We start from the raw sequence: 70,185 nt of genomic DNA, 5'->3' as shown, positions 1-70,185 counted from the left end.
TAGAGAGTGCCGCGTTGACCACTGCGCATGAAGAAATAAGCACCTGCAACGTTTGGTTTAGGTTTTAGGTGCATTTTTAATTTTATTGCTTAAATCGCATTTTCTCGACGAGCTGAGCACGTTTTCTGAAATGTGCTCCTCCCGTCACTCTGGTTGGGTGCGCACAGTAAAAAGTGCTCCTGGCAGCTAGGGAGTGCCGCGTTGAGCACTACGCACGAAGAAATAAGCACCTGCAACGTTTGGTTTAGGTTTTAGCTGCATTTTTAATTTTATTGCTTAAATCGCATTTTCTCGACGAGCTGAGCACGTTTTCTGAAATGTGCTCCTCCCGTCACTCTGGTTGGGTGCGCACAGTAAAAAGTGCTCCTGGCAGCTAGAGAGTGCCGCGTTGACCACTGCGCATGAAGAAATAAGCACCTGCAACGTTTGGTTTAGGTTTTAGGTGCATTTTTAATCTTATTGCTTAAATCGCATTTTCTCGACGAGCTGAGCACGTTTTCTGAAATGTGCTCCTCCCGTCACTCTGGTTGGGTGCGCACAGTAAAAAGTGCTCTTGGCAGCTAGAGAGTGCCGCGTTGACCACTGCGCATGAAGAAATAAGCACCTGCAACGTTTGGTTTAGGTTTTAGGTGCATTTTTAATTTTATTGCTTAAATCGCATTTTCTCGACGAGCTGAGCACGTTTTCTGAAATGTGCTCCTCCCGTCACTCTGGTTGGGTGCGCACAGTAAAAAGTGCTCCTGGCAGCTAGGGAGTGCCGCGTTGAGCACTACGCACGAAAAAATAAGCACCTGCAACGTTTGGTTTAGGTTTTAGCTGCATTTTTAATTTTATTGCTTAAATCGCATTTTCTCGACGAGCTGAGCACGTTTTCTGAAATGTGCTCCTCCCGTCACTCTGGTTGGGTGCGCACAGTAAAAAGTGCTCCTGGCAGCTAGAGAGTGCCGCGTTGACCACTGCGCATGAAGAAATAAGCACCTGCAACGTTTGGTTTAGGTTTTAGGTGCATTTTTAATCTTATTGCTTAAATCGCATTTTCTCGACGAGCTGAGCACGTTTTCTGAAATGTGCTCCTCCCGTCACTCTGGTTGGGTGCGCACAGTAAAAAGTGCTCTTGGCAGCTAGAGAGTGCCGCGTTGACAGCTGCGCATGAAGAAATAAGCACCTGCAACGTTTGGTTTAGGTTTTAGGTGCATTTTTAATTTTATTGCTTAAATCGCATTTTCTCGACGAGCTGAGCACGTTTTCTGAAATGTGCTCCTCCCGTCGTTCTGGTTGTGCGCGCATAGTAAAAAGTGCTCCTGGCGGCTAGAGAGTGCCGCGTTGACCACTGCACATGGAGAAATAAGCACCTGCAACGTTTGGTTTAGGTTTTAGGTGCATTTTTAATTTTATTGCTTAAATCGCATTTTCTCGACGAGCTGAGCACGTTTTCTGAAATGTGCTCCTCCCGTCGCTCTGGTTGGGTGCGCACAGTAAAAAGTGCTCATGGCAGCTAGGGAGTGCCGCGTTGACCACTGCGCATGAAGAAATAAGCACCTGCAACGTTTGGTTTAGGTTTTAGGTGCATTTTTAATTGTATTGCTTAAATCGCATTTTCTCGACGAGCTGAGCACGTTTTCTGAAATGTGCTCCTCCCGTCGCTCTGGTTGGGTGCGCGTAGTAAAAAGTGCTCCTGGCAGCTAGAGAGTGCCGCGTTGACCACTGCGCATGAAGAAATAAGCACCTGCAACGTTTGGTGTAGGTTTTAGGTGCATTTTTAATTTTATTGCTTAAATCGCATTTTCTCGACGAGCTGAGCACGTTTTCTGAAATGTGCTCCTCCCGTCGCTCTGGTTGGGTGCGCACAGTAAAAAGAGCTCCTGGCAGCTAGGGAGTGCCGCGTTGACCACTGCGCACGAAGAAATAAGCACCTGCAACGTTTGGTTTAGGTTTTAGGTGCATTTTTTATTTTATTGCTTAAATCGCATTCTCTCGACGAGCTGAGCACGTTTTCTGAAATGTGCTCCTCCCGTCGCTCTGGTTGGGTGCGCGTGGTAAAAAGTGCTCCTGGCAGCTAGAGAGTGCCGCGTTGACCACTGCGCATGAAGAAATAAGCACCTGCAACGTTTGGTTTAGGTTTTAGGTGCATTTTTAATCTTATTGCTTAAATCACATTTTCTCGACGAGCTGAGCACGTTGTCTGAAATGTGCTCCTCCCGTCACTCTGGTTGGGTGCGCACAGTAAAAAGTGCTCTTGGCAGCTAGAGAGTGCCGCGTTGACCACTGCGCATGAAGAAATAAGCACCTGCAACGTTTGGTTTAGGTTTTAGGTGCATTTTTAATTTTATTGCTTAAATCGCATTTTCTCGACGAGCTGAGCACGTTTTCTGAAATGTGCTCCTCCCGTCGCTCTGGTTGGGTGCGCACAGTAAAAAGTGCTCCTGGCAGCTAGAGAGTGCCGCGTTGACCACTGCGCATGAAGAAATAAGCACCTGCAACGTTTGGTTTAGGTTTTAGGTGCATTTTTAATCTTATTGCTTAAATCACATTTTCTCGACGAGCTGAGCACGTTTTCTGAAATGTGCTCCTCCCGTCACTCTGGTTGGGTGCGCACAGTAAAAAGTGCTCTTGGCAGCTAGAGAGTGCCGCGTTGACCACTGCGCATGAAGAAATAAGCACCTGCAACGTTTGGTTTAGGTTTTAGGTGCATTTTTAATTTTATTGCTTAAATCGCATTTTCTCGACGAGCTGAGCACGTTTTCTGAAATGTGCTCCTCCCGTCGCTCTGGTTGGGTGCGCACAGTAAAAAGTGCTCCTGGCAGCTAGAGAGTGCCGCGTTGACCACTGCGCATGAAGAAATAAGCACCTGCAACGTTTGGTTTAGGTTTTAGGTGCATTTTTAATCTTATTGCTTAAATCGCATTTTCTCGACGAGCTGAGCACGTTTTCTGAAATGTGCTCCTCCCGTCACTCTGGTTGGGTGCGCACAGTAGAAAGTGCTCTTGGCAGCTAGAGAGTGCCGCGTTGACCACTGCGCATGAAGAAATAAGAACCTGCAACGTTTGGTTTAGGTTTTAGGTGCATTTTTAATTTTATTGCTTAAATCGCATTTTCTCGACGAGCTGAGCACGTTTTCTGAAATGTGCTCCTCCCGTCGCTCTGGTTGTGCGCGCATAGTAAAAAGTGCTCCTGGCAGCTAGAGAGTGCCGCGTTGACCACTGCACATGGAGAAATAAGCACCTGCAACGTTTGGTTTAGGTTTTAGGTGCATTTTTAATTTTATTGCTTAAATCGCATTTTCTCGACGAGCTGAGCACGTTTTCTGAAATGTGCTCCTCCCGTCGCTCTGGTTGGGTGCGCACAGTAAAAAGTGCTCTTGGCAGCTAGAGAGTGCCGTGTTGACCACTGCGCATGAAGAAAAAAGCACCTGCAACGTTTGGTTTAGGTTTTAGGTGCATTTTTAATTTTATTGCTTAAATCGCATTTTCTCGACGAGCTGAGCACGTTTTCTGAAATGTGCTCCTCCCGTCACTCTGGTTGGGTGCGCACAGTAAAAAGTGCTCCTGGCAGCTAGGGAGTGCCGCGTTGAGCACTGCGCACGAAGAAATAAGCACCTGCAACGTTTGGTTTAGGTTTTAGGTGCATTTTTAATTTTATTGCTTAAATCGCATTTTCTCGACGAGCTGAGCACGTTTTCTGAAATGTGCTCCTCCCGTCACTCTGGTTGGGTGCGCACAGTAAAAAGTGCTCTTGGCAGCTAGAGAGTGCCGCGTTGACCACTGCGCATGAAGAAATAAGCACCTGCAACGTTTGGTTTAGGTTTTAGGTGCATTTTTAATTTTATTGCTTAAATCGCATTTTCTCGACGACCTGAGCACGTTTTTTGAAATGTGCTCCTCCCGTCACTCTGGTTGGGTGCGCACAGTAAAAAGTGCTCCTGGCAGCTAGGGAGTGCCGCGTTGAGCACTGCGCACGAAGAAATAAGCACCTGCAACGTTTGGTTTAGGTTTTAGGTGCATTTTTAATTTTATTGCTTAAATCGCATTTTCTCGACGAGCTGAGCACGTTTTCTGAAATGTGCTCCTCCCGTCGCTCTGGTTGTGCACGCATAGTAAAAAGTGCTCCTGGCAGCTAGAGAGTGCCGCGTTGACCACTGCACATGGAAAAATAAGCACCTGCAACGTTTGGTTTAGGTTTTAGGTGCATTTTTAATTTTATTGCTTAAATCGCATTTTCTCGACGAGCTGAGCACGTTTTCTGAAATGTGCTCCTCCCGTCACTCTGGTTGGGTGCGCACAGTAAAAAGTGCTCCTGGCAGCTAGGGAGTGCTGCGTTGACCACTGCGCATGAAGAAATAAGCACCTGCAACGTTTGGTTTAGGTTTTAGGTGCATTTTTAATTTTATTGCTTAAATCGCATTTTCTCGACGAGCTGAGCACGTTTTCTGAAATGTGCTCCTCCCGTCACTCTGGTTGGGTGCGCACAGTAAAAAGTGCTCCTGGCAGCTAGGGAGTGCTGCGTTGAGCACTGCGCACGAAGAAATAAGCACCTGCAACGTTTGGTTTAGGTTTTAGGTGCATTTTTAATTTTATTGCTTAAATCGCATTTTCTCGACGAGCTGAGCACGTTTTCTGAAATGGGCTCCTCCCGTCGCTCTGGTTGGGTGCGCACAGTAAAAAGAGCTCCTGGCAGCTAGGGAGTTCCGCGTTGACCATTGCGCACGAATAAATAAGCACCTGCAACGTTTGGTTTAGGTTTTAGGTGCATTTTTTATTTTATTGCTTAAATCGCATTCTCTCGACGAGCTGAGCACGTTTTCTGAAATGTGCTCCTCCCATCGCTCTGGTTGGGTGCACACAGTAAAAAGAGCTCCTGGCAGCTAGGGAGTGCCGCGTTGACCACTGCGCACGAAGAAATAAGCACCTGCAACGTTTGGTTTAGGTTTTAGGTGCATTTTTTATTTTATTGCTTAAATCGCATTCTCTCGATGAGCTGAGCACGTTTTCTGAAATGTGCTCCTCCCGTCGCTCTGGTTGGGTGCGCGTAGTAAAAAGTGCTCCTGGCAGCTAGAGAGTGCCGCGTTGACCACTGCGCATGAAGAAATAAGCACCTGCAACGTTTGGTTTAGGTTTTAGGTGCATTTTTAATCTTATTGCTTAAATCGCATTTTCTCGACGAGCTGAGCACGTTTTCTGAAATGTGCTCCTCCCGTCGCTCTGGTTGGGTGCGCACAGTAAAAAGAGCTCCTGGCAGCTAGGGAGTGCCGCGTTGACCACTGCGCACGAAGAAATAAGCACCTGCAACGTTTGGTTTAGGTTTTAGGTGCATTTTTAATTTTATTGCTTAAATTGCATTCTCTCGACGAGCTGAGCACGTTTTCTGAAATGTGCTCCTCCCGTCGCTCTGGTCTGGTGCGCGTAGTAAAAAGTGCTCCTGGCAGCTAGAGAGTGCCGCGTTGACCACTGCGCATGAAGAAATAACAACCTGCAACGTTTGGTTTAGGTTTTAGGTGCGTTTTTAATTTTATTGCTTGAATCGCATTTTCTCGACAAGCTGAGCACGTTTTCTGAAATGTGCTCCTCCCGTCGCTCTGGTTGGGTGCGCACAGTAAAAAGAGCTCCTGGCAGCTAGGGAGTTCCGCGTTGACCACTGCGCACAAAGAAATAAGAACCTGCAACGTTTGGTTTAGGTTTTAGGTGCATTTTTAATTTTATTGCTTAAATCGCATTCTCTCGACGAGCTGAGCACGTTTTCTGAAATGTGCTCCTCCCGTCGCTCTGGTTGGGTGCGCACAGTAAAAAGTGCTCTTGGCAGCTCGGGAGTGCCGCGTTGACCACTGCGCATGAAGAAATAAGCACCTGCAACGTTTGGTTTAGGTTTTAGGTGCATTTTTAATTTTATTGCTTAAATCGCATTTTCTCGACGAGCTGAGCACGTTTTCTGAAATGTGCTCCTCCCGTCGCTCTGGTTGGGTGCGCGTAGTAAAAAGTGCTCCTGGCAGCTAGAGAGTGCCGCGTTGACCACTGCGCATGAAGAAATAAGCACCTGCAACGTTTGGTGTAGGTTTTAGGTGCATTTTTAATTTTATTGCTTAAATCGCATTTTCTCGACGAGCTGAGCACGTTTTCTGAAATGTGCTCCTCCCGTCGCTCTGGTTGGGTGCGCACAGTAAAAAGAGCTCCTGGCAGCTAGGGAGTGCCGCGTTGACCACTGCGCACGAAGAAATAAGCACCTGCAACGTTTGGTTTAGGTTTTAGGTGCATTTTTTATTTTATTGCTTAAATCGCATTCTCTCGACGAGCTGAGCACGTTTTCTGAAATGTGCTCCTCCCGTCGCTCTGGTTGGGTGCGCGTGGTAAAAAGTGCTCCTGGCAGCTAGAGAGTGCCGCGTTGACCACTGCGCATGAAGAAATAAGCACCTGCAACGTTTGGTTTAGGTTTTAGGTGCATTTTTAATCTTATTGCTTAAATCACATTTTCTCGACGAGCTGAGCACGTTTTCTGAAATGTGCTCCTCCCGTCACTCTGGTTGGGTGCGCACAGTAAAAAGTGCTCTTGGCAGCTAGAGAGTGCCGCGTTGACCACTGCGCATGAAGAAATAAGCACCTGCAACGTTTGGTTTAGGTTTTAGGTGCATTTTTAATTTTATTGCTTAAATCGCATTTTCTCGACGAGCTGAGCACGTTTTCTGAAATGTGCTCCTCCCGTCGCTCTGGTTGGGTGCGCACAGTAAAAAGTGCTCCTGGCAGCTAGAGAGTGCCGCGTTGACCACTGCGCATGAAGAAATAAGCACCTGCAACGTTTGGTTTAGGTTTTAGGTGCATTTTTAATTTTATTGCTTAAATCGCATTTTCTCGACGAGCTGAGCACGTTTTCTGAAATGTGCTCCTCCCGTCACTCTGGTTGGGTGCGCACAGTAAAAAGTGCTCCTGGCAGCTAGAGAGTGCCGCGTTGACCACTGCGCATGAAGAAATAAGCACCTGCAACGTTTGGTTTAGGTTTTAGGTGCATTTTTAATCTTATTGCTTAAATCGCATTTTCTCGACGAGCTGAGCACGTTTTCTGAAATGTGCTCCTCCCGTCACTCTGGTTGGGTGCGCACAGTAAAAAGTGCTCTTGGCAGCTAGAGAGTGCCGCGTTGACCACTGCGCATGAAGAAATAAGCACCTGCAACGTTTGGTTTAGGTTTTAGGTGCATTTTTAATTTTATTGCTTAAATCGCATTTTCTCGACGAGCTGAGCACGTTTTCTGAAATGTGCTCCTCCCGTCACTCTGGTTGGGTGCGCACAGTAAAAAGTGCTCCTGGCAGCTAGGGAGTGCCGCGTTGAGCACTACGCACGAAGAAATAAGCACCTGCAACGTTTGGTTTAGGTTTTAGCTGCATTTTTAATTTTATTGCTTAAATCGCATTTTCTCGACGAGCTGAGCACGTTTTCTGAAATGTGCTCCTCCCGTCACTCTGGTTGGGTGCGCACAGTAAAAAGTGCTCCTGGCAGCTAGAGAGTGCCGCGTTGACCACTGCGCATGAAGAAATAAGCACCTGCAACGTTTGGTTTAGGTTTTAGGTGCATTTTTAATCTTATTGCTTAAATCGCATTTTCTCGACGAGCTGAGCACGTTTTCTGAAATGTGCTCCTCCCGTCACTCTGGTTGGGTGCGCACAGTAAAAAGTGCTCCTGGCAGCTAGAGAGTGCCGCGTTGACCACTGCGCATGAAGAAATAAGCACCTGCAACGTTTGGTTTAGGTTTTAGGTGCATTTTTAATCTTATTGCTTAAATCGCATTTTCTCGACGAGCTGAGCACGTTTTCTGAAATGTGCTCCTCCCGTCACTCTGGTTGGGTGCGCACAGTAAAAAGTGCTCTTGGCAGCTAGAGAGTGCCGCGTTGACCACTGCGCATGAAGAAATAAGCACCTGCAACGTTTGGTTTAGGTTTTAGGTGCATTTTTAATTTTATTGCTTAAATCGCATTTTCTCGACGAGCTGAGCACGTTTTCTGAAATGTGCTCCTCCCGTCACTCTGGTTGGGTGCGCACAGTAAAAAGTGCTCCTGGCAGCTAGGGAGTGCCGCGTTGAGCACTACGCACGAAAAAATAAGCACCTGCAACGTTTGGTTTAGGTTTTAGCTGCATTTTTAATTTTATTGCTTAAATCGCATTTTCTCGACGAGCTGAGCACGTTTTCTGAAATGTGCTCCTCCCGTCACTCTGGTTGGGTGCGCACAGTAAAAAGTGCTCCTGGCAGCTAGAGAGTGCCGCGTTGACCACTGCGCATGAAGAAATAAGCACCTGCAACGTTTGGTTTAGGTTTTAGGTGCATTTTTAATCTTATTGCTTAAATCGCATTTTCTCGACGAGCTGAGCACGTTTTCTGAAATGTGCTCCTCCCGTCACTCTGGTTGGGTGCGCACAGTAAAAAGTGCTCTTGGCAGCTAGAGAGTTCCGCGTTGACAGCTGCGCATGAAGAAATAAGCACCTGCAACGTTTGGTTTAGGTTTTAGGTGCATTTTTAATTTTATTGCTTAAATCGCATTTTCTCGACGAGCTGAGCACGTTTTCTGAAATGTGCTCCTCCCGTCGTTCTGGTTGTGCGCGCATAGTAAAAAGTGCTCCTGGCGGCTAGAGAGTGCCGCGTTGACCACTGCACATGGAGAAATAAGCACCTGCAACGTTTGGTTTAGGTTTTAGGTGCATTTTTAATTTTATTGCTTAAATCGCATTTTCTCGACGAGCTGAGCACGTTTTCTGAAATGTGCTCCTCCCGTCGCTCTGGTTGGGTGCGCACAGTAAAAAGTGCTCATGGCAGCTAGAGAGTGCCGCGTTGACCACTGCGCATGAAGAAATAAGCACCTGCAACGTTTGGTTTAGGTTTTAGGTGCATTTTTAATTTTATTGCTTAAATCGCATTTTCTCGACGAGCTGAGCACGTTTTCTGAAATGGGCTCCTCCCGTCGCTCTGGTTGGGTGCGCACAGTAAAAAGAGCTCCTGGCAGCTAGGGAGTTCCGCGTTGACCACTGCGCACGAAGAAATAAGCACCTGCAACGTTTGGTTTTTGTTTTAGGTGCATTTTTTATTTTATTGCTTAAATCACATTCTCTCGACGAGCTGAGCACGTTTTCTGAAATGTGCTCCTCCCGTCGCTCTGGTTGGGTGCACACAGTAAAAAGAGCTCCTGGCAGCTAGGGAGTGCCGCGTTGACCACTGCGCACGAAGAAATAAGCACCTGCAACGTTTGGTTTAGGTTTTAGGTGCATTTTTTATTTTATTGCTTAAATCGCATTCTCTCGACGAGCTGAGCACGTTTTCTGAAATGTGCTCCTCCCGTCGCTCTGGTTGGGTGCGCGTAGTAAAAAGTGCTCCTGGCAGCTAGAGAGTGCCGCGTTGACCACTGCGCATGAAGAAATAAGCACCTGCAACGTTTGGTTTAGGTTTTAGGTGCATTTTTAATTTTATTGCTTAAATCGCATTTTCTCGACGAGCTGAGCACGTTTTCTGAAATGTGCTCCTCCCGTCACTCTGGTTGGGTGCGCACAGTAGAAAGAGCTCCTGGCAGCTAGGGAGTGCCGCGTTGACCACTGCGCACGAAGAAATAAGCACCTGCAACGTTTGGTTTAGGTTTTAGGTGCATTTTTAATTTTATTGCTTAAATCGCATTTTCTCGACGAGCTGAGCACGTTTTCTGAAATGTGCACCTCCCGTCGCTCTGGTTGTGCGCGCATAGTAAAAAGTGCTCCTGGCAGCTAGAGAGTGCCGCGTTGACCACTGCACATGGAGAAATAAGCACCTGCAACGTTTGGTTTAGGTTTTAGGTGCATTTTTAATTTTATTGCTTAAATCGCATTTTCTCGACGAGCTGAGCACGTTTTCTGAAATGTGCTCCTCCCGTCGCTCTGGTTGGGTGCGCACAGTAAAAAGTGCTCTTGGCAGCTAGAGAGTGCCGTGTTGACCACTGCGCATGAAGAAATAAGCACCTGCAACGTTTGGTTTAGGTTTTAGGTGCATTTTTAATTTTATTGCTTAAATCGCATTTTCTCGACGAGCTGAGCACGTTTTCTGAAATGTGCTCCTCCCGTCACTCTGGTTGGGTGCGCACAGTAAAAAGTGCTCCTGGCAGCTAGGGAGTGCCGCGTTGAGCACTGCGCACGAAGAAATAAGCACCTGCAACGTTTGGTTTAGGTTTTAGGTGCATTTTTAATTTTATTGCTTAAATCGCATTTTCTCGACGAGCTGAGCACGTTTTCTGAAATGTGCTCCTCCCGTCGCTCTGGTTGGGTGCGCGTAGTAAAAAGTGCTCCTGGCAGCTAGAGAGTGCCGCGTTGACCACTGCGCATGAAGAAATAAGCACCTGCAACGTTTGGTTTAGGTTTTAGGTGCATTTTTAATTTTATTGCTTAAATCGCATTTTCTCGACGAGCTGAGCACGTTTTCTGAAATGTGCTCCTCCCGTCACTCTGGTTGGGTGCGCACAGTAGAAAGAGCTCCTGGCAGCTAGGGAGTGCCGCGTTGACCACTGCGCACGAAGAAATAAGCACCTGCAACGTTTGGTTTAGGTTTTAGGTGCATTTTTAATTTTATTGCTTAAATCGCATTTTCTCGACGAGCTGAGCACGTTTTCTGAAATGTGCACCTCCCGTCGCTCTGGTTGTGCGCGCATAGTAAAAAGTGCTCCTGGCAGCTAAAGAGTGCCGCGTTGACCACTGCACATGGAGAAATAAGCACCTGCAACGTTTGGTTTAGGTTTTAGGTGCATTTTTAATTTTATTGCTTAAATCGCATTTTCTCGACGAGCTGAGCACCTTTTCTGAAATGTGCTCCTCCCGTCGCTCTGGTTGGGTGCGCACAGTAAAAAGTGCTCTTGGCAGCTAGAGAGTGCCGTGTTGACCACTGCGCATGAAGAAATAAGCACCTGCAACGTTTGGTTTAGGTTTTAGGTGCATTTTTAATTTTATTGCTTAAATCGCATTTTCTCGACGAGCTGAGCACGTTTTCTGAAATGTGCTCCTCCCGTCACTCTGGTTGGGTGCGCACAGTAAAAAGTGCTCCTGGCAGCTAGGGAGTGCCGCGTTGAGCACTGCGCACGAAGAAATAAGCACCTGCAACGTTTGGTTTAGGTTTTAGGTGCATTTTTAGTTTTATTGCTTAAATCGATTTCTCGACGAGCTGAGCACGTTTTCTGAAATGTGCTCCTCCCGTCACTCTGGTTGGGTGCGCACAGTAAAAAGTGCTCTTGGCAGCTAGGGAGTGCTGCGTTGACCACTGCGCATGAAGAAATAAGCACCTGCAACGTTTGGTTTAGGTTTTAGGTGCATTTTTAATTTTATTGCTTAAATCGCATTTTCTCGACGAGCTGAGCACGTTTTCTGAAATGTGCTCCTCCCGTCACTCTGGTTGGGTGCGCACAGTAAAAAGTGCTCCTGGCAGCTAGGGAGTGCTGCGTTGAGCACTGCGCACGAAGAAATAAGCACCTGCAACGTTTGGTTTAGGTTTTAGGTGCATTTTTAATTTTTTTGCTTGAATCGCATTTTCTCGACGAGCTGAGCACGTTTTCTGAAATGGGCTCCTCCCGTCGCTCTGGTTGGGTGCGCACAGTAAAAAGAGCTCCTGGCAGCTAGGGAGTTCCGCGTTGACCATTGCGCACGAATAAATAAGCACCTGCAACGTTTGGTTTAGGTTTTAGGTGCATTTTTTATTTTATTGCTTAAATCGCATTCTCTCGACGAGCTGAGCACGTTTTCTGAAATGTGCTCCTCCCGTCGCTCTGGTTGTGCGCGCATAGTAAAAAGTGCTCCTGGCAGCTAGAGAGTGCCGCGTTGACCACTGCACATGGAGAAATAAGCACCTGCAACGTTTGGTTTAGGTTTTAGGTGCATTTTTAATTTTATTGCTTAAATCGCATTTTCTCGACGAGCTGAGCACGTTTTCTGAAATGTGCTCCTCCCGTCGCTCTGGTTGGGTGCGCACAGTAAAAAGTGCTCTTGGCAGCTAGAGAGTGCCGTGTTGACCACTGCGCATGAAGAAATAAGCACCTACAACGTTTGGTTTAGGTTTTAGGTGCATTTTTAATTTTATTGCTTAAATCGCATTTTTTAGACGAGCTGAGCACGTTTTCTGAAATGTGCTCCTCCCGTCACTCTGGTTGGGTGCGCACAGTAAAAAGTGCTCCTGGCAGCTAGGGAGTGCCGCGTTGAGCACTGCGCACGAAGAAATAAGCACCTGCAACGTTTGGTTTAGGTTTTAGGTGCATTTTTAATTTTATTGCTTAAATCGCATTTTCTCGACGAGCTGAGCACGTTTTCTGAAATGTGCTCCTCCCGTCACTCTGGTTGGGTGCGCACAGTAAAAAGTGCTCTTGGCAGCTAGAGAGTGCCGCGTTGACCACTGCGCATGAAGAAATAAGCACCTGCAACGTTTGGTTTAGGTTTTAGGTGCATTTTTAATTTTATTGCTTAAATCGCATTTTCTCGACGAGCTGAGCACGTTTTCTGAAATGTGCTCCTCCCGTCACTCTGGTTGGGTGCGCACAGTAAAAAGTGCTCCTGGCAGCTAGGGAGTGCTGCGTTGAGCACTGCGCACGAAGAAATAAGCACCTGCAACGTTTGGTTTAGGTTTTAGGTGCATTTTTAATTTTATTGCTTAAATCGCATTTTCTCGACGAGCTGAGCACGTTTTCTGAAATGGGCTCCTCCCGTCGCTCTGGTTGGGTGCGCACAGTAAAAAGAGCTCCTGGCAGCTAGGGAGTTCCGCGTTGACCATTGCGCACGAATAAATAAGCACCTGCAACGTTTGGTTTAGGTTTTAGGTGCATTTTTTATTTTATTGCTTAAATCGCATTCTCTCGACGAGCTGAGCACGTTTTCTGAAATGTGCTCCTCCCGTCGCTCTGGTTGGGTGCACACAGTAAAAAGAGCTCCTGGCAGCTAGGGAGTGCCGCGTTGACCACTGCGCACGAAGAAATAAGCACCTGCAACGTTTGGTTTAGGTTTTAGGTGCATTTTTTATTTTATTGCTTAAATCGCATTCTCTCGACGAGCTGAGCACGTTTTCTGAAATGTGCTCCTCCCGTCACTCTGGTTGGGTGCGCGTAGTAAAAAGTGCTCCTGGCAGCTAGAGAGTGCCGCGTTGACCACTGCGCATGAAGAAATAAGCACCTGCAACGTTTGGTTTAGGTTTTAGGTGCATTTTTAATTTTATTGCTTAAATCGCATTTTCTCGACGAGCTGAGCACGTTTTCTGAAATGTGCTCCTCCCGTCGCTCTGGTTGGGTGCGCACAGTAAAAAGAGCTCCTGGCAGCTAGGGAGTGCCGCGTTGACCACTGCGCACGAAGAAATAAGCACCTGCAACGTTTGGTTTAGGTTTTAGGTGCATTTTTAATTTTCTTGCTTAAATCGCATTCTCTCGACGAGCTGAGCACGTTTTCTGAAATGTGCTCCTCCCGTCAATCTGGTTGGGTGCGCACAGTAAAAAGTGCTCTTGGCAGCTAGAGAGTGCCGCGTTGACCACTGCGCATGAAGAAATAAGCACCTGCAACGTTTGGTTTAGGTTTTAGGTGCATTTTTAATTTTATTGCTTAAATCGCATTTTCTCGACGAGCTGAGCACGTTTTCTGAAATGTGCTCCTCCCGTCACTCTGGTTGGGTGCGCACAGTAAAAAGTGCTCCTGGCAGCTAGGGAGTGCCGCGTTGAGCACTGCGCACGAAGAAATAAGCACCTGCAACGTTTGGTTTAGGTTTTAGGTGCATTTTTAATTGTATTGCTTAAATCGCATTTTCTCGACGAGCTGAGCACGTTTTCTAAAATGGGCTCCTCCCGTCGCTCTGGTTGGGTGCGCACAGTAAAAAGAGCTCCTGGCAGCTAGGGAGTTCCGCGTTGACCACTGCGCACGAAGAAATAAGCACCTGCAACGTTTGGTTTAGGTTTTAGGTGCATTTTTTATTTTATTGCTTAAATCGCATTCTCTCGACGAGCTGAGCACGTTTTCTGAAATGTAATCCTCCCGTCGCTCTGGTTGGGTGCACACAGTAAAAAGAGCTCCTGGCAGCTAGGGAGTGCCGCGTTGACCACTGCGCACGAAGAAATAAGCACCTGCAACGTTTGGTTTAGGTTTTAGGTGCATTTTTTATTTTATTGCTTAAATCGCATTCTCTCGACGAGCTGAGCACGTTTCCTGAAATGTGCTCCTCCCGTCGCTCTGGTTGGGTGCGCGTAGTAAAAAGTGCTCCTGGCAGCTAGAGAGTGCCGCGTTGACCACTGCGCATGAAGAAATAAGCACCTGCAACGTTTGGTTTAGGTTTTAGGTGCATTTTTAATTTTATTGCTTAAATCGCATTTTCTCGACGAGCTGAGCACGTTTTCTGAAATGTGCTCCTCCCGTCGCTCTGGTTGGGTGCGCACAGTAAAAAGAGCTCCTGGCAGCTAGGGAGTGCCGCGTTGACCACTGCGCACGAAGAAATAAGCACCTGCAACGTTTGGTTTAGGTTTTAGGTGCATTTTTTATTTTATTGCTTAAATCGCATTCTCTCGACGAGCTGAGCACGTTTTCTGAAATGTGCTCCTCCCGTCACTCTGGTTGGTTGCGCACAGTAAAAAGTGCTCCTGGCAGCTAGGGAGTGCCGCGTTGAGCACTGCGCACGAAGAAATAAGCACCTGCAACGTTTGGTTTAGGTTTTAGGTGCATTTTTAATTGTATTGCTTAAATCGCATTTTCTCGACGAGCTGAGCACGTTTTCTGAAATGGGCTCCTCCCGTCGCTCTGGTTGGGTGCGCACAGTAAAAAGAGCTCCTGGCAGCTAGGGAGTTCCGCGTTGACCACTGCGCACGAAGAAATAAGCACCTGCAACGTTTGGTTTAGGTTTTAGGTGCATTTTTTATTTTATTGCTTAAATCGCATTCTCTCGACGAGCTGAGCACGTTTTCTGAAATGTGCTCCTCCCGTCGCTCTGGTTGGGTGCACACAGTAAAAAGAGCTCCTGGCAGCTAGGGAGTGCCGCGTTGACCACTGCGCACGAAGAAATAAGCACCTGCAACGTTTGGTTTAGGTTTTAGGTGCATTTTTTATTTTATTACTTAAATCGCATTCTCTCGACGAGCTGAGCACGTTTTCTGAAATGTGCTCCTCCCGTCGCTCTGGTTGGGTGCGCGTAGTAAAAAGTGCTCCTGGCAGCTAGAGAGTGCCGCGTTGACCACTGCGCATGAAGAAATAAGCACCTGCAACGTTTGGTTTAGGTTTTAGGTGCATTTTTAATTTTATTGCTTAAATCGCATTTTCTCGACGAGCTGAGCACGTTTTCTGAAATGTGCTCCTCCCGTCACTCTGGTTGGGTGCGCACAGTAGAAAGAGCTCCTGGCAGCTAGGGAGTGCCGCGTTGACCACTGCGCACGAAGAAATAAGCACCTGCAACGTTTGGTTTAGGTTTTAGGTGCATTTTTAATTTTATTGCTTAAATCGCATTTTCTCGACGAGGTGAGCACGTTTTCTGAAATGTGCTCCTCCCGTCGCTCTGGTTGTGCGCGCATAGTAAAAAGTGCTCCTGGCAGCTAGAGAGTGCCGCGTTGACCACTGCGCATGAAGAAATAAGCACCTGCAACGTTTGGTTTAGGTTTTAGGTGCATTTTTAATTTTATTGCTTAAATCGCATTTTCTCGACGAGCTGAGCACGTTTTCTGAAATGTGCTCCTCCCGTCGCTCTGGTTGTGCGCGCATAGTAAAAAGTGCTCCTGGCAGCTAGAGAGTGCCGCGTTGACCACTGCACATGGAAAAATAAGCACCTGCAACGTTTGGTTTAGGTTTTAGGTGCATTTTTAATTTTATTGCTTAAATCGCATTTTCTCGACGAGCTGAGCACGTTTTCTGAAATGTGCTCCTCCCGTCGCTCTGGTTGGGTGCGCACAGTAAAAAGTGCTCTTGGCAGCTAGAGAGTGCCGTGTTGACCACTGCGCATGAAGAAATAAGCACCTGCAACGTTTGGTTTAGGTTTTAGGTGCATTTTTAATTTTATTGCTTAAATCGCATTTTCTCGACGAGCTGAGCACGTTTTCTGAAATGTGCTCCTCCCGTCACTCTGGTTGGGTGCGCACAGTAAAAAGTGCTCCTGGCAGCTAGGGAATGCCGCGTTGAGCACTGCGCACGAAGAAATAAGCACCTGCAACGTTTGGTTTAGGTTTTAGGTGCATTTTTAATTTTATTGCTTAAATCGCATTTTCTCGACGAGCTGAGCACGTTTTCTGAAATGTGCTCCTCCCGTCACTCTGGTTGGGTGCGCACAGTAAAAAGTGCTCTTGGCAGCTAGAGAGTGCCGCGTTGACCACTGCGCATGAAGAAATAAGCACCTGCAACGTTTGGTTTAGGTTTTAGGTGCATTTTTAATTTTATTGCTTAAATCGCATTTTCTCGACGAGCTGAGCACGTTTTCTGAAATGTGCTCCTCCCGTCACTCTGGTTGGGTGCGCACAGTAAAAAGTGCTCCTGGCAGCTAGGGAGTGCTGCGTTGACCACTGCGCATGAAGAAATAAGCACCTGCAACGTTTGGTTTAGGTTTTAGGTGCATTTTTAATTTTATTGCTTAAATCGCATTTTCTCGACGAGCTGAGCACGTTTTCTGAAATGTGCTCCTCCCGTCGCTCTGGTTGGGTGCACACAGTAAAAAGAGCTCCTGGCAGCTAGGGAGTGCCGCGTTGACCACTGCGCACGAAGAAATAAGCACCTGCAACGTTTGGTTTAGGTTTTAGGTGCATTTTTTATTTTATTGCTTAAATCGCATTCTCTCGACGAGCTGAGCACGTTTTCTGAAATGTGCTCCTCCCGTCGCTCTGGTTGGGTGCGCGTAGTAAAAAGTGCTCCTGGCAGCTAGAGAGTGCCGCGTTGACCACTGCGCATGAAGAAATAAGCACCTGCAACGTTTGGTTTAGGTTTTAGGTGCATTTTTAATCTTATTGCTTAAATCGCATTTTCTCGACGAGCTGAGCACGTTTTCTGAAATGTGCTCCTCCCGTCGCTCTGGTTGGGTGCGCACAGTAAAAAGAGCTCCTGGCAGCTAGGGAGTGCCGCGTTGACCACTGCGCACGAAGAAATAAGCACCTGCAACGTTTGGTTTAGGTTTTAGGTGCATTTTTAATTTTATTGCTTAAATTGCATTCTCTCGACGAGCTGAGCACGTTTTCTGAAATGTGCTCCTCCCGTCGCTCTGGTCTGGTGCGCGTAGTAAAAAGTGCTCTTGGCAGCTAGAGAGTGCCGCGTTGACCACTGCGCATGAAGAAATAAGAACCTGCAACGTTTGGTTTAGGTTTTAGGTGCGTTTTTAATTTTATTGCTTAAATCGCATTTTCTCGACAAGCTGAGCACGTTTTCTGAAATGTGCTCCTCCCGTCGCTCTGGTTGGGTGCGCACAGTAAAAAGAGCTCCTGGCAGCTAGGGAGTTCCGCGTTGACCACTGCGCACAAAGAAATAAGAACCTGCAACGTTTGGTTTAGGTTTTAGGTGCATTTTTTATTTTATTGCTTAAATCGCATTCTCTCGACGAGCTGAGCACGTTTTCTGAAATGTGCTCCTCCCGTCGCTCTGGTTGGGTGCGCGTGGTAAAAAGTGCTCCTGGCAGCTAGAGAGTGCCGCGTTGACCACTGCGCATGAAGAAATAAGCACCTGCAACGTTTGGTTTAGGTTTTTGGTGCATTTTTAATCTTATTGCTTAAATCACATTTTCTCGACGAGCTGAGCACGTTTTCTGAAATGTGCTCCTCCCGTCGCTCTGGTTGGGTGCGCACAGTAAAAAGTGCTCCTGGCAGCTAGAGAGTGCCGCGTTGACCACTGCGCATGAAGAAATAAGCACCTGCAACGTTTGGTTTAGGTTTTAGGTGCATTTTTAATTTTATTGCTTAAATCGCATTTTCTCGACGAGCTGAGCACGTTTTCTGAAATGTGCTCCTCCCGTCACTCTGGTTGGGTGCGCACAGTAAAAAGTGCTCCTGGCAGCTAGAGAGTGCCGCGTTGACCACTGCGCATGAAGAAATAAGCACCTGCAACGTTTGGTTTAGGTTTTAGGTGCATTTTTAATCTTATTGCTTAAATCGCATTTTCTCGACGAGCTGAGCACGTTTTCTGAAATGTGCTCCTCCCGTCACTCTGGTTGGGTGCGCACAGTAAAAAGTGCTCTTGGCAGCTAGAGAGTGCCGCGTTGACCACTGCGCATGAAGAAATAAGCACCTGCAACGTTTGGTTTAGGTTTTAGGTGCATTTTTAATTTTATTGCTTAAATCGCATTTTCTCGACGAGCTGAGCACGTTTTCTGAAATGTGCTCCTCCCGTCACTCTGGTTGGGTGCGCACAGTAAAAAGTGCTCCTGGCAGCTAGGGAGTGCCGCGTTGAGCACTACGCACGAAGAAATAAGCACCTGCAACGTTTGGTTTAGGTTTTAGCTGCATTTTTAATTTTATTGCTTAAATCGCATTTTCTCGACGAGCTGAGCACGTTTTCTGAAATGTGCTCCTCCCGTCACTCTGGTTGGGTGCGCACAGTAAAAAGTGCTCCTGGCAGCTAGAGAGTGCCGCGTTGACCACTGCGCATGAAGAAATAAGCACCTGCAACGTTTGGTTTAGGTTTTAGGTGCATTTTTAATCTTATTGCTTAAATCGCATTTTCTCGACGAGCTGAGCACGTTTTCTGAAATGTGCTCCTCCCGTCACTCTGGTTGGGTGCGCACAGTAAAAAGTGCTCTTGGCAGCTAGAGAGTGCCGCGTTGACAGCTGCGCATGAAGAAATAAGCACCTGCAACGTTTGGTTTAGGTTTTAGGTGCATTTTTAATTTTATTGCTTAAATCGCATTTTCTCGACGAGCTGAGCACGTTTTCTGAAATGTGCTCCTCCCGTCGTTCTGGTTGTGCGCGCATAGTAAAAAGTGCTCCTGGCGGCTAGAGAGTGCCGCGTTGACCACTGCGCATGAAGAAATAAGCACCTGCAACGTTTGGTTTAGGTTTTAGGTGCATTTTTAATTTTATTGCTTAAATCGCATTTTCTCGACGAGCTGAGCACGTTTTCTGAAATGTGCACCTCCCGTCGCTCTGGTTGTGCGCGCATAGTAAAAAGTGCTCCTGGCAGCTAGAGAGTGCCGCGTTGACCACTGCACATGGAGAAATAAGCACCTGCAACGTTTGGTTTAGGTTTTAGGTGCATTTTTAATCTTATTGCTTAAATCGCATTTTCTCGACGAGCTGAGCACGTTTTCTGAAATGTGCTCCTCCCGTCGCTCTGGTTGGGTGCGCACAGTAAAAAGTGCTCCTGGCAGCTAGAGAGTGCCGCGTTGACAACTGCGCATGAAGAAATAAGCACCTGCAACGTTTGGTTTAGGTTTTAGGTGCATTTTTAATTTTATTGCTTAAATCGCATTTTCTCGACGAGCTGAGCACGTTTTCTGAAATGTGCTCCTCCCGTCACTCTGGTTGGGTGCGCACAGTAAAAAGTGCTCCTGGCAGCTAGAGAGTGCCGCGTTGACCACTGCGCATGAAGAAATAAGCACCTGCAACGTTTGGTTTAGGTTTTAGGTGCATTTTTAATCTTATTGCTTAAATCGCATTTTCTCGACGAGCTGAGCACGTTTTCTGAAATATGCTCCTCCCGTCACTCTGGTTGGGTGCGCACAGTAAAAAGTGCTCTTGGCAGCTAGAGAGTGCCGCGTTGACCACTGCGCATGAAGAAATAAGCACCTGCAACGTTTGGTTTAGGTTTTAGGTGCATTTTTAATTTTATTGCTTAAATCGCATTTTCTCGACGAGCTGAGCACGTTTTCTGAAATGTGCTCCTCCCGTCACTCTGGTTGGGTGCGCACAGTAAAAAGTGCTCCTGGCAGCTAGGGAGTGCCGCGTTGAGCACTACGCACGAAGAAATAAGCACCTGCAACGTTTGGTTTAGGTTTTAGCTGCATTTTTAATTTTATTGCTTAAATCGCATTTTCTCGACGAGCTGAGCACGTTTTCTGAAATGTGCTCCTCCCGTCACTCTGGTTGGGTGCGCACAGTAAAAAGTGCTTAGGCAGCTAGAGAGTGCCGCGTTGACCACTGCGCATGAAGAAATAAGCACCTGCAACGTTTGGTTTAGGTTTTAGGTGCATTTTTAATCTTATTGCTTAAATCGCGTTTTCTCGACGAGCTGAGCACGTTTTCTGAAATGTGCTCCTCCCGTCACTCTGGTTGGGTGCGCACAGTAAAAAGTGCTCTTGGCAGCTAGAGAGTGCCGCGTTGACAGCTGCGCATGAAGAAATAAGCACCTGCAACGTTTGGTTTAGGTTTTAGGTGCATTTTTAATTTTATTGCTTAAATCTCATTTTCTCGACGAGCTGAGCACGTTTTCTGAAATGTGCTCCTCCCGTCGTTCTGGTTGTGCGCGCATAGTAAAAAGTGCTCCTGGCGGCTAGAGAGTGCCGCGTTGACCACTGCACATGGAGAAATAAGCACCTGCAACGTTTGGTTTAGGTTTTAGGTGCATTTTTAATTTTATTGCTTAAATCGCATTTTCTCGACGAGCTGAGCACGTTTTCTGAAATGTGCTCCTCCCGTCGCTCTGGTTGGGTGCGCACAGTAAAAAGTGCTCATGGCAGCTAGAGAGTGCCGCGTTGACCACTGCGCATGAAGAAATAAGCACCTGCAACGTTTGGTTTAGGTTTTAGGTGCATTTTTAATTGTATTGCTTAAATCGCATTTTCTCGACGAGCTGAGCACGTTTTCTGAAATGGGCTCCTCCCGTCGCTCTGGTTGGGTGCGCACAGTAAAAAGAGCTCCTGGCAGCTAGGGAGTTCCGCGTTGACCACTGCGCACGAAGAAATAAGCACCTGCAACGTTTGGTTTAGGTTTTAGGTGCATTTTTTATTTTATTGCTTAAATCGCATTCTCTCGACGAGCTGAGCACGTTTTCTGAAATGTGCTCCTCCCGTCGCTCTGGTTGGGTGCACACAGTAAAAAGAGCTCCTGGCAGCTAGGGAGTGCCGCGTTGACCACTGCGCACGAAGAAATAAGCACCTGCAACGTTTGGTTTAGGTTTTAGGTGCATTTTTTATTTTATTGCTTAAATCGCATTCTCTCGACGAGCTGAGCACGTTTTCTGAAATGTGCTCCTCCCGTCGCTCTGGTTGGGTGCGCGTAGTAAAAAGTGCTCCTGGCAGCTAGAGAGTGCCGCGTTGACCACTGCGCATGAAGAAATAAGCACCTGCAACGTTTGGTTTAGGTTTTAGGTGCATTTTTAATCTTATTGCTTAAATCGCATTTTCTCGACGAGCTGAGCACGTTTTCTGAAATGTGCTCCTCCCGTCGCTCTGGTTGGGTGCGCACAGTAAAAAGAGCTCCTGGCAGCTAGGGAGTGCCGCGTTGACCACTGCGCACGAAGAAATAAGCACCTGCAACGTTTGGTTTAGGTTTTAGGTGCATTTTTAATTTTATTGCTTAAATTGCATTCTCTCGACGAGCTGAGCACGTTTTCTGAAATGTGCTCCTCCCGTCGCTCTGGTCTGGTGCGCGTAGTAAAAAGTGCTCCTGGCAGCTAGAGAGTGCCGCGTTGACCACTGCGCATGAAGAAATAAGAACCTGCAACGTTTGGTTTAGGTTTTAGGTGCGTTTTTAATTTTATTGCTTAAATCGCATTTTCTCGACAAGCTGAGCACGTTTTCTGAAATGTGCTCCTCCCGTCGCTCTGGTTGGGTGCGCACAGTAAAAAGAGCTCCTGGCAGCTAGGGAGTTCCGCGTTGACCACTGCGCACAAAGAAATAAGAACCTGCAACGTTTGGTTTAGGTTTTAGGTGCATTTTTAATTTTATTGCTTAAATCGCATTCTCTCGACGAGCTGAGCACGTTTTCTGAAATGTGCTCCTCCCGTCGCTCTGGTTGGGTGCGCACAGTAAAAAGTGCTCTTGGCAGCTCGGGAGTGCCGCGTTGACCACTGCGCATGAAGAAATAAGCACCTGCAACGTTTGGTTTAGGTTTTAGGTGCATTTTTAATTTTATTGCTTAAATCGCATTTTCTCGACGAGCTGAGCACGTTTTCTGAAATGTGCTCCTCCCGTCGCTCTGGTTGGGTGCGCGTAGTAAAAAGTGCTCCTGGCAGCTAGAGAGTGCCGCGTTGACCACTGCGCATGAAGAAATAAGCACCTGCAACGTTTGGTGTAGGTTTTAGGTGCATTTTTAATTTTATTGCTTAAATCGCATTTTCTCGACGAGCTGAGCACGTTTTCTGAAATGTGCTCCTCCCGTCGCTCTGGTTGGGTGCGCACAGTAAAAAGAGCTCCTGGCAGCTAGGGAGTGCCGCGTTGACCACTGCGCACGAAGAAATAAGCACCTGCAACGTTTGGTTTAGGTTTTAGGTGCATTTTTTATTTTATTGCTTAAATCGCATTCTCTCGACGAGCTGAGCACGTTTTCTGAAATGTGCTCCTCCCGTCGCTCTGGTTGGGTGCGCGTGGTAAAAAGTGCTCCTGGCAGCTAGAGAGTGCCGCGTTGACCACTGCGCATGAAGAAATAAGCACCTGCAACGTTTGGTTTAGGTTTTAGGTGCATTTTTAATCTTATTGCTTAAATCACATTTTCTCGACGAGCTGAGCACGTTTTCTGAAATGTGCTCCTCCCGTCACTCTGGTTGGGTGCGCACAGTAAAAAGTGCTCTTGGCAGCTAGAGAGTGCCGCGTTGACCACTGCGCATGAAGAAATAAGCACCTGCAACGTTTGGTTTAGGTTTTAGGTGCATTTTTAATTTTATTGCTTAAATCGCATTTTCTCGACGAGCTGAGCACGTTTTCTGAAATGTGCTCCTCCCGTCGCTCTGGTTGGGTGCGCACAGTAAAAAGTGCTCCTGGCAGCTAGAGAGTGCCGCGTTGACCACTGCGCATGAAGAAATAAGCACCTGCAACGTTTGGTTTAGGTTTTAGGTGCATTTTTAATCTTATTGCTTAAATCGCATTTTCTCGACGAGCTGAGCACGTTTTCTGAAATGTGCTCCTCCCGTCGCTCTGGTCTGGTGCGCGTAGTAAAAAGTGCTCCTGGCAGCTAGAGAGTGCCGCGTTGACCACTGCACATGGAAAAATAAGCACCTGCAACGTTTGGTTTAGGTTTTAGGTGCATTTTTAATTTTATTGCTTAAATCGCATTTTCTCGACGAGCTGAGCACGTTTTCTGAAATGTGCTCCTCCCGTCGCTCTGGTTGGGTGCGCACAGTAAAAAGTGCTCTTGGCAGCTAGAGAGTGCCGTGTTGACCACTGCGCATGAAGAAATAAGCACCTGCAACGTTTGGTTTAGGTTTTAGGTGCATTTTTAATTTTATTGCTTAAATCGCATTTTCTCGACGAGCTGAGCACGTTTTCTGAAATGTGCTCCTCCCGTCACTCTGGTTGGGTGCGCACAGTAAAAAGTGCTCCTGGCAGCTAGGGAATGCCGCGTTGAGCACTGCGCACGAAGAAATAAGCACCTGCAACGTTTGGTTTAGGTTTTAGGTGCATTTTTAATTTTATTGCTTAAATCGCATTTTCTCGACGAGCTGAGCACGTTTTCTGAAATGTGCTCCTCCCGTCACTCTGGTTGGGTGCGCACAGTAAAAAGTGCTCTTGGCAGCTAGAGAGTGCCGCGTTGACCACTGCGCATGAAGAAATAAGCACCTGCAACGTTTGGTTTAGGTTTTAGGTGCATTTTTAATTTTATTGCTTAAATCGCATTTTCTCGACGAGCTGAGCACGTTTTCTGAAATGTGCTCCTCCCGTCACTCTGGTTGGGTGCGCACAGTAAAAAGTGCTCCTGGCAGCTAGGGAGTGCTGCGTTGACCACTGCGCATGAAGAAATAAGCACCTGCAACGTTTGGTTTAGGTTTTAGGTGCATTTTTAATTTTATTGCTTAAATCGCATTTTCTCGACGAGCTGAGCACGTTTTCTGAAATGTGCTCCTCCCGTCGCTCTGGTTGGGTGCACACAGTAAAAAGAGCTCCTGGCAGCTAGGGAGTGCCGCGTTGACCACTGCGCACGAAGAAATAAGCACCTGCAACGTTTGGTTTAGGTTTTAGGTGCATTTTTTATTTTATTGCTTAAATCGCATTCTCTCGACGAGCTGAGCACGTTTTCTGAAATGTGCTCCTCCCGTCGCTCTGGTTGGGTGCGCGTAGTAAAAAGTGCTCCTGGCAGCTAGAGAGTGCCGCGTTGACCACTGCGCATGAAGAAATAAGCACCTGCAACGTTTGGTTTAGGTTTTAGGTGCATTTTTAATCTTATTGCTTAAATCGCATTTTCTCGACGAGCTGAGCACGTTTTCTGAAATGTGCTCCTCCCGTCGCTCTGGTTGGGTGCGCACAGTAAAAAGAGCTCCTGGCAGCTAGGGAGTGCCGCGTTGACCACTGCGCACGAAGAAATAAGCACCTGCAACGTTTGGTTTAGGTTTTAGGTGCATTTTTAATTTTATTGCTTAAATTGCATTCTCTCGACGAGCTGAGCACGTTTTCTGAAATGTGCTCCTCCCGTCGCTCTGGTCTGGTGCGCGTAGTAAAAAGTGCTCTTGGCAGCTAGAGAGTGCCGCGTTGACCACTGCGCATGAAGAAATAAGAACCTGCAACGTTTGGTTTAGGTTTTAGGTGCGTTTTTAATTTTATTGCTTAAATCGCATTTTCTCGACAAGCTGAGCACGTTTTCTGAAATGTGCTCCTCCCGTCGCTCTGGTTGGGTGCGCACAGTAAAAAGAGCTCCTGGCAGCTAGGGAGTTCCGCGTTGACCACTGCGCACAAAGAAATAAGAACCTGCAACGTTTGGTTTAGGTTTTAGGTGCATTTTTTATTTTATTGCTTAAATCGCATTCTCTCGACGAGCTGAGCACGTTTTCTGAAATGTGTTCCTCCCGTCGCTCTGGTTGGGTGCGCGTGGTAAAAAGTGCTCCTGGCAGCTAGAGAGTGCCGCGTTGACCACTGCGCATGAAGAAATAAGCACCTGCAACGTTTGGTTTAGGTTTTTGGTGCATTTTTAATCTTATTGCTTAAATCACATTTTCTCGACGAGCTGAGCACGTTTTCTGAAATGTGCTCCTCCCGTCGCTCTGGTTGGGTGCGCACAGTAAAAAGTGCTCCTGGCAGCTAGAGAGTGCCGCGTTGACCACTGCGCATGAAGAAATAAGCACCTGCAACGTTTGGTTTAGGTTTTAGGTGCATTTTTAATTTTATTGCTTAAATCGCATTTTCTCGACGAGCTGAGCACGTTTTCTGAAATGTGCTCCTCCCGTCACTCTGGTTGGGTGCGCACAGTAAAAAGTGCTCCTGGCAGCTAGAGAGTGCCGCGTTGACCACTGCGCATGAAGAAATAAGCACCTGCAACGTTTGGTTTAGGTTTTAGGTGCATTTTTAATCTTATTGCTTAAATCGCATTTTCTCGACGAGCTGAGCACGTTTTCTGAAATGTGCTCCTCCCGTCACTCTGGTTGGGTGCGCACAGTAAAAAGTGCTCTTGGCAGCTAGAGAGTGCCGCGTTGACCACTGCGCATGAAGAAATAAGCACCTGCAACGTTTGGTTTAGGTTTTAGGTGCATTTTTAATTTTATTGCTTAAATCGCATTTTCTCGACGAGCTGAGCACGTTTTCTGAAATGTGCTCCTCCCGTCACTCTGGTTGGGTGCGCACAGTAAAAAGTGCTCCTGGCAGCTAGGGAGTGCCGCGTTGAGCACTACGCACGAAGAAATAAGCACCTGCAACGTTTGGTTTAGGTTTTAGCTGCATTTTTAATTTTATTGCTTAAATCGCATTTTCTCGACGAGCTGAGCACGTTTTCTGAAATGTGCTCCTCCCGTCACTCTGGTTGGGTGCGCACAGTAAAAAGTGCTCCTGGCAGCTAGAGAGTGCCGCGTTGACCACTGCGCATGAAGAAATAAGCACCTGCAACGTTTGGTTTAGGTTTTAGGTGCATTTTTAATCTTATTGCTTAAATCGCATTTTCTCGACGAGCTGAGCACGTTTTCTGAAATGTGCTCCTCCCGTCACTCTGGTTGGGTGCGCACAGTAAAAAGTGCTCTTGGCAGCTAGAGAGTGCCGCGTTGACAGCTGCGCATGAAGAAATAAGCACCTGCAACGTTTGGTTTAGGTTTTAGGTGCATTTTTAATTTTATTGCTTAAATCGCATTTTCTCGACGAGCTGAGCACGTTTTCTGAAATGTGCTCCTCCCGTCGTTCTGGTTGTGCGCGCATAGTAAAAAGTGCTCCTGGCGGCTAGAGAGTGCCGCGTTGACCACTGCGCATGAAGAAATAAGCACCTGCAACGTTTGGTTTAGGTTTTAGGTGCATTTTTAATTTTATTGCTTAAATCGCATTTTCTCGACGAGCTGAGCACGTTTTCTGAAATGTGCACCTCCCGTCGCTCTGGTTGTGCGCGCATAGTAAAAAGTGCTCCTGGCAGCTAGAGAGTGCCGCGTTGACCACTGCACATGGAGAAATAAGCACCTGCAACGTTTGGTTTAGGTTTTAGGTGCATTTTTAATCTTATTGCTTAAATCGCATTTTCTCGACGAGCTGAGCACGTTTTCTGAAATGTGCTCCTCCCGTCGCTCTGGTTGGGTGCGCACAGTAAAAAGTGCTCCTGGCAGCTAGAGAGTGCCGCGTTGACAACTGCGCATGAAGAAATAAGCACCTGCAACGTTTGGTTTAGGTTTTAGGTGCATTTTTAATTTTATTGCTTAAATCGCATTTTCTCGACGAGCTGAGCACGTTTTCTGAAATGTGCTCCTCCCGTCACTCTGGTTGGGTGCGCACAGTAAAAAGTGCTCCTGGCAGCTAGAGAGTGCCGCGTTGACCACTGCGCATGAAGAAATAAGCACCTGCAACGTTTGGTTTAGGTTTTAGGTGCATTTTTAATCTTATTGCTTAAATCGCATTTTCTCGACGAGCTGAGCACGTTTTCTGAAATATGCTCCTCCCGTCACTCTGGTTGGGTGCGCACAGTAAAAAGTGCTCTTGGCAGCTAGAGAGTGCCGCGTTGACCACTGCGCATGAAGAAATAAGCACCTGCAACGTTTGGTTTAGGTTTTAGGTGCATTTTTAATTTTATTGCTTAAATCGCATTTTCTCGACGAGCTGAGCACGTTTTCTGAAATGTGCTCCTCCCGTCACTCTGGTTGGGTGCGCACAGTAAAAAGTGCTCCTGGCAGCTAGGGAGTGCCGCGTTGAGCACTACGCACGAAGAAATAAGCACCTGCAACGTTTGGTTTAGGTTTTAGCTGCATTTTTAATTTTATTGCTTAAATCGCATTTTCTCGACGAGCTGAGCACGTTTTCTGAAATGTGCTCCTCCCGTCACTCTGGTTGGGTGCGCACAGTAAAAAGTGCTTAGGCAGCTAGAGAGTGCCGCGTTGACCACTGCGCATGAAGAAATAAGCACCTGCAACGTTTGGTTTAGGTTTTAGGTGCATTTTTAATCTTATTGCTTAAATCGCGTTTTCTCGACGAGCTGAGCACGTTTTCTGAAATGTGCTCCTCCCGTCACTCTGGTTGGGTGCGCACAGTAAAAAGTGCTCTTGGCAGCTAGAGAGTGCCGCGTTGACAGCTGCGCATGAAGAAATAAGCACCTGCAACGTTTGGTTTAGGTTTTAGGTGCATTTTTAATTTTATTGCTTAAATCTCATTTTCTCGACGAGCTGAGCACGTTTTCTGAAATGTGCTCCTCCCGTCGTTCTGGTTGTGCGCGCATAGTAAAAAGTGCTCCTGGCGGCTAGAGAGTGCCGCGTTGACCACTGCACATGGAGAAATAAGCACCTGCAACGTTTGGTTTAGGTTTTAGGTGCATTTTTAATTTTATTGCTTAAATCGCATTTTCTCGACGAGCTGAGCACGTTTTCTGAAATGTGCTCCTCCCGTCGCTCTGGTTGGGTGCGCACAGTAAAAAGTGCTCATGGCAGCTAGAGAGTGCCGCGTTGACCACTGCGCATGAAGAAATAAGCACCTGCAACGTTTGGTTTAGGTTTTAGGTGCATTTTTAATTGTATTGCTTAAATCGCATTTTCTCGACGAGCTGAGCACGTTTTCTGAAATGGGCTCCTCCCGTCGCTCTGGTTGGGTGCGCACAGTAAAAAGAGCTCCTGGCAGCTAGGGAGTTCCGCGTTGACCACTGCGCACGAAGAAATAAGCACCTGCAACGTTTGGTTTAGGTTTTAGGTGCATTTTTTATTTTATTGCTTAAATCGCATTCTCTCGACGAGCTGAGCACGTTTTCTGAAATGTGCTCCTCCCGTCGCTCTGGTTGGGTGCACACAGTAAAAAGAGCTCCTGGCAGCTAGGGAGTGCCGCGTTGACCACTGCGCACGAAGAAATAAGCACCTGCAACGTTTGGTTTAGGTTTTAGGTGCATTTTTTATTTTATTGCTTAAATCGCATTCTCTCGACGAGCTGAGCACGTTTTCTGAAATGTGCTCCTCCCGTCGCTCTGGTTGGGTGCGCGTAGTAAAAAGTGCTCCTGGCAGCTAGAGAGTGCCGCGTTGACCACTGCGCATGAAGAAATAAGCACCTGCAACGTTTGGTTTAGGTTTTAGGTGCATTTTTAATCTTATTGCTTAAATCGCATTTTCTCGACGAGCTGAGCACGTTTTCTGAAATGTGCTCCTCCCGTCGCTCTGGTTGGGTGCGCACAGTAAAAAGAGCTCCTGGCAGCTAGGGAGTGCCGCGTTGACCACTGCGCACGAAGAAATAAGCACCTGCAACGTTTGGTTTAGGTTTTAGGTGCATTTTTAATTTTATTGCTTAAATTGCATTCTCTCGACGAGCTGAGCACGTTTTCTGAAATGTGCTCCTCCCGTCGCTCTGGTCTGGTGCGCGTAGTAAAAAGTGCTCCTGGCAGCTAGAGAGTGCCGCGTTGACCACTGCGCATGAAGAAATAAGAACCTGCAACGTTTGGTTTAGGTTTTAGGTGCGTTTTTAATTTTATTGCTTAAATCGCATTTTCTCGACAAGCTGAGCACGTTTTCTGAAATGTGCTCCTCCCGTCGCTCTGGTTGGGTGCGCACAGTAAAAAGAGCTCCTGGCAGCTAGGGAGTTCCGCGTTGACCACTGCGCACAAAGAAATAAGAACCTGCAACGTTTGGTTTAGGTTTTAGGTGCATTTTTAATTTTATTGCTTAAATCGCATTCTCTCGACGAGCTGAGCACGTTTTCTGAAATGTGCTCCTCCCGTCGCTCTGGTTGGGTGCGCACAGTAAAAAGTGCTCTTGGCAGCTCGGGAGTGCCGCGTTGACCACTGCGCATGAAGAAATAAGCACCTGCAACGTTTGGTTTAGGTTTTAGGTGCATTTTTAATTTTATTGCTTAAATCGCATTTTCTCGACGAGCTGAGCACGTTTTCTGAAATGTGCTCCTCCCGTCGCTCTGGTTGGGTGCGCGTAGTAAAAAGTGCTCCTGGCAGCTAGAGAGTGCCGCGTTGACCACTGCGCATGAAGAAATAAGCACCTGCAACGTTTGGTGTAGGTTTTAGGTGCATTTTTAATTTTATTGCTTAAATCGCATTTTCTCGACGAGCTGAGCACGTTTTCTGAAATGTGCTCCTCCCGTCGCTCTGGTTGGGTGCGCACAGTAAAAAGAGCTCCTGGCAGCTAGGGAGTGCCGCGTTGACCACTGCGCACGAAGAAATAAGCACCTGCAACGTTTGGTTTAGGTTTTAGGTGCATTTTTTATTTTATTGCTTAAATCGCATTCTCTCGACGAGCTGAGCACGTTTTCTGAAATGTGCTCCTCCCGTCGCTCTGGTTGGGTGCGCGTGGTAAAAAGTGCTCCTGGCAGCTAGAGAGTGCCGCGTTGACCACTGCGCATGAAGAAATAAGCACCTGCAACGTTTGGTTTAGGTTTTAGGTGCATTTTTAATCTTATTGCTTAAATCACATTTTCTCGACGAGCTGAGCACGTTTTCTGAAATGTGCTCCTCCCGTCACTCTGGTTGGGTGCGCACAGTAAAAAGTGCTCTTGGCAGCTAGAGAGTGCCGCGTTGACCACTGCGCATGAAGAAATAAGCACCTGCAACGTTTGGTTTAGGTTTTAGGTGCATTTTTAATTTTATTGCTTAAATCGCATTTTCTCGACGAGCTGAGCACGTTTTCTGAAATGTGCTCCTCCCGTCGCTCTGGTTGGGTGCGCACAGTAAAAAGTGCTCCTGGCAGCTAGAGAGTGCCGCGTTGACCACTGCGCATGAAGAAATAAGCACCTGCAACGTTTGGTTTAGGTTTTAGGTGCATTTTTAATCTTATTGCTTAAATCGCATTTTCTCGACGAGCTGAGCACGTTTTCTGAAATGTGCTCCTCCCGTCACTCTGGTTGGGTGCGCACAGTAGAAAGTGCTCTTGGCAGCTAGAGAGTGCCGCGTTGACCACTGCGCATGAAGAAATTAGCACCTGCAACGTTTGGTTTAGGTTTTAGGTGCATTTTTAATTTTATTGCTTAAATCGCATTTTCTCGACGAGCTGAGCACGTTTTCTGAAATGTGCTCCTCCCGTCGCTCTGGTTGTGCGCGCATAGTAAAAAGTGCTCCTGGCAGCTAGAGAGTGCCGCGTTGACCACTGCACATGGAGAAATAAGCACCTGCAACGTTTGGTTTAGGTTTTAGGTGCATTTTTAATTTTATTGCTTAAATCGCATTTTCTCGACGAGCTGAGCACGTTTTCTGAAATGTGCTCCTCCCGTCGCTCTGGTTGGGTGCGCACAGTAAAAAGTGCTCTTGGCAGCTAGAGAGTGCCGTGTTGACCACTGCGCATGAAGAAAAAAGCACCTGCAACGTTTGGTTTAGGTTTTAGGTGCATTTTTAATTTTATTGCTTAAATCGCATTTTCTCGACGAGCTGAGCACGTTTTCTGAAATGTGCTCCTCCCGTCGTTCTGGTTGTGCGCGCATAGTAAAAAGTGCTCCTGGCGGCTAGAGAGTGCCGCGTTGACCACTGCACATGGAGAAATAAGCACCTGCAACGTTTGGTTTAGGTTTTAGGTGCATTTTTAATTTTATTGCTTAAATCGCATTTTCTCGACGAGCTGAGCACGTTTTCTGAAATGTGCTCCTCCCGTCGCTCTGGTTGGGTGCGCACAGTAAAAAGTGCTCATGGCAGCTAGAGAGTGCCGCGTTGACCACTGCGCATGAAGAAATAAGCACCTGCAACGTTTGGTTTAGGTTTTAGGTGCATTTTTAATTGTATTGCTTAAATCGCATTTTCTCGACGAGCTGAGCACGTTTTCTGAAATGGGCTCCTCCCGTCGCTCTGGTTGGGTGCGCACAGTAAAAAGAGCTCCTGGCAGCTAGGGAGTTCCGCGTTGACCACTGCGCACGAAGAAATAAGCACCTGCAACGTTTGATTTAGGTTTTAGGTGCATTTTTTATTTTATTGCTTAAATCACATTCTCTCGACGAGCTGAGCACGTTTTCTGAAATGTGCTCCTCCCGTCGCTCTGGTTGGGTGCACACAGTAAAAAGAGCTCCTGGCAGCTAGGGAGTGCCGCGTTGACCACTGCGCACGAAGAAATAAGCACCTGCAACGTTTGGTTTAGGTTTTAGGTGCATTTTTTATTTTATTGCTTAAATCGCATTCTCTCGACGAGCTGAGCACGTTTTCTGAAATGTGCTCCTCCCGTCGCTCTGGTTGGGTGCGCGTAGTAAAAAGTGCTCCTGGCAGCTAGAGAGTGCCGCGTTGACCACTGCGCATGAAGAAATAAGCACCTGCAACGTTTGGTTTAGGTTTTAGGTGCATTTTTAATCTTATTGCTTAAATCGCATTTTCTCGACGAGCTGAGCACGTTTTCTGAAATGTGCTCCTCCCGTCGCTCTGGTTGGGTGCGCACAGTAAAAAGAGCTCCTGGCAGCTAGGGAGTGCCGCGTTGACCACTGCGCACGAAGAAATAAGCACCTGCAACGTTTGGTTTAGGTTTTAGGTGCATTTTTAATTTTATTGCTTAAATTGCATTCTCTCGACGAGCTGAGCACGTTTTCTGAAATGTGCTCCTCCCGTCGCTCTGGTCTGGTGCGCGTAGTAAAAAGTGCTCCTGGCAGCTAGAGAGTGCCGCGTTGACCACTGCGCATGAAGAAATAAGAACCTGCAACGTTTGGTTTAGGTTTTAGGTGCGTTTTTAATTTTATTGCTTAAATCGCATTTTCTCGACAAGCTGAGCACGTTTTCTGAAATGTGCTCCTCCCGTCGCTCTGGTTGGGTGCGCACAGTAAAAAGAGCTCCTGGCAGCTAGGGAGTTCCGCGTTGACCACTGCGCACAAAGAAATAAGAACCTGCAACGTTTGGTTTAGGTTTTAGGTGCATTTTTAATTTTATTGCTTAAATCGCATTCTCTCGACGAGCTGAGCACGTTTTCTGAAATGTGCTCCTCCCGTCGCTCTGGTTGGGTGCGCACAGTAAAAAGTGCTCTTGGCAGCTCGGGAGTGCCGCGTTGACCACTGCGCATGAAGAAATAAGCACCTGCAACGTTTGGTTTAGGTTTTAGGTGCATTTTTAATTTTATTGCTTAAATCGCATTTTCTCGACGAGCTGAGCACGTTTTCTGAAATGTGCTCCTCCCGTCGCTCTGGTTGGGTGCGCGTAGTAAAAAGTGCTCCTGGCAGCTAGAGAGTGCCGCGTTGACCACTGCGCATGAAGAAATAAGCACCTGCAACGTTTGGTGTAGGTTTTAGGTGCATTTTTAATTTTATTGCTTAAATCGCATTTTCTCGACGAGCTGAGCACGTTTTCTGAAATGTGCTCCTCCCGTCGCTCTGGTTGGGTGCGCACAGTAAAAAGAGCTCCTGGCAGCTAGGGAGTGCCGCGTTGACCACTGCGCACGAAGAAATAAGCACCTGCAACGTTTGGTTTAGGTTTTAGGTGCATTTTTTATTTTATTGCTTAAATCGCATTCTCTCGACGAGCTGAGCACGTTTTCTGAAATGTGCTCCTCCCGTCGCTCTGGTTGGGTGCGCGTGGTAAAAAGTGCTCCTGGCAGCTAGAGAGTGCCGCGTTGACCACTGCGCATGAAGAAATAAGCACCTGCAACGTTTGGTTTAGGTTTTAGGTGCATTTTTAATCTTATTGCTTAAATCACATTTTCTCGACGAGCTGAGCACGTTTTCTGAAATGTGCTCCTCCCGTCACTCTGGTTGGGTGCGCACAGTAAAAAGTGCTCTTGGCAGCTAGAGAGTGCCGCGTTGACCACTGCGCATGAAGAAATAAGCACCTGCAACGTTTGGTTTAGGTTTTAGGTGCATTTTTAATTTTATTGCTTAAATCGCATTTTCTCGACGAGCTGAGCACGTTTTCTGAAATGTGCTCCTCCCGTCGCTCTGGTTGGGTGCGCACAGTAAAAAGTGCTCCTGGCAGCTAGAGAGTGCCGCGTTGACCACTGCGCATGAAGAAATAAGCACCTGCAACGTTTGGTTTAGGTTTTAGGTGCATTTTTAATTTTATTGCTTAAATCGCATTTTCTCGACGAGCTGAGCACGTTTTCTGAAATGTGCTCCTCCCGTCACTCTGGTTGGGTGCGCACAGTAAAAAGTGCTCCTGGCAGCTAGAGAGTGCCGCGTTGACCACTGCGCATGAAGAAATAAGCACCTGCAACGTTTGGTTTAGGTTTTAGGTGCATTTTTAATCTTATTGCGTAAATCGCATTTTCTCGACGAGCTGAGCACGTTTTCTGAAATGTGCTCCTCCCGTCACTCTGGTTGGGTGCGCACAGTAAAAAGTGCTCTTGGCAGCTAGAGAGTGCCGCGTTGACCACTGCGCATGAAGAAATAAGCACCTGCAACGTTTGGTTTAGGTTTTAGGTGCATTTTTAATTTTATTGCTTAAATCGCATTTTCTCGACGAGCTGAGCACGTTTTCTGAAATGTGCTCCTCCCGTCACTCTGGTTGGGTGCGCACAGTAAAAAGTGCTCCTGGCAGCTAGGGAGTGCCGCGTTGACCACTGCACATGGAGAAATAAGCACCTGCAACGTTTGGTTTAGGTTTTAGCTGCATTTTTAATTTTATTGCTTAAATCGCATTTTCTCGACGAGCTGAGCACGTTTTCTGAAATGTGCTCCTCCCGTCACTCTGGTTGGGTGCGCACAGTAAAAAGTGCTCCTGGCAGCTAGAGAGTGCCGCGTTGACCACTGCGCATGAAGAAATAAGCACCTGCAACGTTTGGTTTAGGTTTTAGGTGCATTTTTAATCTTATTGCTTAAATCGCATTTTCTCGACGAGCTGAGCACGTTTTCTGAAATGTGCTCCTCCCGTCACTCTGGTTGGGTGCGCACAGTAAAAAGTGCTCTTGGCAGCTAGAGAGTGCCGCGTTGACAGCTGCGCATGAAGAAATAAGCACCTGCAACGTTTGGTTTAGGTTTTAGGTGCATTTTTAATTTTATTGCTTAAATCGCATTTTCTCGACGAGCTGAGCACGTTTTCTGAAATGTGCTCCTCCCGTCGTTCTGGTTGTGCGCGCATAGTAAAAAGTGCTCCTGGCGGCTAGAGAGTGCCGCGTTGACCACTGCACATGGAGAAATAAGCACCTGCAACGTTTGGTTTAGGTTTTAGGTGCATTTTTAATTTTATTGCTTAAATCGCATTTTCTCGACGAGCTGAGCACGTTTTCTGAAATGTGCTCCTCCCGTCGCTCTGGTTGGGTGCGCGTAGTAAAAAGTGCTCCTGGCAGCTAGAGAGTGCCGCGTTGACCACTGCGCATGAAGAAATAAGCACCTGCAACGTTTGGTTTAGGTTTTAGGTGCATTTTTAATTGTATTGCTTAAATCGCATTTTCTCGACGAGCTGAGCACGTTTTCTGAAATGGGCTCCTCCCGTCGCTCTGGTTGGGTGCGCACAGTAAAAAGAGCTCCTGGCAGCTAGGGAGTTCCGCGTTGACCACTGCATACGAAGAAATAAGCACCTGCAACGTTTGGTTTAGGTTTTAGGTGCATTTTTAATTTTATTGCTTAAATCGCATTTTCTCGACGAGCTGAGCACGTTTTCTGAAATGTGCACCTCCCGTCGCTCTGGTTGGGTGCACACAGTAAAAAGAGCTCCTGGCAGCTAGGGAGTGCCGCGTTGACCACTGCGCACGAAGAAATAAGCACCTGCAACGTTTGGTTTAGGTTTTAGGTGCATTTTTAATTTTATTGCTTAAATCGCATTTTCTCGACGAGCTGAGCACCTTTTCTGAAATGTGCTCCTCCCGTCGCTCTGGTTGGGTGCGCACAGTAAAAAGTGCTCTTGGCAGCTAGAGAGTGCCGTGTTGACCACTGCGCATGAAGAAATAAGCACCTGCAACGTTTGGTTTAGGTTTTAGGTGCATTTTTAATTTTATTGCTTAAATCGCATTTTCTCGACGAGCTGAGCACGTTTTCTGAAATGTGCTCCTCCCGTCACTCTGGTTGGGTGCGCACAGTAAAAAGTGCTCCTGGCAGCTAGGGAGTGCCGCGTTGAGCACTGCGCACGAAGAAATAAGCACCTGCAACGTTTGGTTTAGGTTTTAGGTGCATTTTTAATTTTATTGCTTAAATCGCATTTTCTCGACGAGCTGAGCACGTTTTCTGAAATGTGCTCCTCCCGTCACTCTGGTTGGGTGCGCACAGTAAAAAGTGCTCTTGGCAGCTAGGGAGTGCTGCGTTGACCACTGCGCATGAAGAAATAAGCACCTGCAACGTTTGGTTTAGGTTTTAGGTGCATTTTTAATTTTATTGCTTAAATCGCATTTTCTCGACGAGCTGAGCATGTTTTCTGAAATGTGCTCCTCCCGTCACTCTGGTTGGGTGCGCACAGTAAAAAGTGCTCCTGGCAGCTAGGGAGTGCTGCGTTGAGCACTGCGCACGAAGAAATAAGCACCTGCAACGTTTGGTTTAGGTTTTAGGTGCATTTTTAATTTTATTGCTTAAATCGCATTTTCTCGACGAGCTGAGCACGTTTTCTGAAATGGGCTCCTCCCGTCGCTCTGGTTGGGTGCGCACAGTAAAAAGAGCTCCTGGCAGCTAGGGAGTTCCGCGTTGACCATTGCGCACGAATAAATAAGCACCTGCAACGTTTGGTTTAGGTTTTAGGTGCATTTTTTATTTTATTGCTTAAATCGCATTCTCTCGACGAGCTGAGCACGTTTTCTGAAATGTGCTCCTCCCGTCGCTCTGGTTGGGTGCACACAGTAAAAAGAGCTCCTGGCAGCTAGGGAGTGCCGCGTTGACCACTGCGCACGAAGAAATAAGCACCTGCAACGTTTGGTTTAGGTTTTAGGTGCATTTTTTATTTTATTGCTTAAATCGCATTCTCTCGACGAGCTGAGCACGTTTTCTGAAATGTGCTCCTCCCGTCGCTCTGGTTGGGTGCGCGTAGTAAAAAGTGCTCCTGGCAGCTAGAGAGTGCCGCGTTGACCACTGCGCATGAAGAAATAAGCACCTGCAACGTTTGGTTTAGGTTTTAGGTGCATTTTTAATCTTATTGCTTAAATCGCATTTTCTCGACGAGCTGAGCACGTTTTCTGAAATGTGCTCCTCCCGTCGCTCTGGTTGGGTGCGCACAGTAAAAAGAGCTCCTGGCAGCTAGGGAGTGCCGCGTTGACCACTGCGCACGAAGAAATAAGCACCTGCAACGTTTGGTTTAGGTTTTAGGTGCATTTTTAATTTTATTGCTTAAATTGCATTCTCTCGACGAGCTGAGCACGTTTTCTGAAATGTGCTCCTCCCGTCGCTCTGGTCTGGTGCGCGTAGTAAAAAGTGCTCCTGGCAGCTAGAGAGTGCCGCGTTGACCACTGCGCATGAAGAAATAAGAACCTGCAACGTTTGGTTTAGGTTTTAGGTGCGTTTTTAATTTTATTGCTTAAATCGCATTTTCTCGACAAGCTGAGCACGTTTTCTGAAATGTGCTCCTCCCGTCGCTCTGGTTGGGTGCGCACAGTAAAAAGAGCTCCTGGCAGCTAGGGAGTTCCGCGTTGACCACTGCGCACAAAGAAATAAGAACCTGCAACGTTTGGTTTAGGTTTTAGGTGCATTTTTAATTTTATTGCTTAAATCGCATTCTCTCGACGAGCTGAGCACGTTTTCTGAAATGTGCTCCTCCCGTCGCTCTGGTTGGGTGCGCACAGTAAAAAGTGCTCTTGGCAGCTCGGGAGTGCCGCGTTGACCACTGCGCATGAAGAAATAAGCACCTGCAACGTTTGGTTTAGGTTTTAGGTGCATTTTTAATTTTATTGCTTAAATCGCATTTTCTCGACGAGCTGAGCACGTTTTCTGAAATGTGCTCCTCCCGTCGCTCTGGTTGGGTGCGCGTAGTAAAAAGTGCTCCTGGCAGCTAGAGAGTGCCGCGTTGACCACTGCGCATGAAGAAATAAGCACCTGCAACGTTTGGTGCAGGTTTTAGGTGCATTTTTAATTTTATTGCTTAAATCGCATTTTCTCGACGAGCTGAGCACGTTTTCTGAAATGTGCTCCTCCCTTCGCTCTGGTTGGGTGCGCACAGTAAAAAGAGCTCTTGGCAGCTAGGGAGTGCCGCGTTGACCACTGCGCACGAAGAAATAAGCACCTGCAACGTTTGGTTTAGGTTTTAGGTGCATTTTTTATTTTATTGCTTAAATCGCATTCTCTCGACGAGCTGAGCACGTTTTCTGAAATGTGCTCCTCCCGTCGCTCTGGTTGGGTGCGCGTGGTAAAAAGTGCTCCTGGCAGCTAGAGATTGCCGCGTTGACCACTGCACATGAAGAAATAAGCACCTGCAACGTTTGGTTTAGGTTTTAGGTGCATTTTTAATCTTATTGCTCAAATCACATTTTCTCGACGAGCTGAGCACGTTTTCTGAAATGTGCTCCTCCCGTCACTCTGGTTGGGTGCGCACAGTAAAAAGTGCTCTTGGCAGCTAGAGAGTGCCGCGTTGACCACTGCGCATGAAGAAATAAGCACCTGCAACGTTTGGTTTAGGTTTTAGGTGCATTTTTAATTTTATTGCTTAAATCGCATTTTCTCGACGAGCTGAGCACGTTTTCTGAAATGTGCTCCTCCCGTCGCTCTGGTTGGCTGCGCACAGTAAAAAGTGCTCCTGGCAGCTAGAGAGTGCCGCGTTGACCACTGCGCATGAAGAAATAAGCACCTGCAACGTTTGGTTTAGGTTTTAGGTGCATTTTTAATTTTATTGCTTAAATCGCATTTTCTCGACGAGCTGAGCACGTTTTCTGAAATGTGCTCCTCCCGTCACTCTGGTTGGGTGCGCACAGTAAAAAGTGCTCCTGGCAGCTAGAGAGTGCCGCGTTGACCACTGCGCATGAAGAAATAAGCACCTGCAACGTTTGGTTTAGGTTTTAGGTGCATTTTTAATCTTATTGCTTAAATCGCATTTTCTCGACGAGCTGAGCACGTTTTCTGAAATGTGCTCCTCCCGTCACTCTGGTTGGGTGCGCACAGTAAAAAGTGCTCTTGGCAGCTAGAGAGTGCCGCGTTGACCACTGCGCACGAAGAAATAAGCACCTGCAACGTTTGGTTTAGGTTTTAGGTGCATTTTTAATTTTATTGCTTAAATCGCATTTTCTCGACGAGCTGAGCACGTTTTCTGAAATGTGCTCCTCCCGTCACTCTGGTTGGGTGCGCACAGTAAAAAGTGCTCCTGGCAGCTAGAGAGTGCCGCGTTGACCACTGCGCATGAAGAAATAAGCACCTGCAACGTTTGGTTTAGGTTTTAGGTGCATTTTTAATCTTATTGCTTAAATCGCATTTTCTCGACGAGCTGAGCACGTTTTCTGAAATGTGCTCCTCCCGTCACTCTGGTTGGGTGCGCACAGTAAAAAGTGCTCTTGGCAGCTAGAGAGTGCCGCGTTGACAGCTGCGCATGAAGAAATAAGCACCTGCAACGTTTGGTTTAGGTTTTAGGTGCATTTTTAATTTTATTGCTTAAATCGCATTTTCTCGACGAGCTGAGCACGTTTTCTGAAATGTGCTCCTCCCGTCGTTCTGGTTGTGCGCGCATAGTAAAAAGTGCTCCTGGCGGCTAGAGAGTGCCGCGTTGACCACTGCACATGGAGAAATAAGCACCTGCAACGTTTGGTTTAGGTTTTAGGTGCATTTTTAATTTTATTGCTTAAATCGCATTTTCTCGACGAGCTGAGCACGTTTTCTGAAATGTGCTCCTCCCGTCGCTCTGGTTGGGTGCGCACAGTAAAAAGTTCTCATGGCAGCTAGAGAGTGCCGCGTTGACCACTGCGCATGAAGAAATAAGCACCTGCAACGTTTGGTTTAGGTTTTAGGTGCATTTTTAATTGTATTGCTTAAATCGCATTTTCTCGACGAGCTGAGCACGTTTTCTGAAATGGGCTCCTCCCGTCGCTCTGGTTGGGTGCGCACAGTAAAAAGAGCTCCTGGCAGCTAGGGAGTTCCGCGTTGACCACTGCGCACGAAGAAATAAGCACCTGCAACGTTTGGTTTAGGTTTTAGGTGCATTTTTTATTTTATTGCTTAAATCACATTCTCTCGACGAGCTGAGCACGTTTTCTGAAATGTGCTCCTCCCGTCGCTCTGGTTGGGTGCACACAGTAAAAAGAGCTCCTGGCAGCTAGGGAGTGCCGCGTTGACCACTGCGCACGAAGAAATAAGCACCTGCAACGTTTGGTTTAGGTTTTAGGTGCATTTTTTATTTTATTGCTTAAATCGCATTCTCTCGACGAGCTGAGCACGTTTTCTGAAATGTGCTCCTCCCGTCGCTCTGGTTGGGTGCGCGTAGTAAAAAGTGCTCCTGGCAGCTAGAGAGTGCCGCGTTGACCACTGCGCATGAAGAAATAAGCACCTGCAACGTTTGGTTTAGGTTTTAGGTGCATTTTTAATTTTATTGCTTAAATCGCATTTTCTCGACGAGCTGAGCACGTTTTCTGAAATGTGCTCCTCCCGTCACTCTGGTTGGGTGCGCACAGTAGAAAGAGCTCCTGGCAGCTAGGGAATGCCGCGTTGACCACTGCGCACGAAGAAATAAGCACCTGCAACGTTTGGTTTAGGTTTTAGGTGCATTTTTAATTTTATTGCTTAAATCGCATTTTCTCGACGAGCTGAGCACGTTTTCTGAAATGTGCACCTCCCGTCGCTCTGGTTGTGCGCGCATAGTAAAAAGTGCTCCTGGCAGCTAGAGAGTGCCGCGTTGACCACTGCACATGGAGAAATAAGCACCTGCAACGTTTGGTTTAGGTTTTAGGTGCATTTTTAATTTCATTGCTTAAATCGCATTTTCTCGACGAGCTGAGCACGTTTTCTGAAATGTGCTCCTCCCGTCGCTCTGGTTGGGTGCGCACAGTAAAAAGTGCTCTTGGCAGCTAGAGAGTGCCGTGTTGACCACTGCGCATGAAGAAATAAGCACCTGCAACGTTTGGTTTAGGTTTTAGGTGCATTTTTAATTTTATTGCTTAAATCGCATTTTCTCGACGAGCTGAGCACGTTTTCTGAAATGTGCTCCTCCCGTCACTCTGGTTGGGTGCGCACAGTAAAAAGTGCTCCTGGCAGCTAGGGAGTGCCGCGTTGAGCACTGCGCACGAAGAAATAAGCACCTGCAACGTTTGGTTTAGGTTTTAGGTGCATTTTTAATTTTATTGCTTAAATCGCATTTTCTCGACGAGCTGAGCACGTTTTCTGAAATGTGCACCTCCCGTCGCTCTGGTTGTGCGCGCATAGTAAAAAGTGCTCCTGGCAGCTAGAGAGTGCCGCGTTGACCACTGCGCATGAAGAAATAAGCACCTGCAACGTTTGGTTTAGGTTTTAGGTGCATTTTTAATTGTATTGCTTAAATCGCATTTTCTCGACGAGCTGAGCACGTTTTCTGAAATGGGCTCCTCCCGTCGCTCTGGTTGGGTGCGCACAGTAAAAAGAGCTCCTGGCAGCTAGGGAGTTCCGCGTTGACCACTGCGCACGAAGAAATAAGCACCTGCAACGTTTGGTTTAGGTTTTAGGTGCATTTTTTATTTTATTGCTTAAATCACATTCTCTCGACGAGCTGAGCACGTTTTCTGAAATGTGCTCCTCCCGTCGCTCTGGTTGGGTGCACACAGTAAAAAGAGCTCCTGGCAGCTAGGGAGTGCCGCGTTGACCACTGCGCACGAAGAAATAAGCACCTGCAACGTTTGGTTTAGGTTTTAGGTGCATTTTTTATTTTATTGCTTAAATCGCATTCTCTCGACGAGCTGAGCACGTTTTCTGAAATGTGCTCCTCCCGTCGCTCTGGTTGGGTGCGCGTAGTAAAAAGTGCTCCTGGCAGCTAGAGAGTGCCGCGTTGACCACTGCGCATGAAGAAATAAGCACCTGCAACGTTTGGTTTAGGTTTTAGGTGCATTTTTAATCTTATTGCTTAAATCGCATTTTCTCGACGAGCTGAGCACGTTTTCTGAAATGTGCTCCTCCCGTCGCTCTGGTTGGGTGCGCACAGTAAAAAGAGCTCCTGGCAGCTAGGGAGTGCCGCGTTGACCACTGCGCACGAAGAAATAAGCACCTGCAACGTTTGGTTTAGGTTTTAGGTGCATTTTTAATTTTATTGCTTAAATTGCATTCTCTCGACGAGCTGAGCACGTTTTCTGAAATGTGCTCCTCCCGTCGCTCTGGTCTGGTGCGCGTAGTAAAAAGTGCTCCTGGCAGCTAGAGAGTGCCGCGTTGACCACTGCGCATGAAGAAATAAGAACCTGCAACGTTTGGTTTAGGTTTTAGGTGCGTTTTTAATTTTATTGCTTAAATCGCATTTTCTCGACAAGCTGAGCACGTTTTCTGAAATGTGCTCCTCCCGTCGCTCTGGTTGGGTGCGCACAGTAAAAAGAGCTCCTGGCAGCTAGGGAGTTCCGCGTTGACCACTGCGCACAAAGAAATAAGAACCTGCAACGTTTGGTTTAGGTTTTAGGTGCATTTTTAATTTTATTGCTTAAATCGCATTCTCTCGACGAGCTGAGCACGTTTTCTGAAATGTGCTCCTCCCGTCGCTCTGGTTGGGTGCGCACAGTAAAAAGTGCTCTTGGCAGCTCGGGAGTGCCGCGTTGACCACTGCGCATGAAGAAATAAGCACCTGCAACGTTTGGTTTAGGTTTTAGGTGCATTTTTAATTTTATTGCTTAAATCGCATTTTCTCGACGAGCTGAGCACGTTTTCTGAAATGTGCTCCTCCCGTCGCTCTGGTTGGGTGCGCGTAGTAAAAAGTGCTCCTGGCAGCTAGAGAGTGCCGCGTTGACCACTGCGCATGAAGAAATAAGCACCTGCAACGTTTGGTGCAGGTTTTAGGTGCATTTTTAATTTTATTGCTTAAATCGCATTTTCTCGACGAGCTGAGCACGTTTTCTGAAATGTGCTCCTCCCTTCGCTCTGGTTGGGTGCGCACAGTAAAAAGAGCTCTTGGCAGCTAGGGAGTGCCGCGTTGACCACTGCGCACGAAGAAATAAGCACCTGCAACGTTTGGTTTAGGTTTTAGGTGCATTTTTTATTTTATTGCTTAAATCGCATTCTCTCGACGAGCTGAGCACGTTTTCTGAAATGTGCTCCTCCCGTCGCTCTGGTTGGGTGCGCGTGGTAAAAAGTGCTCCTGGCAGCTAGAGATTGCCGCGTTGACCACTGCACATGAAGAAATAAGCACCTGCAACGTTTGGTTTAGGTTTTAGGTGCATTTTTAATCTTATTGCTCAAATCACATTTTCTCGACGAGCTGAGCACGTTTTCTGAAATGTGCTCCTCCCGTCACTCTGGTTGGGTGCGCACAGTAAAAAGTGCTCTTGGCAGCTAGAGAGTGCCGCGTTGACCACTGCGCATGAAGAAATAAGCACCTGCAACGTTTGGTTTAGGTTTTAGGTGCATTTTTAATTTTATTGCTTAAATCGCATTTTCTCGACGAGCTGAGCACGTTTTCTGAAATGTGCTCCTCCCGTCGCTCTGGTTGGCTGCGCACAGTAAAAAGTGCTCCTGGCAGCTAGAGAGTGCCGCGTTGACCACTGCGCATGAAGAAATAAGCACCTGCAACGTTTGGTTTAGGTTTTAGGTGCATTTTTAATTTTATTGCTTAAATCGCATTTTCTCGACGAGCTGAGCACGTTTTCTGAAATGTGCTCCTCCCGTCACTCTGGTTGGGTGCGCACAGTAAAAAGTGCTCCTGGCAGCTAGAGAGTGCCGCGTTGACCACTGCGCATGAAGAAATAAGCACCTGCAACGTTTGGTTTAGGTTTTAGGTGCATTTTTAATCTTATTGCTTAAATCGCATTTTCTCGACGAGCTGAGCACGTTTTCTGAAATGTGCTCCTCCCGTCACTCTGGTTGGGTGCGCACAGTAAAAAGTGCTCTTGGCAGCTAGAGAGTGCCGCGTTGACCACTGCGCATGAAGAAATAAGCACCTGCAACGTTTGGTTTAGGTTTTAGGTGCATTTTTAATTTTATTGCTTAAATCGCATTTTCTCGACGAGCTGAGCACGTTTTCTGAAATGTGCTCCTCCCGTCACTCTGGTTGGGTGCGCACAGTAAAAAGTGCTCCTGGCAGCTAGAGAGTGCCGCGTTGACCACTGCGCATGAAGAAATAAGCACCTGCAACGTTTGGTTTAGGTTTTAGGTGCATTTTTAATCTTATTGCTTAAATCGCATTTTCTCGACGAGCTGAGCACGTTTTCTGAAATGTGCTCCTCCCGTCACTCTGGTTGGGTGCGCACAGTAAAAAGTGCTCTTGGCAGCTAGAGAGTGCCGCGTTGACAGCTGCGCATGAAGAAATAAGCACCTGCAACGTTTGGTTTAGGTTTTAGGTGCATTTTTAATTTTATTGCTTAAATCGCATTTTCTCGACGAGCTGAGCACGTTTTCTGAAATGTGCTCCTCCCGTCGTTCTGGTTGTGCGCGCATAGTAAAAAGTGCTCCTGGCGGCTAGAGAGTGCCGCGTTGACCACTGCACATGGAGAAATAAGCACCTGCAACGTTTGGTTTAGGTTTTAGGTGCATTTTTAATTTTATTGCTTAAATCGCATTTTCTCGACGAGCTGAGCACGTTTTCTGAAATGTGCTCCTCCCGTCGCTCTGGTTGGGTGCGCACAGTAAAAAGTTCTCATGGCAGCTAGAGAGTGCCGCGTTGACCACTGCGCATGAAGAAATAAGCACCTGCAACGTTTGGTTTAGGTTTTAGGTGCATTTTTAATTGTATTGCTTAAATCGCATTTTCTCGACGAGCTGAGCACGTTTTCTGAAATGGGCTCCTCCCGTCGCTCTGGTTGGGTGCGCACAGTAAAAAGAGCTCCTGGCAGCTAGGGAGTTCCGCGTTGACCACTGCGCACGAAGAAATAAGCACCTGCAACGTTTGGTTTAGGTTTTAGGTGCATTTTTTATTTTATTGCTTAAATCACATTCTCTCGACGAGCTGAGCACGTTTTCTGAAATGTGCTCCTCCCGTCGCTCTGGTTGGGTGCACACAGTAAAAAGAGCTCCTGGCAGCTAGGGAGTGCCGCGTTGACCACTGCGCACGAAGAAATAAGCACCTGCAACGTTTGGTTTAGGTTTTAGGTGCATTTTTTATTTTATTGCTTAAATCGCATTCTCTCGACGAGCTGAGCACGTTTTCTGAAATGTGCTCCTCCCGTCGCTCTGGTTGGGTGCGCGTAGTAAAAAGTGCTCCTGGCAGCTAGAGAGTGCCGCGTTGACCACTGCGCATGAAGAAATAAGCACCTGCAACGTTTGGTTTAGGTTTTAGGTGCATTTTTAATTTTATTGCTTAAATCGCATTTTCTCGACGAGCTGAGCACGTTTTCTGAAATGTGCTCCTCCCGTCACTCTGGTTGGGTGCGCACAGTAGAAAGAGCTCCTGGCAGCTAGGGAATGCCGCGTTGACCACTGCGCACGAAGAAATAAGCACCTGCAACGTTTGGTTTAGGTTTTAGGTGCATTTTTAATTTTATTGCTTAAATCGCATTTTCTCGACGAGCTGAGCACGTTTTCTGAAATGTGCACCTCCCGTCGCTCTGGTTGTGCGCGCATAGTAAAAAGTGCTCCTGGCAGCTAGAGAGTGCCGCGTTGACCACTGCACATGGAGAAATAAGCACCTGCAACGTTTGGTTTAGGTTTTAGGTGCATTTTTAATTTCATTGCTTAAATCGCATTTTCTCGACGAGCTGAGCACGTTTTCTGAAATGTGCTCCTCCCGTCGCTCTGGTTGGGTGCGCACAGTAAAAAGTGCTCTTGGCAGCTAGAGAGTGCCGTGTTGACCACTGCGCATGAAGAAATAAGCACCTGCAACGTTTGGTTTAGGTTTTAGGTGCATTTTTAATTTTATTGCTTAAATCGCATTTTCTCGACGAGCTGAGCACGTTTTCTGAAATGTGCTCCTCCCGTCACTCTGGTTGGGTGCGCACAGTAAAAAGTGCTCCTGGCAGCTAGGGAGTGCCGCGTTGAGCACTGCGCACGAAGAAATAAGCACCTGCAACGTTTGGTTTAGGTTTTAGGTGCATTTTTAATTTTATTGCTTAAATCGCATTTTCTCGACGAGCTGAGCACGTTTTCTGAAATGTGCACCTCCCGTCGCTCTGGTTGTGCGCGCATAGTAAAAAGTGCTCCTGGCAGCTAGAGAGTGCCGCGTTGACCACTGCGCATGAAGAAATAAGCACCTGCAACGTTTGGTTTAGGTTTTAGGTGCATTTTTAATTGTATTGCTTAAATCGCATTTTCTCGACGAGCTGAGCACGTTTTCTGAAATGGGCTCCTCCCGTCGCTCTGGTTGGGTGCGCACAGTAAAAAGAGCTCCTGGCAGCTAGGGAGTTCCGCGTTGACCACTGCGCACGAAGAAATAAGCACCTGCAACGTTTGGTTTAGGTTTTAGGTGCATTTTTTATTTTATTGCTTAAATCACATTCTCTCGACGAGCTGAGCACGTTTTCTGAAATGTGCTCCTCCCGTCGCTCTGGTTGGGTGCACACAGTAAAAAGAGCTCCTGGCAGCTAGGGAGTGCCGCGTTGACCACTGCGCACGAAGAAATAAGCACCTGCAACGTTTGGTTTAGGTTTTAGGTGCATTTTTTATTTTATTGCTTAAATCGCATTCTCTCGACGAGCTGAGCACGTTTTCTGAAATGTGCTCCTCCCGTCGCTCTGGTTGGGTGCGCGTAGTAAAAAGTGCTCCTGGCAGCTAGAGAGTGCCGCGTTGACCACTGCGCATGAAGAAATAAGCACCTGCAACGTTTGGTTTAGGTTTTAGGTGCATTTTTAATCTTATTGCTTAAATCGCATTTTCTCGACGAGCTGAGCACGTTTTCTGAAATGTGCTCCTCCCGTCGCTCTGGTTGGGTGCGCACAGTAAAAAGAGCTCCTGGCAGCTAGGGAGTGCCGCGTTGACCACTGCGCACGAAGAAATAAGCACCTGCAACGTTTGGTTTAGGTTTTAGGTGCATTTTTAATTTTATTGCTTAAATTGCATTCTCTCGACGAGCTGAGCACGTTTTCTGAAATGTGCTCCTCCCGTCGCTCTGGTCTGGTGCGCGTAGTAAAAAGTGCTCCTGGCAGCTAGAGAGTGCCGCGTTGACCACTGCGCATGAAGAAATAAGAACCTGCAACGTTTGGTTTAGGTTTTAGGTGCGTTTTTAATTTTATTGCTTAAATCGCATTTTCTCGACAAGCTGAGCACGTTTTCTGAAATGTGCTCCTCCCGTCGCTCTGGTTGGGTGCGCACAGTAAAAAGAGCTCCTGGCAGCTAGGGAGTTCCGCGTTGACCACTGCGCACAAAGAAATAAGAACCTGCAACGTTTGGTTTAGGTTTTAGGTGCATTTTTAATTTTATTGCTTAAATCGCATTCTCTCGACGAGCTGAGCACGTTTTCTGAAATGTGCTCCTCCCGTCGCTCTGGTTGGGTGCGCACAGTAAAAAGTGCTCTTGGCAGCTCGGGAGTGCCGCGTTGACCACTGCGCATGAAGAAATAAGCACCTGCAACGTTTGGTTTAGGTTTTAGGTGCATTTTTAATTTTATTGCTTAAATCGCATTTTCTCGACGAGCTGAGCACGTTTTCTGAAATGTGCTCCTCCCGTCGCTCTGGTTGGGTGCGCGTAGTAAAAAGTGCTCCTGGCAGCTAGAGAGTGCCGCGTTGACCACTGCGCATGAAGAAATAAGCACCTGCAACGTTTGGTGTAGGTTTTAGGTGCATTTTTAATTTTATTGCTTAAATCGCATTTTCTCGACGAGCTGAGCACGTTTTCTGAAATGTGCTCCTCCCGTCGCTCTGGTTGGGTGCGCACAGTAAAAAGAGCTCCTGGCAGCTAGGGAGTGCCGCGTTGACCACTGCGCACGAAGAAATAAGCACCTGCAACGTTTGGTTTAGGTTTTAGGTGCATTTTTTATTTTATTGCTTAAATCGCATTCTCTCGACGAGCTGAGCACGTTTTCTGAAATGTGCTCCTCCCGTCGCTCTGGTTGGGTGCGCGTGGTAAAAAGTGCTCCTGGCAGCTAGAGAGTGCCGCGTTGACCACTGCGCATGAAGAAATAAGCACCTGCAACGTTTGGTTTAGGTTTTAGGTGCATTTTTAATCTTATTGCTTAAATCACATTTTCTCGACGAGCTGAGCACGTTTTCTGAAATGTGCTCCTCCCGTCACTCTGGTTGGGTGCGCACAGTAAAAAGTGCTCTTGGCAGCTAGAGAGTGCCGCGTTGACCACTGCGCATGAAGAAATAAGCACCTGCAACGTTTGGTTTAGGTTTTAGGTGCATTTTTAATTTTATTGCTTAAATCGCATTTTCTCGACGAGCTGAGCACGTTTTCTGAAATGTGCTCCTCCCGTCGCTCTGGTTGGGTGCGCACAGTAAAAAGTGCTCCTGGCAGCTAGAGAGTGCCGCGTTGACCACTGCGCATGAAGAAATAAGCACCTGCAACGTTTGGTTTAGGTTTTAGGTGCATTTTTAATTTTATTGCTTAAATCGCATTTTCTCGACGAGCTGAGCACGTTTTCTGAAATGTGCTCCTCCCGTCACTCTGGTTGGGTGCGCACAGTAAAAAGTGCTCCTGGCAGCTAGAGAGTGCCGCGTTGACCACTGCGCATGAAGAAATAAGCACCTGCAACGTTTGGTTTAGGTTTTAGGTGCATTTTTAATCTTATTGCGTAAATCGCATTTTCTCGACGAGCTGAGCACGTTTTCTGAAATGTGCTCCTCCCGTCACTCTGGTTGGGTGCGCACAGTAAAAAGTGCTCTTGGCAGCTAGAGAGTGCCGCGTTGACCACTGCGCATGAAGAAATAAGCACCTGCAACGTTTGGTTTAGGTTTTAGGTGCATTTTTAATTTTATTGCTTAAATCGCATTTTCTCGACGAGCTGAGCACGTTTTCTGAAATGTGCTCCTCCCGTCACTCTGGTTGGGTGCGCACAGTAAAAAGTGCTCCTGGCAGCTAGGGAGTGCCGCGTTGACCACTGCACATGGAGAAATAAGCACCTGCAACGTTTGGTTTAGGTTTTAGCTGCATTTTTAATTTTATTGCTTAAATCGCATTTTCTCGACGAGCTGAGCACGTTTTCTGAAATGTGCTCCTCCCGTCACTCTGGTTGGGTGCGCACAGTAAAAAGTGCTCCTGGCAGCTAGAGAGTGCCGCGTTGACCACTGCGCATGAAGAAATAAGCACCTGCAACGTTTGGTTTAGGTTTTAGGTGCATTTTTAATCTTATTGCTTAAATCGCATTTTCTCGACGAGCTGAGCACGTTTTCTGAAATGTGCTCCTCCCGTCACTCTGGTTGGGTGCGCACAGTAAAAAGTGCTCTTGGCAGCTAGAGAGTGCCGCGTTGACAGCTGCGCATGAAGAAATAAGCACCTGCAACGTTTGGTTTAGGTTTTAGGTGCATTTTTAATTTTATTGCTTAAATCGCATTTTCTCGACGAGCTGAGCACGTTTTCTGAAATGTGCTCCTCCCGTCGTTCTGGTTGTGCGCGCATAGTAAAAAGTGCTCCTGGCGGCTAGAGAGTGCCGCGTTGACCACTGCACATGGAGAAATAAGCACCTGCAACGTTTGGTTTAGGTTTTAGGTGCATTTTTAATTTTATTGCTTAAATCGCATTTTCTCGACGAGCTGAGCACGTTTTCTGAAATGTGCTCCTCCCGTCGCTCTGGTTGGGTGCGCGTAGTAAAAAGTGCTCCTGGCAGCTAGAGAGTGCCGCGTTGACCACTGCGCATGAAGAAATAAGCACCTGCAACGTTTGGTTTAGGTTTTAGGTGCATTTTTAATTGTATTGCTTAAATCGCATTTTCTCGACGAGCTGAGCACGTTTTCTGAAATGGGCTCCTCCCGTCGCTCTGGTTGGGTGCGCACAGTAAAAAGAGCTCCTGGCAGCTAGGGAGTTCCGCGTTGACCACTGCATACGAAGAAATAAGCACCTGCAACGTTTGGTTTAGGTTTTAGGTGCATTTTTAATTTTATTGCTTAAATCGCATTTTCTCGACGAGCTGAGCACGTTTTCTGAAATGTGCACCTCCCGTCGCTCTGGTTGGGTGCACACAGTAAAAAGAGCTCCTGGCAGCTAGGGAGTGCCGCGTTGACCACTGCGCACGAAGAAATAAGCACCTGCAACGTTTGGTTTAGGTTTTAGGTGCATTTTTAATTTTATTGCTTAAATCGCATTTTCTCGACGAGCTGAGCACCTTTTCTGAAATGTGCTCCTCCCGTCGCTCTGGTTGGGTGCGCACAGTAAAAAGTGCTCTTGGCAGCTAGAGAGTGCCGTGTTGACCACTGCGCATGAAGAAATAAGCACCTGCAACGTTTGGTTTAGGTTTTAGGTGCATTTTTAATTTTATTGCTTAAATCGCATTTTCTCGACGAGCTGAGCACGTTTTCTGAAATGTGCTCCTCCCGTCACTCTGGTTGGGTGCGCACAGTAAAAAGTGCTCCTGGCAGCTAGGGAGTGCCGCGTTGAGCACTGCGCACGAAGAAATAAGCACCTGCAACGTTTGGTTTAGGTTTTAGGTGCATTTTTAATTTTATTGCTTAAATCGCATTTTCTCGACGAGCTGAGCACGTTTTCTGAAATGTGCTCCTCCCGTCACTCTGGTTGGGTGCGCACAGTAAAAAGTGCTCTTGGCAGCTAGGGAGTGCTGCGTTGACCACTGCGCATGAAGAAATAAGCACCTGCAACGTTTGGTTTAGGTTTTAGGTGCATTTTTAATTTTATTGCTTAAATCGCATTTTCTCGACGAGCTGAGCATGTTTTCTGAAATGTGCTCCTCCCGTCACTCTGGTTGGGTGCGCACAGTAAAAAGTGCTCCTGGCAGCTAGGGAGTGCTGCGTTGAGCACTGCGCACGAAGAAATAAGCACCTGCAACGTTTGGTTTAGGTTTTAGGTGCATTTTTAATTTTATTGCTTAAATCGCATTTTCTCGACGAGCTGAGCACGTTTTCTGAAATGGGCTCCTCCCGTCGCTCTGGTTGGCTGCGCACAGTAAAAAGAGCTCCTGGCAGCTAGGGAGTTCCGCGTTGACCATTGCGCACGAAGAAATAAGCACCTGCAACGTTTGGTTTAGGTTTTAGGTGCATTTTTAATTTTATTGCTTAAATCGCATTCTCTCGACGAGCTGAGCACGTTTTCTGAAATGTGCTCCTCCCGTCGCTCTGGTTGGGTGCACACAGTAAAAAGAGCTCCTGGCAGCTAGGGAGTGCCGCGTTGACCACTGCGCACGAAGAAATAAGCACCTGCAACGTTTGGTTTAGGTTTTAGGTGCATTTTTTATTTTATTGCTTAAATCGCATTCTCTCGACGAGCTGAGCACGTTTTCTGAAATGTGCTCCTCCCGTCGCTCTGGTTGGGTGCGCGTAGTAAAAAGTGCTCCTGGCAGCTAGAGAGTGCCGCGTTGACCACTGCGCATGAAGAAATAAGCACCTGCAACGTTTGGTTTAGGTTTTAGGTGCATTTTTAATTTTATTGCTTAAATCGCATTTTCTCGACGAGCTGAGCACGTTTTCTGAAATGTGCTCCTCCCGTCGCTCTGGTTGGGTGCGCACAGTAAAAAGAGCTCCTGGCAGCTAGGGAGTGCCGCGTTGACCACTGCGCACGAAGAAATAAGCACCTGCAACGTTTGGTTTAGGTTTTAGGTGCATTTTTTATTTTATTGCTTAAATCGCATTCTCTCGACGAGCTGAGCACGTTTTCTGAAATGTGCTCCTCCCGTCGCTCTGGTTGGGTGCGCGTGGTAAAAAGTGCTCCTGGCAGCTAGAGAGTGCCGCGTTGACCACTGCGCATGAAGAAATAAGCACCTGCAACGTTTGGTTTAGGTTTTAGGTGCATTTTTAATCTTATTGCTTAAATCGCATTTTCTCGACGAGCTGAGCACGTTTTCTGAAATGTGCTCCTCCCGTCACTCTGGTTGGGTGCGCACAGTAGAAGGTGCTCTTGGCAGCTAGAGAGTGCCGCGTTGACCACTGCGCATGAAGAAATAAGCACCTGCAACGTTTGGTTTAGGTTTTAGGTGCATTTTTAAATTTATTGCTTAAATCGCATTTTCTCGACGAGCTGAGCACGTTTTCTGAAATGTGCTCCTCCCGTCGCTCTGGTTGTGCGCGCATAGTAAAAAGTGCTCCTGGCAGCTAGAGAGTGCCGCGTTGACCACTGCACATGGAGAAATAAGCACCTGCAACGTTTGGTTTAGGTTTTAGGTGCATTTTTAATTTTATTGCTTAAATCGCATTTTCTCGACGAGCTGAGCACGTTTTCTGAAATGTGCTCCTCCCGTCGCTCTGGTTGGGTGCGCACAGTAAAAAGTGCTCTTGGCAGCTAGAGAGTGCCGTGTTGACCACTGCGCATGAAGAAATAAGCACCTGCAACGTTTGGTTTAGGTTTTAGGTGCATTTTTAATTTAATTGCTTAAATCGCATTTTCTCGACGAGCTGAGCACGTTTTCTGAAATGTGCTCCTCCCGTCGCTCTGGTTGGGTGCGCACAGTAAAAAGAGCTCCTGGCAGCTAGGGAGTTCCGCGTTGACCACTGCGCACGAAGAAATAAGCACCTGCAACGTTTGGTTTAGGTTTTAGGTGCATTTTTTATTTTATTGCTTAAATCGCATTCTCTCGACGAGCTGAGCACGTTTTCTGAAATGTGCTCCTCCCGTCGCTCTGGTTGGGTGCACACAGTAAAAAGAGCTCCTGGCAGCTAGGGAGTGCCGCGTTGACCACTGCGCACGAAGAAATAAGCACCTGCAACGTTTGGTTTAGGTTTTAGGTGCATTTTTTATTTTATTGCTTAAATCGCATTCTCTCGACGAGCTGAGCACGTTTTCTGAAATGTGCTCCTCCCGTCGCTCTGGTTGGGTGCGCGTAGTAAAAAGTGCTCCTGGCAGCTAGAGAGTGCCGCGTTGACCACTGCGCATGAAGAAATAAGCACCTGCAACGTTTGGTTTAGGTTTTAGGTGCATTTTTAATTTTATTGCTTAAATCGCATTTTCTCGACGAGCTGAGCACGTTTTCTGAAATGTGCTCCTCCCGTCGCTCTGGTTGGGTGCGCACAGTAAAAAGAGCTCCTGGCAGCTAGGGAGTGCCGCGTTGACCACTGCGCACGAAGAAATAAGCACCTGCAACGTTTGGTTTAGGTTTTAGGTGCATTTTTTATTTTATTGCTTAAATCGCATTCTCTCGACGAGCTGAGCACGTTTTCTGAAATGTGCTCCTCCCGTCACTCTGGTTGGGTGAGCACAGTAAAAAGTGCTCCTGGCAGCTAGGGAGTGCCGCGTTGAGCACTGCGCACGAAGAAATAAGCACCTGCAACGTTTGGTTTAGGTTTTAGGTGCATTTTTAATTGTATTGCTTAAATCGCATTCTCTCGACGAGCTGAGCACGTTTTCTGAAATGTGCTCCTCCCGTCGCTCTGGTTGGGTGCGCGTAGTAAAAAGTGCTCCTGGCAGCTAGAGAGTGCCGCGTTGACCACTGCGCATGAAGAAATAAGCACCTGCAACGTTTGGTTTAGGTTTTAGGTGCATTTTTAATTTTATTGCTTAAATCGCATTTTCTCGACGAGCTGAGCACGTTTTCTGAAATGTGCTCCTCCCGTCACTCTGGTTGGGTGCGCACAGTAGAAAGAGCTCCTGGCAGCTAGGGAGTGCCGCGTTGACCACTGCGCACGAAGAAATAAGCACCTGCAACGTTTGGTTTAGGTTTTAGGTGCATTTTTAATTTTATTGCTTAAATCGCATTTTCTCGACGAGCTGAGCACGTTTTCTGAAATGTGCTCCTCCCGTCGCTCTGGTTGTGCGCGCATAGTAAAAAGTGCTCCTGGCAGCTAGAGAGTGCCGCGTTGACCACTGCACATGGAGAAATAAGCACCTGCAACGTTTGGTTTAGGTTTTAGGTGCATTTTTAATTTTATTGCTTAAATCGCATTTTCTCGACGAGCTGAGCACGTTTTCTGAAATGTGCTCCTCCCGTCGCTCTGGTTGGGTGCGCACAGTAAAAAGTGCTCTTGGCAGCTAGAGAGTGCCGTGTTGACCACTGCGCATGAAGAAATAAGCACCTGCAACGTTTGGTTTAGGTTTTAGGTGCATTTTTAATTTTATTGCTTAAATCGCATTTTCTCGACGAGCTGAGCACGTTTTCTGAAATGTGCTCCTCCCGTCACTCTGGTTGGGTGCGCACAGTAAAAAGTGCTCCTGGCAGCTAGGGAGTGCCGCGTTGAGCACTGCGCACGAAGAAATAAGCACCTGCAACGTTTGGTTTAGGTTTTAGGTGCATTTTTAATTTTATTGCTTAAATCGCATTTTCTCGACGAGCTGAGCACGTTTTCTGAAATGTGCTCCTCCCGTCACTCTGGTTGGGTGCGCACAGTAAAAAGTGCTCTTGGCAGCTAGAGAGTGCCGCGTTGACCACTGCGCATGAAGAAATAAGCACCTGCAACGTTTGGTTTAGGTTTTAGGTGCATTTTTAATTTTATTTCTTAAATCGCATTTTCTCGACGAGCTGAGCACGTTTTCTGAAATGTGCTCCTCCCGTCACTCTGGTTGGGTGCGCACAGTAAAAAGTGCTCCTGGCAGCTAGGGAGTGCTGCGTTGAGCACTGCGCACGAAGAAATAAGCACCTGCAACGTTTGGTTTAGGTTTTAGGTGCATTTTTAATTTTATTGCTTAAATCGCATTTTCTCGACGAGCTGAGCACGTTTTCTGAAATGGGCTCCTCCCGTCGCTCTGGTTGGGTGCGCACAGTAAAAAGAGCTCCTGGCAGCTAGGGAGTTCCGCGTTGACCATTGCGCACGAATAAATAAGCACCTGCAACGTTTGGTTTAGGTTTTAGGTGCATTTTTTATTTTATTGCTTAAATCGCATTCTCTCGACGAGCTGAGCACGTTTTCTGAAATGTGCTCCTCCCGTCGCTCTGGTTGGGTGCACACAGTAAAAAGAGCTCCTGGCAGCTAGGGAGTGCCGCGTTGACCACTGCGCACGAAGAAATAAGCACCTGCAACGTTTGGTTTAGGTTTTAGGTGCATTTTTTATTTTATTGCTTAAATCGCATTCTCTCGACGAGCTGAGCACGTTTTCTGAAATGTGCTCCTCCCGTCACTCTGGTTGGGTGCGCGTAGTAAAAAGTGCTCCTGGCAGCTAGAGAGTGCCGCGTTGACCACTGCGCATGAAGAAATAAGCACCTGCAACGTTTGGTTTAGGTTTTAGGTGCATTTTTAATTTTATTGCTTAAATCGCATTTTCTCGACGAGCTGAGCACGTTTTCTGAAATGTGCTCCTCCCGTCGCTCTGGTTGGGTGTGCACAGTAAAAAGAGCTCCTGGCAGCTAGGGAGTGCCGCGTTGACCACTGCGCACGAAGAAATAAGCACCTGCAACGTTTGGTTTAGGTTTTAGGTGCATTTTTAATTTTATTGCTTAAATCGCATTCTCTCGACGAGCTGAGCACGTTTTCTGAAATGTGCTCCTCCCGTCACTCTGGTTGGGTGCGCACAGTAAAAAGTGCTCTTGGCAGCTAGAGAGTGCCGCGTTGACCACTGCGCATGAAGAAATAAGCACCTGCAACGTTTGGTTTAGGTTTTAGGTGCATTTTTAATTTTATTGCTTAAATCGCATTTTCTCGACGAGCTGAGCACGTTTTCTGAAATGTGCTCCTCCCGTCACTCTGGTTGGGTGCGCACAGTAAAAAGTGCTCCTGGCAGCTAGGGAGTGCCGCGTTGAGCACTGCGCACGAAGAAATAAGCACCTGCAACGTTTGGTTTAGGTTTTAGGTGCATTTTTAATTGTATTGCTTAAATCGCATTTTCTCGACGAGCTGAGCACGTTTTCTGAAATGGGCTCCTCCCGTCGCTCTGGTTGGATGCGCACAGTAAAAAGAGCTCCTGGCAGCTAGGGAGTTCCGCGTTGACCACTGCGCACGAAGAAATAAGCACCTGCAACGTTTGGTTTAGGTTTTAGGTGCATTTTTTATTTTATTGCTTAAATCGCATTCTCTCGACGAGCTGAGCACGTTTTCTGAAATGTGCTCCTCCCGTCGCTCTGGTTGGGTGCACACAGTAAAAAGAGCTCCTGGCAGCTAGGGAGTGCCGCGTTGACCACTGCGCACGAAGAAATAAGCACCTGCAACGTTTGGTTTAGGTTTTAGGTGCATTTTTTATTTTATTGCTTAAATCGCATTCTCTCGACGAGCTGAGCACGTTTTCTGAAATGTGCTCCTCCCGTCACTCTGGTTGGGTGCGCACAGTAAAAAGTGCTCCTGGCAGCTAGGGAATGCCGCGTTGAGCACTGCGCACGAAGAAATAAGCACCTGCAACGTTTGGTTTAGGTTTTAGGTGCATTTTTAATTTTATTGCTTAAATCGCATTTTCTCGACGAGCTGAGCACGTTTTCTGAAATGTGCTCCTCCCGTCACTCTGGTTGGGTGCGCACAGTAAAAAGTGCTCTTGGCAGCTAGAGAGTGCCGCGTTGACCACTGCGCATGAAGAAATAAGCACCTGCAACGTTTGGTTTAGGTTTTAGGTGCATTTTTAATTTTATTGCTTAAATCGCATTTTCTCGACGAGCTGAGCACGTTTTCTGAAATGTGCTCCTCCCGTCACTCTGGTTGGGTGCGCACAGTAAAAAGTGCTCCTGGCAGCTAGGGAGTGCTGCGTTGACCACTGCGCATGAAGAAATAAGCACCTGCAACGTTTGGTTTAGGTTTTAGGTGCATTTTTAATTTTATTGCTTAAATCGCATTTTCTCGACGAGCTGAGCACGTTTTCTGAAATGTGCTCCTCCCGTCACTCTGGTTGGGTGCGCACAGTAAAAAGTGCTCCTGGCAGCTAGGGAGTGCTGCGTTGAGCACTGCGCACGAAGAAATAAGCACCTGCAACGTTTGGTTTAGGTTTTAGGTGCATTTTTAATTTTATTGCTTAAATCGCATTTTCTCGACGAGCTGAGCACGTTTTCTGAAATGGGCTCCTCCCGTCGCTCTGGTTGGGTGCGCACAGTAAAAAGAGCTCCTGGCAGCTAGGGAGTTCCGCGTTGACCATTGCGCACGAATAAATAAGCACCTGCAACGTTTGGTTTAGGTTTTAGGTGCATTTTTTATTTTATTGCTTAAATCGCATTCTCTCGACGAGCTGAGCACGTTTTCTGAAATGTGCTCCTCCCGTCGCTCTGGTTGGGTGCACACAGTAAAAAGAGCTCCTGGCAGCTAGGGAGTGCCGCGTTGACCACTGCGCACGAAGAAATAAGCACCTGCAACGTTTGGTTTAGGTTTTAGGTGCATTTTTTATTTTATTGCTTAAATCGCATTCTCTCGACGAGCTGAGCACGTTTTCTGAAATGTGCTCCTCCCGTCGCTCTGGTTGGGTGCGCGTAGTAAAAAGTGCTCCTGGCAGCTAGAGAGTGCCGCGTTGACCACTGCGCATGAAGAAATAAGCACCTGCAACGTTTGGTTTAGGTTTTAGGTGCATTTTTAATCTTATTGCTTAAATCGCATTTTCTCGACGAGCTGAGCACGTTTTCTGAAATGTGCTCCTCCCGTCGCTCTGGTTGGGTGCGCACAGTAAAAAGAGCTCCTGGCAGCTAGGGAGTGCCGCGTTGACCACTGCGCACGAAGAAATAAGCACCTGCAACGTTTGGTTTAGGTTTTAGGTGCATTTTTTATTTTATTGCTTAAATCGCATTCTCTCGACGAGCTGAGCACGTTTTCTGAAATGTGCTCCTCCCGTCACTCTGGTTGGGTGCGCACAGTAAAAAGTGCTCTTGGCAGCTAGAGAGTGCCGCGTTGACCACTGCGCATGAAGAAATAAGCACCTGCAACGTTTGGTTTAGGTTTTAGGTGCATTTTTAATTTTATTGCTTAAATCGCATTTTCTCGACGAGCTGAGCACGTTTTCTGAAATGTGCTCCTCCCGTCGCTCTGGTTGGGTGCGCACAGTAAAAAGTGCTCCTGGCAGCTAGAGAGTGCCGCGTTGACCACTGCGCATGAAGAAATAAGCACCTGCAACGTTTGGTTTAGGTTTTAGGTGCATTTTTAATCTTATTGCTTAAATCGCATTTTCTCGACGAGCTGAGCACGTTTTCTGAAATGTGCTCCTCCCGTCACTCTGGTTGGGTGCGCACAGTAGAAAGTGCTCTTGGCAGCTAGAGAGTGCCGCGTTGACCACTGCGCATGAAGAAATAAGCACCTGCAACGTTTGGTTTAGGTTTTAGGTGCATTTTTAATTTTATTGCTTAAATCGCATTTTCTCGACGAGCTGAGCACGTTTTCTGAAATGTGCTCCTCCCGTCGCTCTGGTTGTGCGCGCATAGTAAAAAGTGCTCCTGGCAGCTAGAGAGTGCCGCGTTGACCACTGCACATGGAGAAATAAGCACCTGCAACGTTTGGTTTAGGTTTTAGGTGCATTTTTAATTTTATTGCTTAAATCGCATTTTCTCGACGAGCTGAGCACGTTTTCTGAAATGTGCTCCTCCCGTCGCTCTGGTTGGGTGCGCACAGTAAAAAGTGCTCTTGGCAGCTAGAGAGTGCCGCGTTGACCACTGCGCATGAAGAAAAAAGCACCTGCAACGTTTGGTTTAGGTTTTAGGTGCATTTTTAATTTTATTGCTTAAATCGCATTTTCTCGACGAGCTGAGCACGTTTTCTGAAATGTGCTCCTCCCGTCGCTCTGGTTGGGTGCGCACAGTAAAAAGTGCTCTTGGCAGCTAGAGAGTGCCGTGTTGACCACTGCGCATGAAGAAATAAGCACCTGCAACGTTTGGTTTAGGTTTTAGGTGCATTTTTAATTTTATTGCTTAAATCGCATTCTCTCGACGAGCTGAGCACGTTTTCTGAAATGTGCTCCTCCAGTCACTCTGGTTGGGTGCGCACAGTAAAAAGTGCTCCTGGCAGCTAGGGAGTGCCGCGTTGAGCACTGCGCACGAAGAAATAAGCACCTGCAACGTTTGGTTTAGGTTTTAGGTGCATTTTTAATTTTATTGCTTAAATCGCATTTTCTCGACGAGCTGAGCACGTTTTCTGAAATGTGCTCCTCCCGTCACTCTGGTTGGGTGCGCACAGTAAAAAGTGCTCTTGGCAGCTAGAGAGTGCCGCGTTGACCACTGCGCATGAAGAAATAAGCACCTGCAACGTTTGGTTTAGGTTTTAGGTGCATTTTTAATTTTATTGCTTAAATCGCATTTTCTCGACGAGCTGAGCACGTTTTCTGAAATGTGCTCCTCCCGTCACTCTGGTTGGGTGCGCACAGTAAAAAGTGCTCCTGGCAGCTAGGGAGTGCTGCGTTGAGCACTGCGCACGAAGAAATAAGCACCTGCAACGTTTGGTTTAGGTTTTAGGTGCATTTTTAATTTTATTGCTTAAATCGCATTTTCTCGACGAGCTGAGCACGTTTTCTGAAATGTGCTCCTCCCGTCACTCTGGTTGGGTGCGCACAGTAAAAAGTGCTCTTGGCAGCTAGAGAGTGCCGCGTTGACCACTGCGCATGAAGAAATAAGCACCTGCAACGTTTGGTTTAGGTTTTAGGTGCATTTTTAATTTTATTGCTTAAATCGCATTTTCTCGACGAGCTGAGCACGTTTTCTGAAATGTGCTCCTCCCGTCACTCTGGTTGGGTTTGCACAGTAAAAAGTGCTCCTGGCAGCTAGGGAGTGCCGCGTTGAGCACTGCGCACGAAGAAATAAGCACCTGCAACGTTTGGTTTAGGTTTTAGGTGCATTTTTAATTGTATTGCTTAAATCGCATTTTCTCGACGAGCTGAGCACGTTTTCTGAAATGGGCTCCTCCCGTCGCTCTGGTTGGGTGCGCACAGTAAAAAGAGCTCCTGGCAGCTAGGGAGTTCCGCGTTGACCACTGCGCACGAAGAAATAAGCACCTGCAACGTTTGGTTTAGGTTTTAGGTGCATTTTTTATTTTATTGCTTAAATCGCATTCTCTCGACGAGCTGAGCACGTTTTCTGAAATGTAATCCTCCCGTCGCTCTGGTTGGGTGCACACAGTAAAAAGAGCTCCTGGCAGCTAGGGAGTGCCGCGTTGACCACTGCGCACGAAGAAATAAGCACCTGCAACGTTTGGTTTAGGTTTTAGGTGCATTTTTTATTTTATTGCTTAAATCGCATTCTCTCGACGAGCTGAGCACGTTTTCTGAAATGTGCTCCTCCCGTCGCTCTGGTTGGGTGCGCGTAGTAAAAAGTGCTCCTGGCAGCTAGAGAGTGCCGCGTTGACCACTGCGCATGAAGAAATAAGCACCTGCAACGTTTGGTTTAGGTTTTAGGTGCATTTTTAATTTTATTGCTTAAATCGCATTTTCTCGACGAGCTGAGCACGTTTTCTGAAATGTGCTCCTCCCGTCGCTCTGGTTGGGTGCGCACAGTAAAAAGAGCTCCTGGCAGCTAGGGAGTGCCGCGTTGACCACTGCGCACGAAGAAATAAGCACCTGCAACGTTTGGTTTAGGTTTTAGGTGCATTTTTTATTTTATTGCTTAAATCGCATTCTCTCGACGAGCTGAGCACGTTTTCTGAAATGTGCTCCTCCCGTCACTCTGGTTGGGTGCGCACAGTAAAAAGTGCTCCTGGCAGCTAGGGAGTGCCGCGTTGAGCACTGCGCACGAAGAAATAAGCACCTGCAACGTTTGGTTTAGGTTTTAGGTGCATTTTTAATTGTATTGCTTAAATCGCATTTTCTCGACGAGCTGAGCACGTTTTCTGAAATGGGCTCCTCCCGTCGCTCTGGTTGGGTGCGCACAGTAAAAAGAGCTCCTGGCAGCTAGGGAGTTCCGCGTTGACCACTGCGCACGAAGAAATAAGCACCTGCAACGTTTGGTTTAGGTTTTAGGTGCATTTTTTATTTTATTGCTTAAATCGCATTCTCTCGACGAGCTGAGCACGTTTTCTGAAATGTGCTCCTCCCGTCGCTCTGGTTGGGTGCGCGTAGTAAAAAGTGCTCCTGGCAGCTAGGGAGTGCCGCGTTGACCACTGCGCACGAAGAAATAAGCACCTGCAACGTTTGGTTTAGGTTTTAGGTGCATTTTTTATTTTATTGCTTAAATCGCATTCTCTCGACGAGCTGAGCACGTTTTCTGAAATGTGCTCCTCCCGTCGCTCTGGTTGGGTGCGCGTAGTAAAAAGTGCTCCTGGCAGCTAGAGAGTGCCGCGTTGACCACTGCGCATGAAGAAATAAGCACCTGCAACGTTTGGTTTAGGTTTTAGGTGCATTTTTAATCTTATTGCTTAAATCGCATTTTCTCGACGAGCTGAGCACGTTTTCTGAAATGTGCTCCTCCCGTCGCTCTGGTTGGGTGCGCACAGTAAAAAGAGCTCCTGGCAGCTAGGGAGTGCCGCGTTGACCACTGCGCACGAAGAAATAAGCACCTGCAACGTTTGGTTTAGGTTTTAGGTGCATTTTTAATTTTATTGCTTAAATTGCATTCTCTCGACGAGCTGAGCACGTTTTCTGAAATGTGCTCCTCCCGTCGCTCTGGTCTGGTGCGCGTAGTAAAAAGTGCTCCTGGCAGCTAGAGAGTGCCGCGTTGACCACTGCGCATGAAGAAATAAGAACCTGCAACGTTTGGTTTAGGTTTTAGGTGCGTTTTTAATTTTATTGCTTAAATCGCATTTTCTCGACAAGCTGAGCACGTTTTCTGAAATGTGCTCCTCCCGTCGCTCTGGTTGGGTGCGCACAGTAAAAAGAGCTCCTGGCAGCTAGGGAGTTCCGCGTTGACCATTGCGCACGAATAAATAAGCACCTGCAACGTTTGGTTTAGGTTTTAGGTGCATTTTTTATTTTATTGCTTAAATCGCATTCTCTCGACGAGCTGAGCACGTTTTCTGAAATGTGCTCCTCCCGTCGCTCTGGTTGGGTGCACACAGTAAAAAGAGCTCCTGGCAGCTAGGGAGTGCCGCGTTGACCACTGCGCACGAAGAAATAAGCACCTGCAACGTTTGGTTTAGGTTTTAGGTGCATTTTTTATTTTATTGCTTAAATCGCATTCTCTCGACGAGCTGAGCACGTTTTCTGAAATGTGCTCCTCCCGTCACTCTGGTTGGGTGCGCGTAGTAAAAAGTGCTCCTGGCAGCTAGAGAGTGCCGCGTTGACCACTGCGCATGAAGAAATAAGCACCTGCAACGTTTGGTTTAGGTTTTAGGTGCATTTTTAATTTTATTGCTTAAATCGCATTTTCTCGACGAGCTGAGCACGTTTTCTGAAATGTGCTCCTCCCGTCGCTCTGGTTGGGTGCGCACAGTAAAAAGAGCTCCTGGCAGCTAGGGAGTGCCGCGTTGACCACTGCGCACGAAGAAATAAGCACCTGCAACGTTTGGTTTAGGTTTTAGGTGCATTTTTAATTTTCTTGCTTAAATCGCATTCTCTCGACGAGCTGAGCACGTTTTCTGAAATGTGCTCCTCCCGTCACTCTGGTTGGGTGCGCACAGTAAAAAGTGCTCTTGGCAGCTAGAGAGTGCCGCGTTGACCACTGCGCATGAAGAAATAAGCACCTGCAACGTTTGGTTTAGGTTTTAGGTGCATTTTTAATTGTATTGCTTAAATCGCATTTTCTCGACGAGCTGAGCACGTTTTCTGAAATGTGCTCCTCCTGTCGCTCTGGTTGGGTGCGCACAGTAAAAAGTGCTCCTGGCAGCTAGGAGTGCTGCGTTGACCACTGCGCATGAAGAAATAAGCACCTGCAACGTTTGGTTTAGGTTTTAGGTGCATTTTTAATTTTATTGCTTAAATCGCATTTTCTCGACGAGCTGAGCACGTTTTCTGAAATGTGCTCCTCCCGTCACTCTGGTTGGGTGCGCACAGTAAAAAGTGCTCCTGGCAGCTAGGGAGTGCTGCGTTGAGCACTGCGCACGAAGAAATAAGCACCTGCAACGTTTGGTTTAGGTTTTAGGTGCATTTTTAATTTTATTGCTTAAATCGCATTTTCTCGACGAGCTGAGCACGTTTTCTGAAATGGGCTCCTCCCGTCGCTCTGGTTGGGTGCGCACAGTAAAAAGAGCTCCTGGCAGCTAGAGAGTGCCGCGTTGACCACTGCGCACGAATAAATAAGCACCTGCAACGTTTGGTTTAGGTTTTAGGTGCATTTTTTATTTTATTGCTTAAATCGCATTCTCTCGACGAGCTGAGCACGTTTTCTGAAATGTGCTCCTCCCGTCGCTCTGGTTGGGTGCACACAGTAAAAAGAGCTCCTGGCAGCTAGGGAGTGCCGCGTTGACCACTGCGCACGAAGAAATAAGCACCTGCAACGTTTGGTTTAGGTTTTAGGTGCATTTTTAATTTTATTGCTTAAATCGCATTCTCTCGACGAGCTGAGCACGTTTTCTGAAATGTGCTCCTCCCGTCGCTCTGGTTGGGTGCGCACAGTAAAAAGTGCTCTTGGCAGCTCGGGAGTGCCGCGTTGACCACTGCGCATGAAGAAATAAGCACCTGCAACGTTTGGTTTAGGTTTTAGGTGCATTTTTAATTTTATTGCTTAAATCGCATTTTCTCGACGAGCTGAGCACGTTTTCTGAAATGTGCTCCTCCCGTCGCTCTGGTTGGGTGCGCGTAGTAAAAAGTGCTCCTGGCAGCTAGAGAGTGCCGCGTTGACCACTGCGCACGAAGAAATAAGCACCTGCAACGTTTGGTTTAGGTTTTAGGTGCATTTTTAATTTTATTGCTTAAATTGCATTCTCTCGACGAGCTGAGCACGTTTTCTGAAATGTGCTCCTCCCGTCGCTCTGGTCTGGTGCGCGTAGTAAAAAGTGCTCCTGGCAGCTAGAGAGTGCCGCGTTGACCACTGCGCATGAAGAAATAAGCACCTGCAACGTTTGGTTTAGGTTTTAGGTGCATTTTTAATTTTATTGCTTAAATCGCATTTTCTCGACGAGCTGAGCACGTTTTCTGAAATGTGCTCCTCCCGTCACTCTGGTTGGGTGCGCACAGTAAAAAGTGCTCCTGGCAGCTAGGGAGTGCCGCGTTGAGCACTGCGCACGAAGAAATAAGCACCTGCAACGTTTGGTTTAGGTTTTAGGTGCATTTTTAATTGTATTGCTTAAATCGCATTTTCTCGACGAGCTGAGCACGTTTTCTGAAATGGGCTCCTCCCGTCGCTCTGGTTGGATGCGCACAGTAAAAAGAGCTCCTGGCAGCTAGGGAGTTCCGCGTTGACCACTGCGCACGAAGAAATAAGCACCTGCAACGTTTGGTTTAGGTTTTAGGTGCATTTTTTATTTTATTGCTTAAATCGCATTCTCTCGACGAGCTGAGCACGTTTTCTGAAATGTGCTCCTCCCGTCGCTCTGGTTGGGTGCACACAGTAAAAAGAGCTCCTGGCAGCTAGGGAGTGCCGCGTTGACCACTGCGCACGAAGAAATAAGCACCTGCAACGTTTGGTTTAGGTTTTAGGTGCATTTTTTATTTTATTGCTTAAATCGCATTCTCTCGACGAGCTGAGCACGTTTTCTGAAATGTGCTCCTCCCGTCACTCTGGTTGGGTGCGCACAGTAAAAAGTGCTCCTGGCAGCTAGGGAATGCCGCGTTGAGCACTGCGCACGAAGAAATAAGCACCTGCAACGTTTGGTTTAGGTTTTAGGTGCATTTTTAATTTTATTGCTTAAATCGCATTTTCTCGACGAGCTGAGCACGTTTTCTGAAATGTGCTCCTCCCGTCACTCTGGTTGGGTGCGCACAGTAAAAAGTGCTCTTGGCAGCTAGAGAGTGCCGCGTTGACCACTGCGCATGAAGAAATAAGCACCTGCAACGTTTGGTTTAGGTTTTAGGTGCATTTTTAATTTTATTGCTTAAATCGCATTTTCTCGACGAGCTGAGCACGTTTTCTGAAATGTGCTCCTCCCGTCACTCTGGTTGGGTGCGCACAGTAAAAAGTGCTCCTGGCAGCTAGGGAGTGCTGCGTTGACCACTGCGCATGAAGAAATAAGCACCTGCAACGTTTGGTTTAGGTTTTAGGTGCATTTTTAATTTTATTGCTTAAATCGCATTTTCTCGACGAGCTGAGCACGTTTTCTGAAATGTGCTCCTCCCGTCACTCTGGTTGGGTGCGCACAGTAAAAAGTGCTCCTGGCAGCTAGGGAGTGCTGCGTTGAGCACTGCGCACGAAGAAATAAGCACCTGCAACGTTTGGTTTAGGTTTTAGGTGCATTTTTAATTTTATTGCTTAAATCGCATTTTCTCGACGAGCTGAGCACGTTTTCTGAAATGGGCTCCTCCCGTCGCTCTGGTTGGGTGCGCACAGTAAAAAGAGCTCCTGGCAGCTAGGGAGTTCCGCGTTGACCATTGCGCACGAATAAATAAGCACCTGCAACGTTTGGTTTAGGTTTTAGGTGCATTTTTTATTTTATTGCTTAAATCGCATTCTCTCGACGAGCTGAGCACGTTTTCTGAAATGTGCTCCTCCCGTCGCTCTGGTTGGGTGCACACAGTAAAAAGAGCTCCTGGCAGCTAGGGAGTGCCGCGTTGACCACTGCGCACGAAGAAATAAGCACCTGCAACGTTTGGTTTAGGTTTTAGGTGCATTTTTTATTTTATTGCTTAAATCGCATTCTCTCGACGAGCTGAGCACGTTTTCTGAAATGTGCTCCTCCCGTCGCTCTGGTTGGGTGCGCGTAGTAAAAAGTGCTCCTGGCAGCTAGAGAGTGCCGCGTTGACCACTGCGCATGAAGAAATAAGCACCTGCAACGTTTGGTTTAGGTCTTAGGTGCATTTTTAATTTTATTGCTTAAATCGCATTTTCTCGACGAGCTGAGCACGTTTTCTGAAATGTGCTCCTCCCGTCGCTCTGGTTGGGTGCGCACAGTAAAAAGAGCTCCTGGCAGCTAGGGAGTGCCGCGTTGACCACTGCGCACGAAGAAATAAGCACCTGCAACGTTTGGTTTAGGTTTTAGGTGCATTTTTAATTTTCTTGCTTAAATCGCATTCTCTCGACGAGCTGAGCACGTTTTCTGAAATGTGCTCCTCCCGTCACTCTGGTTGGGTGCGCACAGTAAAAAGTGCTCTTGGCAGCTAGAGAGTGCCGCGTTGACCACTGCGCATGAAGAAATAAGCACCTGCAACGTTTGGTTTAGGTTTTAGGTGCATTTTTAATTTTATTGCTTAAATCGCATTTTCTCGACGAGCTGAGCACGTTTTCTGAAATGTGCTCCTCCCGTCACTCTGGTTGGGTGCGCACAGTAAAAAGTGCTCTTGGCAGCTAGAGAGTGCCGCGTTGACCACTGCGCATGAAGAAATAAGCACCTGCAACGTTTGGTTTAGGTTTTAGGTGCATTTTTAATTGTATTGCTTAAATCGCATTTTCTCGACGAGCTGAGCACGTTTTCTGAAATGTGCTCCTCCTGTCGCTCTGGTTGGGTGCGCAAAGTAAAAAGTGCTCCTGGCAGCTAGGGAGTGCTGCGTTGACCACTGCGCATGAAGAAATAAGCACCTGCAACGTTTGGTTTAGGTTTTAGGTGCATTTTTAATTTTATTGCTTAAATCGCATTTTCTCGACGAGCTGAGCACGTTTTCTGAAATGTGCTCCTCCCGTCACTCTGGTTGGGTGCGCACAGTAAAAAGTGCTCCTGGCAGCTAGGGAGTGCTGCGTTGAGCACTGCGCACGAAGAAATAAGCACCTGCAACGTTTGGTTTAGGTTTTAGGTGCATTTTTAATTTTATTGCTTAAATCGCATTTTCTCGACGAGCTGAGCACGTTTTCTGAAATGGGCTCCTCCCGTCGCTCTGGTTGGGTGCGCACAGTAAAAAGAGCTCCTGGCAGCTAGAGAGTGCCGCGTTGACCACTGCGCACGAATAAATAAGCACCTGCAACGTTTGGTTTAGGTTTTAGGTGCATTTTTTATTTTATTGCTTAAATCGCATTCTCTCGACGAGCTGAGCACGTTTTCTGAAATGTGCTCCTCCCGTCGCTCTGGTTGGGTGCACACAGTAAAAAGAGCTCCTGGCAGCTAGGGAGTGCCGCGTTGACCACTGCGCACGAAGAAATAAGCACCTGCAACGTTTGGTTTAGGTTTTAGGTGCATTTTTAATTTTATTGCTTAAATCGCATTCTCTCGACGAGCTGAGCACGTTTTCTGAAATGTGCTCCTCCCGTCGCTCTGGTTGGGTGCGCACAGTAAAAAGTGCTCTTGGCAGCTCGGGAGTGCCGCGTTGACCACTGCGCATGAAGAAATAAGCACCTGCAACGTTTGGTTTAGGTTTTAGGTGCATTTTTAATTTTATTGCTTAAATCGCATTTTCTCGACGAGCTGAGCACGTTTTCTGAAATGTGCTCCTCCCGTCGCTCTGGTTGGGTGCGCGTAGTAAAAAGTGCTCCTGGCAGCTAGAGAGTGCCGCGTTGACCACTGCGCACGAAGAAATAAGCACCTGCAACGTTTGGTTTAGGTTTTAGGTGCATTTTTAATTTTATTGCTTAAATTGCATTCTCTCGACGAGCTGAGCACGTTTTCTGAAATGTGCTCCTCCCGTCGCTCTGGTCTGGTGCGCGTAGTAAAAAGTGCTCCTGGCAGCTAGAGAGTGCCGCGTTGACCACTGCGCATGAAGAAATAAGCACCTGCAACGTTTGGTTTAGGTTTTAGGTGCATTTTTAATTTTATTGCTTAAATCGCATTTTCTCGACGAGCTGAGCACGTTTTCTGAAATGTGCTCCTCCCGTCACTCTGGTTGGGTGCGCACAGTAAAAAGTGCTCCTGGCAGCTAGGGAGTGCCGCGTTGAGCACTGCGCACGAAGAAATAAGCACCTGCAACGTTTGGTTTAGGTTTTAGGTGCATTTTTAATTGTATTGCTTAAATCGCATTTTCTCGACGAGCTGAGCACGTTTTCTGAAATGGGCTCCTCCCGTCGCTCTGGTTGGATGCGCACAGTAAAAAGAGCTCCTGGCAGCTAGGGAGTTCCGCGTTGACCACTGCGCACGAAGAAATAAGCACCTGCAACGTTTGGTTTAGGTTTTAGGTGCATTTTTTATTTTATTGCTTAAATCGCATTCTCTCGACGAGCTGAGCACGTTTTCTGAAATGTGCTCCTCCCGTCGCTCTGGTTGGGTGCACACAGTAAAAAGAGCTCCTGGCAGCTAGGGAGTGCCGCGTTGACCACTGCGCACGAAGAAATAAGCACCTGCAACGTTTGGTTTAGGTTTTAGGTGCATTTTTTATTTTATTGCTTAAATCGCATTCTCTCGACGAGCTGAGCACGTTTTCTGAAATGTGCTCCTCCCGTCACTCTGGTTGGGTGCGCACAGTAAAAAGTGCTCCTGGCAGCTAGGGAATGCCGCGTTGAGCACTGCGCACGAAGAAATAAGCACCTGCAACGTTTGGTTTAGGTTTTAGGTGCATTTTTAATTTTATTGCTTAAATCGCATTTTCTCGACGAGCTGAGCACGTTTTCTGAAATGTGCTCCTCCCGTCACTCTGGTTGGGTGCGCACAGTAAAAAGTGCTCTTGGCAGCTAGAGAGTGCCGCGTTGACCACTGCGCATGAAGAAATAAGCACCTGCAACGTTTGGTTTAGGTTTTAGGTGCATTTTTAATTTTATTGCTTAAATCGCATTTTCTCGACGAGCTGAGCACGTTTTCTGAAATGTGCTCCTCCCGTCACTCTGGTTGGGTGCGCACAGTAAAAAGTGCTCCTGGCAGCTAGGGAGTGCTGCGTTGACCACTGCGCATGAAGAAATAAGCACCTGCAACGTTTGGTTTAGGTTTTAGGTGCATTTTTAATTTTATTGCTTAAATCGCATTTTCTCGACGAGCTGAGCACGTTTTCTGAAATGTGCTCCTCCCGTCACTCTGGTTGGGTGCGCACAGTAAAAAGTGCTCCTGGCAGCTAGGGAGTGCTGCGTTGAGCACTGCGCACGAAGAAATAAGCACCTGCAACGTTTGGTTTAGGTTTTAGGTGCATTTTTAATTTTATTGCTTAAATCGCATTTTCTCGACGAGCTGAGCACGTTTTCTGAAATGGGCTCCTCCCGTCGCTCTGGTTGGGTGCGCACAGTAAAAAGAGCTCCTGGCAGCTAGGGAGTTCCGCGTTGACCATTGCGCACGAATAAATAAGCACCTGCAACGTTTGGTTTAGGTTTTAGGTGCATTTTTTATTTTATTGCTTAAATCGCATTCTCTCGACGAGCTGAGCACGTTTTCTGAAATGTGCTCCTCCCGTCGCTCTGGTTGGGTGCACACAGTAAAAAGAGCTCCTGGCAGCTAGGGAGTGCCGCGTTGACCACTGCGCACGAAGAAATAAGCACCTGCAACGTTTGGTTTAGGTTTTAGGTGCATTTTTTATTTTATTGCTTAAATCGCATTCTCTCGACGAGCTGAGCACGTTTTCTGAAATGTGCTCCTCCCGTCGCTCTGGTTGGGTGCGCGTAGTAAAAAGTGCTCCTGGCAGCTAGAGAGTGCCGCGTTGACCACTGCGCATGAAGAAATAAGCACCTGCAACGTTTGGTTTAGGTTTTAGGTGCATTTTTAATCTTATTGCTTAAATCGCATTTTCTCGACGAGCTGAGCACGTTTTCTGAAATGTGCTCCTCCCGTCGCTCTGGTTGGGTGCGCACAGTAAAAAGAGCTCCTGGCAGCTAGGGAGTGCCGCGTTGACCACTGCGCACGAAGAAATAAGCACCTGCAACGTTTGGTTTAGGTTTTAGGTGCATTTTTTATTTTATTGCTTAAATCGCATTCTCTCGACGAGCTGAGCACGTTTTCTGAAATGTGCTCCTCCCGTCACTCTGGTTGGGTGCGCACAGTAAAAAGTGCTCTTGGCAGCTAGAGAGTGCCGCGTTGACCACTGCGCATGAAGAAATAAGCACCTGCAACGTTTGGTTTAGGTTTTAGGTGCATTTTTAATTTTATTGCTTAAATCGCATTTTCTCGACGAGCTGAGCACGTTTTCTGAAATGTGCTCCTCCCGTCGCTCTGGTTGGGTGCGCACAGTAAAAAGTGCTCCTGGCAGCTAGAGAGTGCCGCGTTGACCACTGCGCATGAAGAAATAAGCACCTGCAACGTTTGGTTTAGGTTTTAGGTGCATTTTTAATCTTATTGCTTAAATCGCATTTTCTCGACGAGCTGAGCACGTTTTCTGAAATGTGCTCCTCCCGTCACTCTGGTTGGGTGCGCACAGTAGAAAGTGCTCTTGGCAGCTAGAGAGTGCCGCGTTGACCACTGCGCATGAAGAAATAAGCACCTGCAACGTTTGGTTTAGGTTTTAGGTGCATTTTTAATTTTATTGCTTAAATCGCATTTTCTCGACGAGCTGAGCACGTTTTCTGAAATGTGCTCCTCCCGTCGCTCTGGTTGTGCGCGCATAGTAAAAAGTGCTCCTGGCAGCTAGAGAGTGCCGCGTTGACCACTGCACATGGAGAAATAAGCACCTGCAACGTTTGGTTTAGGTTTTAGGTGCATTTTTAATTTTATTGCTTAAATCGCATTTTCTCGACGAGCTGAGCACGTTTTCTGAAATGTGCTCCTCCCGTCGCTCTGGTTGGGTGCGCACAGTAAAAAGTGCTCTTGGCAGCTAGAGAGTGCCGTGTTGACCACTGCGCATGAAGAAAAAAGCACCTGCAACGTTTGGTTTAGGTTTTAGGTGCATTTTTAATTTTATTGCTTAAATCGCATTTTCTCGACGAGCTGAGCACGTTTTCTGAAATGTGCTCCTCCCGTCACTCTGGTTGGGTGCGCACAGTAAAAAGTGCTCCTGGCAGCTAGGGAGTGCCGCGTTGAGCACTGCGCACGAAGAAATAAGCACCTGCAACGTTTGGTTTAGGTTTTAGGTGCATTTTTAATTTTATTGCTTAAATCGCATTTTCTCGACGAGCTGAGCACGTTTTCTGAAATGTGCTCCTCCCGTCACTCTGGTTGGGTGCGCACAGTAAAAAGTGCTCTTGGCAGCTAGAGAGTGCCGCGTTGACCACTGCGCATGAAGAAATAAGCACCTGCAACGTTTGGTTTAGGTTT

Source organism: Syngnathus floridae, chromosome 9, assembly GCF_059516105.1.
Source record: "Syngnathus floridae isolate MCC-2025c chromosome 9, RoL_Sflo_1.0, whole genome shotgun sequence".
NCBI lineage: Eukaryota > Metazoa > Chordata > Actinopteri > Syngnathiformes > Syngnathidae > Syngnathus > Syngnathus floridae.
The sequence above is the reverse complement of the archived record's forward strand: the minus strand, read 5'-3'. Positions refer to the sequence as shown.